Here is a 69,288-nt window from a genome sequence, read left to right as displayed (position 1 = left end):
CATTTGCTTCACTAATCTTTTTCTTTAATCACCCATCTTCAATTTTTTGTTTTCAAAAATGCAAATAGACCCACATCTTGAGTAGTCTTATCTAATTTTTGCAACAAATTAAGCAACCTAGTAGGTGTGTCTTAATCATCCCAAGTTTGGAGCAAAAAAGTCACTCTCTTTATAAACTTGAATAGTATGTAGATGTGTCTTAATCATCTTAAGAACCTAAACTTGATGAAAATTACGTTGATTTAGGGTAGTAATTTAACACATCATTCACTTGCAAACGGCAGGACACTCCATCCGTGGCAGCCAATGCATAATCGTGTGGACTAAGGATTACCTAATGACCCAATTAACTTATCTTACAATCAAAGGAATCCCCTCATCATTAAGTAGAATCAATTTCTTGTCAAGCAAGTTAAGCTGTCTATATAACTAGTGTTTGTCTCGTGTAATTTCTGCAACATAATTACAAAAAAAAAAAAAAAAAAAAATTATAGGTTATACAATGTTGATGAGGAGATGGAATTACTTACAGCAAGAGAAATGGCACCAATGATAACTCCAGTTTTAATGGCTGTGGTTAGATACTGTGATCCAAATGCCAATTCAGAGAGTGAAGGTGGGTTCAAGCCCTTCTTAAGATGCCCAATCTGAAATTTAAGCAAATATATAGCATGCATAATTAGGCAACAAACAAGTATTAATATATTTCTGAACTACTTAATTAAACGCCCTCATATCCAATTATCTCATGTAAAGAACTAGCAAAACCTGTGGCACTACTCCAATCCAATTACTTCGATGCTTTAATATTATATATAAAGAATAAAAATTAATTACGATAATAAGATTTAAATTTATAATTTTTAAATTATAATAAATTTATTGTTAATTTTATAACTATACTAAGATTTTCTTTATTTACTTTATTTATTTATTTTAACTAAATTTTCCTAATATGAGAGAGTGAGAGAGAGAGAGTAGTACCACTTGAACGCCACGTTTTTCAGCGTGGGTGAGGTAAACAAGAAGGCTACCCAGTACGACGGATACCAGCGGAGCCATTGCATTTATCCAAAAGAAGGCTCCCTTTCTCTTGCTCTGCAATTGCCGATACGCCCATCATATATATATATATATATATCTCAAAATCATCGAACTCTGAAGCAACTGAATTACAGCATATATATGGTGAAGGGGTTGTTGATATATATATAATATTATATATGTATATATACTTACAAAATATCGGGTGAGAAGCAGAAAGAAAAGGAAGCAACAGCCCAGAACCCCACTTTCCCATCTCCACTGCGCGCATAGAAAATGAAGAACAAGAGAGAACCAATCAAATTAAGCCAATTTCAATATTTCTGATGGATTTTATATATATATATATATATATGAACAGGATGATGATGATGATGATCAGGCAAATATTCTATCTATATATTTTAATTAAGCATTAAATAATTAGAAGGGTATATCGACGAGTGAACCTGGTGGATCTGGCTAAAGACGGATTGCAGGACGGAGACAAGATCGGTGGCATGAGTGAAGTGAGACAGCCCAAGAATTCCTTTCACCTGTTGCAGGCACACCACCGTGGCGGCGCCACCCATGAATCCCACTATTGTTGCATGCGACAGAAAGTCCACCACCAACCCAAGCCTGATTGATTAAATGAACCATTAATATATATACCATCAATGGTTTTTAATATCTTAATAAATCATCCGCCTGAGCCATTAACTACATAAATTATTGTATTTTCGTACATAACTACCGTTCATATTTTAAGATGATGATCTAACAAAAACAAGACTTTTTATCATTCATTAATATTGCATTATTTTGGTGAGTTTTTATGCATTTTCCATGCTTTACTGTGAATACTGGATTGGTAAGACAAATTTTATGTATGGTTTAAGCTTGAAATTAATCATAATGGATCGACCTTAAGAAACCCAAAAGAGCTTGAAAGACTCCGGCGAAGAAAGTTGCAGTGAGAGCCAACTGAAGGTAGAGTTTAGGGTTCTGAATGGGATTAACCTCCTTCCCTATCATGGACGTTATCAGCAGCGACGGCACAGCCAAGGTGCCTACCGCTAAATCTCTCGAACTTCCCAGCATGGCGTACACCAATGGAGGCACGAAGCTCGAATCTGCAATATTCATTAATTTCCAAGCATCACATATAACACTTTTCCTCATTCTTAGAAACATTAATTTTTAGCGACGCGTTGTAATTAAGTATTTAGCGACAGTACTCACAGATGCCCATAATGGGTGGCAGGTTGGCCAAATTGGCGTAGCTGATGCCCTGGGGAACGGCGAGGCTGGCAATGGTGATTCCGGCGACAACGTCGGCCTTGAAGAACTCGAAGGTGTAACGAGGAGCCCATTCGAGGATGGGAACGAAGTATTGCAATCCCAGTACTAGTCTCCGGGACGGCGGCTGGTTCTTGAACTGGCGGAAAGGGTCGTCCGGGAATAAGGTCTTTTTGAGAGACGACTTCAGAGAGCTGAAGAAGGGCTTTGACGGAGGAACGGGGACCCGGTGCCTGGTCGCTTCAAAGTCCTTCCCCATTGTAGATGCTTAATTATTTATCAAGGTGGGTTTTAATTTGCTGTAAATTTGGGAACACTACCAAGAAATGTGGAGATGGTTTGGCCGGTAAGTAGTCGTTTTTGTGTGTGTTTCTGTCTATATGAATATGAGAGAGAGAGAGAGAGAGAGGAGAGCAATGCAAATCTGAGGGGGGCGTGGGGTTGAATATATAATGCAACCATGGCCGACGGGTACCCGACAGTGGGTTACTGTGCCAGTCACTGTAACATATTCTTGTATGACTCTACGACTTCTTATTGTGTCACATTAATCTATCGAACTTGTTTTATTTGAAAATAATTGTTGCTGTCACATTATTTTGTGATGATAATGTTATAATTTTTTTTTATTTACCTAAGGTGTCCGAGCTTCACTTGACTAATTCTCATAGTCGGGTGACCTTCCCCCAATACACTGTTAGATAAACTCTGATGCAGACACAGTATATACACACTTAGAGTTAGACATTCAAAGTAATTCATGCGAAATTTATCTTTTAGCAATAAATTTATCTTTCAAATCGCTACACTAATTCAAACTTTGATATTCAATATGAAACTCTAAGTGATTTACCAATTCTAGTTGTTCAGTATCATTCTTCTTCTGTACATGTTAAATTAACAAAAACTAATAGTTTATAATAGTAAATATTCAAAAAGAAGCTTGACAAACAAAAACTAATAGGATGTACATGAATTCATAATAGTTTTATTAAAAAAATAATAATAATTTATGATAGTAAATAGATTTATTATTACTTTTAAATAAAATTATTATAAATATATATATTATTGATCAAAATTATGCATGGCTATATAAGAATTGTGGTTTAGAAATGAATAGCTATGGCCACCCCTGCCCGCCTCTTCCGGTCTTCCCAAACGGGGGACAGATAGCTCGAACCTCCGCGAGTATTCAAGGTGGGTGTCCCAGTGCCAGCGTGGCAACAGGTCAACCCTGATTGGCGAAGAGTGGGACACGTGGTGGAATTCTGACTTGGAAGGATCGGACTGTACGTACGTAGAATTGGGAGGATCTGGGAAGGATTTAAAGTTAATTAATTAATTGGGGAAAGTATCACTTTATCTAAATAGCATTATTAATATCATGTGCTCCCAACTATGATTATATATGATTTTTTTGGGTTCCAAATAAAACCTAACAATGGTTGATATTTTTGAAAAGGTGGGTGTGAAGATAGTGAGATAGGTAGAATTAATATTAATTGAATAGAAATTAAGATCAAAATTATAGTCGACAGCTAACATGGGGGGGGGTGTTAGGTTTCACAATTCAGGCTGTTGGCATCTTTTAAGATAGATTTTTAGTGCAAGACAGTAGGTAGGTAGCTGTGATGCTTTGTCTTGTAATATATTAGTAAATGTATGTTTACTAGTCCATGTCTTTATAATTGCAATAAAGAGAGGTGACAGTTAATATGCGTGTTCATCACATGCAATGAAGAGACCCCTCTTAAGTTTTATTTATTTTATCACCATTAATAATGGAACCTAGCTAGAAATTAATTAGGAGTACATTATTAATTATATATTCTGTGATAGCTACAATTAACGTGTGATTCTGGTGGGTGGGTGGGTTTTGAATCCTGCTTTCTTTGAACAAATTACAGATGGGTAGCCAATAAAAGCTTATTTTGGTGATTCTCAGAGCATTATTGTTAAGCAATTACATATCCTCAACCTCAAAAGTTGATGCAAAGCATATCACTACGTACGATGACCATATATATATATATATGTTACAGTTTTTTACACAATTAATTGATGGAAATCCTCAATGTGACAATATGGCTGTCAATTAAGAAAAAGATCCATGTGGGATTTTTTGACTCTTAAGCTTAATTGTTCGCCTAATAGATTTTGTTAATTAGTGCAAATTCAAATTAAATAATGGTGATATTTTTAAATATATATATATATCTATATATACACATATAAACATATATAGAGACTGATTCCTATTCTTGATGAAAGAGTAGAAATTGTGCAAGCGAGTATTATGAATTGATCTTCATTTTTTAAGTTAATTTAATTTTTGAATTTAATTTTTTAGTCAATTCAACTCTTATATTTTGATTTTTTTTATATGGTAACTCGAATTTTTCATTGTTTCGATTATATCTCTGTACTTGCACTTTTAAATCAATTTAACTCATGTACTTTTATGTTAAAAAAGTAAAATAAGATAACAAAATATAAAAATTAAATTAATTTAAAAATATACGTTCATGAATATAATCGAAATAATAAAAAATTTATATTAGTATGTAAAAAAAATTAAAATATAAAAATTAAATTAATTGAAAAAATATAAATTTTGTAATATAATTAAAATAATAAAAATTTTAAAAAATTACAAGAGTAAGGTAAAAATATAAAGAGTAAAATATAGATTTTGGAACTAACAAATGGCAGGTTGAAGAGGTAAGGAAGGATGGGGATATTGGAAAGCCATGGAGATAGTGGGATTGGGAAATAATTGAGATAGTGGGCGATTGATTCATAGTGGGGCCTTTAAGTTTTTTAAGATTTCAAAGGCCCATCATTAGGCTTCTGCCTCGCCTGGCCTAGATTTCACCTTCCCTTAACGTAACAGAAACATACATTATTCGTAGGGCATGTTATAAGTTGACATTCGTATGGGCACCCATGAAATGAAATTGAAGGCCCATCATGTCATGATGGGGTGGGGGAGATATAGGGTTGACCCAAACTTCGTGGCTCTGCAGCAATGCCAATGTAGCCAATCAGGCCCTGACGCCCCGCCATATATATGATGATGTCTTGAGTCATGTCGGGCCACCCATCCATCAGACACCACCCCCCCATCCCATGCTTGCTTTGGTTGGGGCCATACACTCTTCACAAAGCTTTCCATTGAAATTCAGATGCTCAGCCCGTTTGATTCCCATTCCAAAATTGTGGTTCAGAAGGTAATTAATTCCCTTCCAAAATTTTACAGATTTGGGCTGGTCTGACCCAAACATATATAACTCACTTCCAAGTTTCAAGTCCCAGTTTACTAGAACCCACTTTAAAACTCTTTCCGTATAGGCCCAATCCAAGTTGGGCCCAAAAGGGGGGAAAGTGAAAAGACCAATAAAATCACAAAACTAGCCCACCTGCCTACTGTAGCCCAAGTTTTTCAGATACTTCTTTTGGAAATACTATTGAAATAATAAAAGGGGTTTGGAACTTTGTTCTAGAGTTTCTTCTATGCAAAAAGTTATGAATATTTTTTGTTTGTTTGTTTGTAATCTAATTCAAGAACTTCCCAAATCTCAATGTAACTGGCCTACACCATTCATTCATAGGCCTGCCTAAAAGGGCTGGATGAAGTTTACAAGTTAGTGTTGATATTGACTAAATCCCCACAAGCATTCGCTTGCTTGTGGGATTAGCTCATTTCATGTGACTTGTGTGTGGTGTTATTGTAAAATTTCTATGGTTGTATTAATTGTTTTTATGAAACATGTAGATATAATCAAATAATAATAATGATAATTTGAGGACTTCCTATTGCATAAATCAACTGGGTGGGTGGGTGGGTGGGTGGGTGTTTGCTTTTGAATTTCCTTTTGCTTTAGCCTTTAGCCCATGGATAGAGTTTCCCGGAAAGTTCAAGGTCATTGGATTGCGTTTGTTGTTTTCCAGTGAGCTTCCTTGGGAGCTTCCTTCCTTTATTGCCTTTGCATATAAGTAATTGAAAATTGAAACCAGATCCCCATTTGCAATCAATCAGAAACAGACCCAGATCACCGCCATGGCCGGAGTGCTGCCCGGAGTTGAGATGCCCCGCCGGATGAGGGCTAGGACCTCCGATTGCCACCGCCTTCCTCCTGACCACAGCCACCGCCACCACTCTTCTTACGGGTCCTGGCTCGAACCATCCACGGCCACCGACGCCACCATGGATGGAGCTGCTCTGAGAGCCCGCCAAAGGCTGGAAGAGAAACTTGGCCACTTCCGCCCCACTTCAAGGTTTTCTTCTTCTTTTCCATTCGTCGGTGCCCTTCTCATTTGCCATTGATTTCTGGGCAGAAGGTCAAAGGACTTTCTGAATCCTAATTGGGAATCTAACTTTTATTTATCTTTGATTAAGATAGATTATACACAAACTCGAAATTTTAAACTGGGAATCTATCGTTAAAACTAAGATTATAACGGTGAAATCATCATTTACTAGAATTCTTTGAGTTAATCAAAATTGATGCAATTGGCAATTCCAGTATTTGATCCTAATGGCATTGTGAACAGAGATCGAGGGGATGACGTCAGAGGCAGCAGAGCAAAAGAGAGTCAATTTTCAAGAAAACTACTGCCGCTGGGGCTCAGAGGATGGCAGAGCAACCCAAGCAAATCAAAAGGGCAGCTTTGTGCAGTGTGCTTGGAAGATTTTGGGGCAAAGCCACAGCAAGAAGTGATGAATCTGCCATGCTCACAAAAGTACCACTCCAAATGCCTTCTCCCATGGCTGGCCGCTCACCCAAATTGCCCCAGCTGTAGAACCCCCGTCTCGTCTTCCTAGTTAGCCTCCACCTGATCATGATCTTAGCCTCCTTCAACATGCAACATATATATTATGTGTTTGTTGTAATATAAATTGTAACTGCTGTTGTCTGAATACACCAAGAATTTACTTGTCAAAAAATTCATTTTTAAGTTGTTAGAATTCTATAACAAAAAATTCTAGAGGGTGTGTGGCTGTAAATAATTTGATGCTTACATTAGATTTTTTATAATAATACTAAAAAATTTACAAAGTTCTAAAATCAATATTAGAAATGTATTTTTTTTAATATGAGTTTATAGGGAGTTTAAAAACTTATAATAAGTATTATAGTGTTTTAAAATGAACTAGGATTTAGAGTCTTGTAGATAATTCTTGTCTTTTACAAGATTGTTGGAAAGATTTTTAGAATTGACTTGTTTATACTTTTGGTTTTAGAAATATGTCGTAGGAAGCCCTTCCTTCTGTTAAGAACCTGTTGACAATGCCAGACCTGAGTTTTTGAGGCCTTGAGGCAATATGTGAAAATGGGCCCCGAATTGTATAATACATTCCAAATTTATTTTCTTATAATAAAATATAAAAAATAAATAAATATTTATACTATAAGAATAAATTTATTTTTTTTTAAATTATCAATTAAAAACTACCATAAACAACGAAACGAAATGATGAATACTACCATAAGCTAAATGAAATGAATAAGCAACTAACCGTTAAAAATTGAAACAGATCTGGAGTTAGAGCATCTGAAAGATTGAAACTGATGACACAATCGGCAATCGAGAGGCAGCGAGCCATCGGCCACAACCCACAAGGGCGAGCGATAGAGGACGATGGCGAGCTAGTGATCGAGCAGAGCAGCGAGAGGTGATGCTTGCTGGGCGAGCGCCTGAGCAACGAGCCACCGGCCATGAGGGTGAGGCAAGTCGGTGAAGACAAGCGATCGTTGATCGAGCTGTGAGAGGCGAGAAGGCGAGGGCGAAGGGCGAGGAGCAGCAAGGAGAGATAGAGGCAGCGAGCTATTGGTGACGGAGCAGCAGCGTGAGGCGAGAGCGAGGGCGAGGCGCGACGGAGCCAGAGAGATAAGGCTAGGGTAGCGAGCGAAAGAGAGGGAGAGAGAAGGGTCGCGAGAAGAGGGTGGGTCGACGAAAAATGCATGGGGCCCTAAGTTGTGAAATTTTCATGGGCCCTAAGTTGTAAAATTTGCATGGACTACTTTCAATTTATGGGCCCTTAAATTGTGAAATTTCTATGGACCCTGAGGTAGCCGCCTCATGGGCCTCAAGGAAGGTCCGGCCCTGCTTGTTGAATGGGTCTCACGAAGACCTTAGTTTATTGAATAAGTCTTTCAAAGATTCTTCTCTTATGTGGATCTTTTAAGCTTTTAGCTCTTTTCTCTATTTTGATTCTTATGTTTTATCTTTAGCTTACGGTTTTATTCTTTAAGGGCTTTGTGTTTGGGTCAATTTATACTCAATAGATGAATTTTTTTTATCTTAACTTTCTTCTTTTAGAGTTTTTTATGAGATTTTCTCATGATTTCTCTATAAATCTCCCATTGAATCTATTTTATCGAGATTTGGTCTATGTACACATAAGTAACGAATGCACATAAATAGTAGAATTGTGTGTGAATTAGTCGTTGCCATTGCAAGGCCCAAATTATGAAGGAGAAATGGGATGGATTACAAGTGATTGCTCAAAATGGTTCAAAGAGCTGAAACCTTGAAGTGTGGCAAAAGTGGCCAAGTTTCTTTTCTTCTCTAAGAGCTAAAAATTAGTACTTGTATAAAACACAATAGAATAATCTCATCACATCATAAATCATGACCTGGTATAAATTCCAATATGAAATAACGTATTTTTTAATGTTGGGAAGAGACGAAACTCAACCCTTTGAAAATAAATAGACTAATTTCATATACGAATGAATGACAAAAAACAACCAAAAACATACACAGAAACGTAAAACAAATAAAAGCAAAGAACACAAGCGATTTTATCATGATTTATCCGTTAATGAGGGCTACGTTTACGTTGAGCTCTAAAAAGGAGAGCTCACTACACTAATCAAAAATTGTTACAGTCTCCACTAATACATCACAGTCTCGATACTCTATACAAAAACAAAAATACCCTCTAACAGTAAAGCTCCATAATCATAGACAAAGATCAGAGACAGAGAACCCTAAAACCAGAAAGAAAACGACAACCTATACAGAGCTTAATACAGCAAAAATATCGAGAGAGAGCAAAACACAATCTAATAAGACAGAGACTTGCGACGTTCGAATCTCAAGGAGCCAGCAGACATAAATAGGCGAATCAACGACTGAGATGATATCGGTAGAAGACAAAAGAACAACAGAACGCCAGCAGCATGAAACGACAATGAGGATTGCTGTTTTGGCCCTCCAGCCCATGAGTTCACGAAGGCCCATGGACGGTTGCCAAAAGGCCATCCACCCCTTGGCCCAATTAGGAACTGGATTGGAGCTTCACAATAATGCCAACATTTAATACCAACATTAATGACTTAATAAACTACTCTAATCTCAAGTTTGAATAAGAAAATGACTTGAGCCCTTGACCAAAGGGGCTTCTAAGACAGGGAAGACTTCTTGAAAATGAAACATATTAATAATACTCTCAAACTTGACCAAAAGGGCAGCTTGACTCAGTCATTGCTGTTGAAGTTGGGGACAGCTTTGTGCACCTTTGCCAGAACAACCATAACTTTTGCAGTAGACTTTAAAGTCAAGATCCATAAAATTCCTACTCCGACATACAAACCTAGACTGATAGAGCTTTCCAAGGACACCAAAATCACCTCCTAATTCTTTGAAAATTGATATTTACAATTCCTCATGGTTTAGTAAAAATCTTCCTTCTACTTACTACTCTTCTTCAGCTTGGAATTTCCTTGATTCTTCGTTCTTTGTTCAACCACTAAACCTCCAAATTAATGAGATAATTGAGGGCACACTCCGATGTCACATTGATAATTAATGGTGGAGTACTTGTTATAAGATATCAGAGACAATTATTAGAAAATTAGTTTTTTTTTTTTCTCAATCCACAATGTAATGTGAGACAATGAAATTAACAAATAAGAATTCATCAGTGTGAAAGTGAAAAAGGAACCTAGCTAATATATTTATGGGTTTTAATCCAAACTATCTGTCTAGCTAGCATCTCAAATATTGGCACGATATATAGACTTATAAAAGTTTAGATTATTATTAAAAGGTGAAGGTATAAATATACTATTGTATTTTATCAAAAAACTACCGTGATAGTTTAAACTTTTAAAATGTCTTATTAGAGATTTATATTTAAAAAAAATAAAATTACTAAATACCTCAATAAATAATAATTAGAGAAATGGTAGAAGTGAAATGCACACGAGGCTTTTAGGTTTTTTTTTATTATTTTTTTAATATTTTTATTATCTTTTTATATTCGACAAATCATTCAAACAATCATTATTGCTTGTCGTTCTTGTCATTATTCTCACCTTTGTCGATCGAGCATGTCGTTGTTTTTGTACCAAAACATCAAAATTTGTCGAGATTGTCGTTAACTAGTCGAGTCCGTCGTCGTTCAATTCTCAACAATCATTCCTTATTACAATAGATCAATTATAGATATATATATTTAAACTCATCGTTGTTTCGCTCTATCCTATAAATCCATTGTACTCCGATCGATTAAACTCATTGTTGCGTTGATTGATTAATTATATATATATACACGCACCTATATATAAATCCACTACAACAATAGTTTTGCTTCACGTGCTTACGTTTTTTAATTTGTTTTGTTGATGTGTTTAATAATTTTATTTTTTTTAAATATAGATGTCTAAGAGAACATTTTAAAATTTTAATATGTCATAATACTTTTTTTTGATATAGTATATAAATGCATTTATGAATGAATTCACCCAATATTAAATACTCTCATATATTGCATTAATGATAAGCCAATTATAGTAGAAATAAAATATCTTCCATATTTAACCTCGGGAGGATTAGTTTTCAAGTTCTTGTGCTAGATATACCTAGATTATGCTGATGCCTTTTGTTGCCGTAGTGTATTACAAAATGAAGATGTTATTGAATATCTTCTGTTTGGAAGAATTATTTTGACAGAACTTTGGTAAAAAAATGTTTTTTGATTAAAATGATGTCATAGTAGTATTTTCATAGATGGGAGGACCAATAAATGAATTTAGGCCAAGCTGGTAAAGACCCATATGGACAGCCAATTTAATGCTGATTCTGATTGTTGATTTAAGCTCTTGCCTAGGTTTTGAATGGCAGATGTTTTGGTAATCTATTAATAAATGAATGAATGCAAGTTTTTAATCTTATTTTTTAGATATAACTATTGTAGTCTAAACTAATGATTTATACTTATAAAACCATATTTTTTTCTTTTACCTACAAGTAATCATCTTGTTCGCCCATTATCCTCAAGTATAAAAGGATCAAGTATGGTAACCATAAAGTTTATACTACACCCAAAATCTTTGATGCCTTTGATATATTTTCTATATACTCACTCCTAAACCTAGATCAATCTTTGACTTAAATATTAGCCAGTCTTCTCTTGAGCTCAATCTGAGGTGATTTTCTGTTGTTTATCAAGCCACTTAGCATCCCCTAGATAACATTCATATTATTTTTGCCTTAAGATTATACTTACTTAAAAATATTTCATAAACTCTGCTGCCGCATAAGCACTCGACCAGTAAGATAGATGCTTGTCTTTTAATATTCCTACTTCCAGTAAATGAACTGCATATTTCTAAAAAGAGTAATATTATTTATTTAAATTGGAGATGAATTTTGAGTTTAATTTATATTTTTTATTAAAAAATAAAAAAATAAACGTATTAATATGAACACCGACACTTCTTCAATTTTCAATAAAAGAATATTAACTAAGCTGAAAATCTATCTTCAATCTAAATGAATACTAGTTGTCTTCCAGATATCGCCTGTTTATCCCTCTGTTCTTTGGTCCACAGAACTTTGTACAGTTAAAGTAAAGGAGCTATCTCCCCAACTCCTAACAACCCATTTGACCATTTGACCTGTTTTAACTTTTCAGCACTTCACACCTTACAGTAGAGCCACTTTTAAAGTTATAATCGAACCATTTACTTCCAAGAAGCTCTACTTTCAGGCTCTTTTGCTAAAGTCAAGGTCTCTCCCTCTCTCTGCTCTGCTCTGCTCTCCTCTCTATGTTGCTTGAACATGGCATCTTCCAGCGTTATTGCTATATTGGCAAATCTTCTTGCTCTCCAGCTTTGGCCTGCCACTGGCAACATCCGATCGCCTCAGCTCTCCTCATTATTCGGTTTGTTCTTGTTCTTGTAGTACCCTTCTTTTTCTCAGTATTTGCTGGATTAGTTGGGGTTTGGATTCAGGGTTGGCTTGAAATTCTAAGAAAAATCCAGAATTTGGGATCTTAGATAGCTCTGAATGGTGGATTGGTGTTTTGTGTTCAGATGATGTGTGCAAAGAAGTGGAATGTGGAAAGGGGACCTGCAAATCTTCACAAAATAGTACGTTCTTGTTTGAATGCCAGTGTGATCCTGGATGGAAGCAGACTCTATCCCACCATGATAATGGTCTCAAGTTCCTCCCTTGTGTCATTCCCAACTGTAATTTCTCTATCTCAATCTCATCTGCCAATTTTGATGCTTAAATTTTTAGGGATAGGTTAGTTGCTTAGTTCTTGGCAGCTGGAATATATGCTAAGAACACACAGAAACATACTGTAGGAGTGTTTTGTTACAATATTGTTGGGTCGAGACAACTCTCGGCCAAAACTCAAAACAGTAAATAAATAGAGCCAACAAACATTCACAGCGGCTTGGAAAGTGTAAGCATGCAAATAAACAAGAAACAGAAATAAAACATACACAGAATGCAAACGATTTTTACCGTGGTTCATCCGTTAACGAGGGTTACGTCCACGTTGAACTCCGACAAAAGGAGCTCACTGCACTATAAGGAAAAATCAGATTACAGTCTCAATATACACAAACTCACTCTTGGATCTCACTATACAAATCGACTCTCAAATCAAATCAGCCTCATAATGACAAACTACAGATTAGAGGCTTACACCCTAGAGAGAAAAGAACATACGTATCAACTATACAGAGAGAATGAAAACCAGAGAATGAATCGAACAAACCCTAAACGAGGTTGAAAATCGGAGGCTATGCGCTGCTCATATCGAGGTGACTGTAGATGATATAGAGGGGACAACAGCGATGGGGATTGTATCGTATAAAGGTAGCATCGACGATCGGAAAGAGGTAGACTAAAAGACAAGAGAAAGCACGCAAAGTGAAACGACAGAGGTGGTTGCCGTTTTGGCCATTCTCTCAAGGGTCCAAGCAGCCAAGAGGGTTGCCAAAAGACCTTCCTACCCCTCTGATAAACGCTGCCGAATTGAAGTTTCACATAAATACAACAAATATTTTTGAGCTCACATTCAGATGTGATTTCAACATGAGGGAATGGAATTTGGCCAGGGCAATGATTATAATTCAAGAATTTTGTATGACAATCCAGTTTTGGCAAGATAAGAGCATAGATAGGAGTGACAACCGAACTAAAATTCATGAGGCCGATCCTACATAATGAGAAAAAGACTAGATATGTTATTTCTTGCAGTATGGTTTTGGCTTTTTGAGTGATTCCACAATCCCAATTCGGTTTACAGAAATGGCTACCCAAAAGGTTACCGTACCCTTTTAGACAAATGAAACAGTGATGGGCACAGAAATATGCCATTAATCCTCGATGTGGAACATGGGAAGCGTTGTAACAAAACAATGGGTGAGGTCACTAATTTCAATTACAAAAGGGAAGAGAATGAATTGCAGTGCCTCAGACTAAGATTCAGATGTTAGTTTTCTTGACTTTTGAATTGTAATTAGAAGCTTAGTGATCATTAAAGACTTTGTGATTGATATGAAGAGTCTTTGTCTCTCCAGGTACCCTGAACTATGCTTGCACGGAAGGTGCCCCTCCTGCTCAGGATAAGGAAGTCCAAGCAAATAAGTCATTCTTTGATCGTAATCGCCTTATAACTATTTACCTTTTGATGAATTCAATCAGTATTCGTTCTTAATGACGTGTTCTTATTCCTTAGCTTGCCACTGGGCTAGTTGCGGGGGCGGCATCTGCAACAAGACATCGCCATTCACACACAAGTGTGAATGCAGAGTGGGCTATTACAATCTACTCAACACCAGTACTTTCCCTTGCTTCAGTCAATGTAAGATTACAAACAGCAATCTTCTTTGTCCTTGGAAGAGATGAATTGTTGATTACGAAGCCAAAGTATCCACTACAATTAATTCTGAATTGATATGTCAATATGTGGTTCTAAGGTGCAATTGGGATGGACTGCTCGGGCCTTGGGATCGCGACAACGAACACAACAACTTCTCCCACAGCTAGTTTGGGAGATAATGGTCCAAACCGAGGTGAAATTCTCACTTAAAACTTGTTCCACATTTCCCAGAAAAGAAGCAGTTTTATTTTAACACACTTATGATATCAGTACTTTTCCATGCCGTGGTGCCAATGCACTTGGGATATTTCATCTGCTTGGTTGTAAAATTTTGCAGGCATCTCGGTAGGGCGAGGAAATGGCATTTGGTTGATTAGTGTGGCGATGGCGTTAGCTTTTCACTTTTGGAAGTAGAATTAACATGCATGAAGATCATTAATAGAGACATCTTTAAGGCACAGTGACAGTGGTACCGGTATCACGTAAACAGGCCACCATTTTGTGACCTTGTAGTGTATGTAACACAGTTAATTCATTGTCAATTAACTTGTGTTTTTATAAGGCAATTCATATGGCTTGTTGTCACTTGTTATGTGTAAGTGATGGGGGTAATTTATGCCTAAAAAGCAATGAATAAATGATGGAGCATATAGCGTGATAAAATAAAGAAAACACTCAGACTAATTCTCTCACAAGCACAAAGACTCAAGAATTAGAGAAACACTCTTAATTATAAGAAATAAAACTATGTTTGTATATTCTAAAACAAACTCCAGGCTCTACTATTTATAGGTTTGAAGTTTTAAACTTTCTATTTCTATGAGATAAAGAAATTTTAATCGAAAAAGGAAAAGTAAAACTAAGTAAAAACAAAATAGGAATCCAAAATACTTTATAATAAGGAATAATTTGTCTTCCTAAAATTAGTAAAATACACTCCAAAATGATTAAATAAAATTATTAAAAAAAAAAAGAAGAAGGAAGAGACACCATGTGTCAGATCCCTCCACCTTGAAAAAACTCGTCCTCAAGTTATTGTTGAATCTCCGAGTACATAGGCTCGTCAATCTCATGCACATTCTCTAGTTTCCATCTTTTCTTTTTGTTTTTTTTTTTTTTATGTCAATTAAGTTGGGATTACACATGGACTCATGCTCTCTTGGATGTGCCTTTTTTTGCAGCAGCTCCACCTTCTCTTCCAAGATCTCACTCTCATTTGGACTCATTTTATAGTGGGGTAGATTTGGTAAGCTCGCACCAGGAATTAACTAGGTCGATATGGTATTGGATGTCTCACACTGGTGGTCGTCCGTCAAGTAAATCCTCAAGCATTATCTCGCTAAATTCTTCCAGTAGTGGTTTAGCAGACTCAGGATGCCTTATCCTTTCTTCAGCTGCCAGCACTGGCTTCACAATCAAAACATGTATTTCCTTTGATTTCTTTCAATTTGACTCAAAATTAGGAGGTTCGTCCTTCCACTTGAGAAGGTTCAGAATGTTGTGCATTAACATCATATTGCCAGGGCATCCCAAACAACAAATGACATGCATTCATATCTACAATATCAAAATATACTTCGTCAGAATATATTTGTCAATAGAGAAAAGTACGTTACAACACTTTTTCACTTGGATTTTCTCAGTTGCTTTAATCCATCTGATGGTGCATGGACTAGGATGTTTCTCAATTGTTAGCCCTAGGGTTTCCACCTCCTCTTTACGTATTATATTCCCAGCTCCCACTATCAATAATGATATCAGATAATCTGTCATTGATAGCGCATCTGGTTCAGAACATTTCGTGGTGCTATGTTTTGTCTTCTTACTTAGATGCCAAGATTATTTTTCTTACTATATATGTAAACTCGCCTCATCATCCTCCTCATAGTCTGGACTACAGCAGAATTCTCCTTCCTCTTCTCTTTCCATAATATTCATGGCTTTTCTGCATGGGCAATCACTAGAATGATGGGTCTAGTTGGTTGCACCTGAAACACTTCCCAACTCCCAAGTATCAGCTTCGCATAGGTTTAGGGGTTTTTTTTGCCCATCTTTCCCCTTATTCATAAGCTTCTTTGCAGTGGCTTTACCTTCTCTTTGTCGTTGAGGTGGTTAAAACTAAATAAGAATTCTAATCAAAAAAGAAAAAATAAAACTAAATAAGAACAAATTAAGAATCCTATACATTGGTCAATTGAGTGTTTAAATTTTTTTTTCTTTTTTAATAAATATTATTGATTAATTATTTTCTTTAAAAATATATAAATTATTTTTTTAATTAAATTCTTGTTATTTAATTTTAAACAAATTAAGATTTTATAATTATGTATATGTGAGTTTGAGATTAATAAATTACAAGTCACAAGATATATCAAGAATAAATAAATGAGGCACAAGACAGTTTATAATAGTTCAGTGTCTCCACATACATCTACTTCACTCTCCCAAGATCTCAACCACCCTTAGGCTTCCACTAATCTCACCAAGGTTCACACTAGCTCATATTAGAAACTAGATACATTCTTAGATTATAACGGATTCTAGAAAAACCACCAACACCAAGGTTTTCTCCCTAGGTTATCTTAAAAACTAGATTCACCTAGATTTTAACGATTTTAGGAAATCTATACAATCCACAATGATAATTTAATTGTTTACAAATAATTGTCCATACTTGGACACAAATAAACAATTAAGAACAAATAATACAAGATAATAATTTTTAAATAAATAAATAGATTTGTAATCTCAAATTGAATGGAGAATATTAAATTCGGCTTTGCGATATCTTTTTTTCTCCTCTTGTCTTGTGACTCTTCGATAGATGTGTAACAAATCTTTAAGAGATTTAGAATGTTTGAAAATTAGTTTGAGAGTTTTTAAAGAGATTTTGAGTGCTTTGGATAGGCAATATGAGTAAAGAATATTCTTCAAAATGAATTTAGAGTTATTTATAAGCATTTTGAAAATTACTGTAGCAGCACTGTAACAATGGTCAACTTCATTGTAGCAATGGTCAAAATTGTGACCATTGAAAGGGCACTGTAGCGTCATTGTAGCAATAGTGAAAAATTAATTTTTTTATTCAAATTTTGTAAATTTTTTTATATATTTTAGAAATACTTTGAAAAATAATTTTAATAGAAAATAACATTTTTGAAAATACATACACTTATGAAAAAAATGTTTAATAAATTAAAATAAAAAAAATATTTTTAATAGAAAATAATATTTTTGGTAATACATATAGTATGAAAAATATTTTATAAATTAATTAAACATAATTCAATACTATAATTATTATATTTAATAAAAATACTATTTTTTTAATCACTAAAAATACTATATTTTATATATTGAAAATTCTCTTTTTTGTTAATCATCAAAACTTAATTAATATGAGCAAGTTGGTTCAACACTATATACTCTATAATAATGATAATTAATCTTTTTAAAATTAATAAAATAAGCTCTAAAATAATTAAATAAAAATTATTAAATAAAATTTAAAAAATAGGGGGATGCCCATCAATAACCGTGAGGTGTGGCTATCATAATCTATTGGTAGAGTTGTAATCGAATCAAACTGGGTTGAGATTCGTTGAGCTTAGTCTCAACTTGTGAGCTAGTTTCTAAACTCTAGTTTTAGCTCGAGCTCACTTTATGTCTTGAGCTTGGCTCAAGCTCTATTTGTTAAAAAGTTGATTGACCAAGTTTGGGCTTAAACTCGAGTTTTAGAATCTTTGAATTTAAGTTCAACTAATTTATAAATTAAAACTTAAAGTTTTATTCAAATTTAAATCGTTTATTTTATCAAACAAACTCAAATGAATTTTTATCAAGTCAAACATCAAATCATTCCCAAACAGTTGACTCATTTGGACCCTATCTATTGCTACCACAGTTGTATTGAACATTCTCAAAGGCAGGTCCAGGGCAGCCCCTTCTGTAGGTCTATGCCAGAGACGCAACTATTTAGTCCCAACCGGAGCACCTCCACCGCTGATCCAACCCGATGTCTTGATGGCTACCGCTACCAGATGTTAGCGTTACGACTCAGTTTTCATCGAAACACATTGTAGATGGGCTATTACCTTGATCGGTTCTACCGACTAAATGCGGTGTTCCAAGCCCATCTTCTCAGAACTGGGCTGATTCCCTTTGGTGGCCCAAAACAGAACACAAAGCAAACAAGGAATTCTGGGCCTCCACTGGCAACTAGGCCCAAAAGTGTCCCAACCTAAACTGCAGTTGTTGTGCACACACAGTTTCATGGCTGCTTTTTTTTTTTTTTTTTTTTTCTGGGTAATTCATCATTCTTTTTATTTATTTTTACTAAGCTGCTCCTTTTTATTTTTCAATGTTCTTTTTCAAAGGAAAAACAAAAGCAAGTCAACCCAAATCCCCTCTCCCATGACCTAAGCTGCCCATCATTATCCCTCCCACCGCACGTACGTCGGCGCTCTCTCCGGCGTACGGCTGCGCTGCTCTTTCATCATTCCATCCACAGGCTACACACATGCATAAACCCCCTCCGCCCCCTCTCCCAACCCCTCTCTCTCCCCCCTTGGGAATGTGATTCGAAAAACAAAAGCCTGGTCTCACTCTGTCTTTCTTCTTCTCTGTATAGCTGCTCTCCCGCTTTTCACTCCCCCACACAGTCACTCACAGAAACAAACATATTCCCTACCCCTTGCATTATTGCCACCTTTTTCCATCTCATCGATCGGTCCTTCAGCTTTTGCAGCTATACTTACATATATATATATATATCTCGATTTTCGTTTCCTGGCGGAAGCTTTTCTCCTAGTTTTCACAACGGAGCGTCCCTCTATCCATCTCTTTTTTCCTCCGATCGATAGGCACAGATCGATGTTCCTTTTCCATTAATAGAATCGCTTTGAATGTGGGAGTGACAGGTGATGGAAATGGGGAAGCCTGTCTGTCACTGTTCACCCTCAAAATATGTGGCAATAATCAACACAGGGTCTTCGGAAAACGAAGCTGCATCTCGTCGTGTCTAAACGGATTAAGGATTGAGAGCGAGAGATCAATTCTTCCAAGTCCCGTCCTTCTCATCATCCGTCACCCTCTCATTACTCTACCGATGTAGTCTCATTGATTTGCATGAAAATCAATTATTCTGTTTTATCACTTGAAATTAGTTAAAACGTTCACCACGTGTGTTAGAGTTATTGCTTGCAAAATTATCATTATTATTAAATATTATTGTGTGATATAAAAATTAAAACCGTCCTTTATCTTTAATTACTTTTTAGTTAATTAGAGAAGATGGAGATGTCAATTCCACGGGCTACTCTTTGGAAAGCTCTAATTTTGAGGAGAGGAAAGGCATCCCCATGCATGCATATGCATTTAACATGACGAAGGTGAAGTCTCTGGTGGATGCATGCATTAATGGAGTCTGGTCCATGATAGCTGCAGGAGCTGTGTATTACATGGTCATGCCACCATCCACTCTTGATCATCAATTCAATTATCGTTGGTACTATATATATAATAATTAAACAGTCTTTTTACAGATACCCTCTTGCAAAGTGAAGAATATATTGTCTATTTAATGGTATTAATTTTATCTAAATTTTATTACTCGCTCATTGGATAAATAAATGGTCCATGAAATGATGATATTTTTAAAATGGTTAGTTTTTATCTATTGTGAAGACGTGTATATATAGAGAGAGAGATAGGTGGATTGTATATATATTTTGTAATTTAAATTCTTGAAGAATTAATGACATTGACAAAACCCTTGGTGCGGATATTAATAATGGTGCTAATCAAAGATTCCAATGAGAGGGACGAAGAAGAAAATCTTAAGGGATCAAATATATGGGCCTAGTGGATCAAGGGCTTGCTTGATGGCTCAACCATCTCCATCTATCAAAGATTTCTTTGTCCTCCCACTAATGATTCACCAAGCAACCACCCTCGATCGTGAAATTTTGACATGGTCCAATATTGAGAGACGACCCCCCCCCCCTCCCCCTACCCCCACTCCAATTGCTAATTGCTAATTTGAGTGTTCACTCCAAACAGCTTGTAACCACAACATAAAATAGTTTCTCGAGAGTCTTCCGAAGTTTAAATTTAGTGATATATTGGGAGAGTTTGGAAGACGAAGCCCCTAATTGTTGTTACTCTGCCCATATGCCGCCTCTAGAACTGTTTGTGTGAAGTTATTAACGTCTGAGAGATAGCCTCCATCCAAGACGTACGGCAAGACGTAATCGATGCTATAGCATGTGTAAACATATATATCCAATAATAAAACTATCACGCCACGTGTCAATTTCAGTGGGGGTACCCCACATCAACCCCATAATTGTGCTCTCCAAGCAGTGCCTTTGGAGTGACCATGGAGGAAACTAAAGCGGCCCTTGTACGTAGGGGGGTCCCTTCTCGCTAACAATAGTTGAGCTTCATTTTCATCACCATCATGCCATTCATTAGCAATAGCAGCCATTTTCTTATACACTCACCCCACTCTCAACAGCTCCCTACCCAGAAAATATTACTATTACATTACTTTAACTATATTTTTATTAAAAAATATATATAATTTTCTGTTTGGTGGGTGGTAGGGGATAGAGAGAGGGGGAAGGCACAGCAGTAGTGTGAAGCTTAATGATGAAAATGAGATGCTCCTTTTGCTTGCCTTACAAATTGAATCTCTTCTTTAATTCATAGGTTCCTCAGCCACTTCTCTTTTCACATTCATGAATGAAAAGCCATTCCCTTTCTCACATGCGCAACCATTTTGCTCCCAATCATTCCTCTCTCATTTGGGCAGTTTCTTTTTGTACTTTTTCAGATTGATTAGTGAGTAGATGAAATGATGCAAGAAGGGGTTTAATTTAATATATAGTACAGCCAGATTCTTAAATCTAGAGGGAAAAATATTTTCTCATCTACCTCAAAGGTAAATCAGTTATCATTTGCCTTAAAAAAAGCTTGTCACAGTGTAATAATATACATCTTTCTAATAGTTTCCATCATCACCATGATTTGAAGTTGCAGAAATGGTTTGAAATTTACACTCTTTGACCACTATTACTTGCTGGATTTCTGTTGGGGTTCACATGATGAACCCTTTTCCGAGGAACCAAACAGTAAGGGGAGCTGGCAAAACAGGCAATTACCCAGAGTACAAACATGAAACATTCTCTCATGCAATATTATTTGACCATCCAGGACACTCCTGGTCCCCCTCAAAAACACCACACCCAGGGGCAAAATTGGAACACTGGGAGGATCCATGAAGAAGAAGAAGAAACCAAGTTAGAAAATAAAACTGGTCAAAGATAGAAAGCAAAAGCTGCTGCTTGCTTGCTTTTTCTTCGAATGTGAAAGTGCTTAGTTTCCGAAGCTTTTCGGACTCATCAGTAGGGAGATGAGAGACCCTGCCCTACTCCCTCCTGATGAATAACTTACAAGTGGCCCTACGTGCCAGCAGAAAATTTATTTGGCGCCTAATAAGCACCAAATTAATAAACTTTAACAGGTGGTGCCACAAATTATTCATAAAAAAATGTTAAAAATACTTTGTTGAGGCATCTAACATCTTTGGTAGTGAATAATTTCAGTTAAAAGTAATTCATTATAAGGACTTATAATAATAAATTTTAACGAAATAACATGGCGCACGTAACTTAATTCATCTGGTAATTTTATTTTTAGCCCCCACACTTGGAGCTGGAGCTGGGTTGACCGTACGGGGTGGGCGGGCCCACGTCCCTCGACAACATTAAGGATGGTGTTTGGTTGGTGGCGCGGAGAGATTCGTCCGTGGAATTATATATGCTTTTCTTCCCTTCGCCCTTTTTCAAAGCATGTGCCATTTCCATGAATTCTTTTTTGCTCTTTTTACTGTTTGTAGCCACGACTGCTGGCCCCACCTCTTAAGTACACTCCAAGGGAATGTGAACAATAATTGAGGTAAGTAAATGCAAATTTTGTACAATTTGTTCTCAACAGTGACTTAAATCTTAATTGGTTATTTGTTTTTGACCCAAAAAATATCAAGCACTTAATGGGGGGCGGGCTGAAAGAGAGTAGAAATTACATAATGTCAATCAACAAGGTCAAAATTGTTAGTATTATGATCAATTAAGGTGGCCTAGTCAAAAATGTTTATATGAAATGCATTTTATTAATTAATTATACTATAGTCTTAAATACATACATACCATAGCCATTCCTGAGCTAATAGGTCTATAAAAACCAGATCGAGTTTTGAGTACAGAGGGATACTAGGTTACAGGTTGATGGGATGGTACTCTTACTACGTAGGACCACATGGCACGGATGCTTTTCGTCATTTCTGCGTCGGTGCTTATAATGGTGCAGCTTGCACTTGGTTTTGGTACAAAAACCTTTTTCCATCAGCCTCGTCTTCCGTCCGTCTCTCCTCTGAGTTTTGATTCAGAATTACCACATATATGTATATATATTCTCACGAAGAGTTCATTGAAATTTTGGAAAATTTAGTGGCCGTTTGTGAATGATAATAGTTGATTGATATAACTTTTAAACATTAAGCGCGTTAAAGTATAATTTAAGTGAATGTATTTTGCCATCTCCAGTAAAAATTAATGTTTGTTGTTGCTTAAATACAAAAATAAAATTCTTTTTAGCAGAAGAGTATTTTGATTAGAATTTATGGGTGATTGTCTATAGGTAACCTGTGAGGAAAAAATCAATTATGGGTGGGAGTGAGGTCACTCGTAAATCTTTCAATACTTAAGTCAATCGCATGCCTAAAGTGAATTATAGTTTGAATGTAATTATGAGCATACCTAGATAAAAAGGATAGTGATGAGGGGAATACCCTCGGGTCCGTAATTGCGCCTATATCCCTGGAAGACATCCCATGGCAGTCATGCCACGTGTTTGCCAAAGAGGTACTTCGTCGATACTACCCTGCTTGGGTCTAGAAAAACGCATAGCAAATATGTATCATCACGCTAGCTGACATGATGTTCGGTAAGGAAGTCTCCGAGGTCTTAGGAATTGACTATGTCGTTGAAGGATGCGGAGGAAGAAAGCTATCTCGAAGTCGTCGGAGACGGCTACGATTATGGAGCCCTTATTGATAAGATTCCAAGAAAAATGGGATAGAGATCCCGAAGATCTCTATCTGGAATATTCATCTTAATGCAAGGATAAAAGAAAGAACGGAAAGGAAAGTAAAGGATCTTTTTTTTTGGGGGGGAGGGGGGAGGGGGGAATCATCTTTTAATTACTTGGGTATAGGGAATCTTTTCGTGAGGAGTTCTGACTTGATCGTCGAAGATACACCATGGGAGCAAGTCCCCGTCTCCATTGCAGGTACATAGTAGAGGCAGGAGAAGGTGATCGGCTACTGCATCATCAGATAGTTTTTCTATTTATAGAAATGAGAGTAATTGAAAGACCACATCTCTTAGAAGACATTTTGAGCAGTCATTTGAATTTATCAATAAGCATTTTAGAGATAAGTTTGACTAATTTTTCTCGATCTTGTCCTTAGAAATCAAGTTTTTCAGGATTTATAGTCTCTTAAGAATGACTCTAGCATAGCCCATAGATAAGCTCTTGAACTTGGATGGCCCACAAAAGCCTTTCATATTTGTTCTTCTTACGGGTGAATGACTTGTGAGATCTTTTAGAAAGGTCTCTCAATAATGTGACGAGAAAGGCTTCTAAAGGGTCACTCGATTATATCTAGTTGGTTAATAAGCTATTTCTCATTGTGAGTAGCTTTACTCAATGTGTGAGTAATTTCACCAGGCTTGGTGTTATCTCTCACATGTTTTCTCAGCCACACCCAACTGTATGGCTCTTGGCCCCACCCGATTACATGGTTCTTGGTCTTACATGATTGGGTGGCCTCTCGAGCTTACCCAACTATATGGTCCTCAACCTCATTCAATTGCATGGCTCTCAGCCTCGCCCTGTCGTTTGGTTTCGCAGCCACTTGACTATCGAGAGACCCTCACTCGACCATTTTCATAGCACAATCACTTGCTAGGAAATATTTTCTTAGCCTCACTTGGCCACATGGCTCTCAACTTTGCCCATCCATGTGGTCTCTCGACCACTCAACCACTGAGAGACTCTCATTCGACCATTTTCATAACACAGTCACTTGTCGAGTAATATTTTCTCAGCCCACCTAAATTACTTGGCCCATTTCTCATACTTTTCCTTTGAGGTAGTTGTGGACCCATTTCATTATTGAACTCTTTATTGTTCCGTAATAATGTTGAACATCTAAACTAAAAATTTTAAAAAATCAAAAATAAAATTATATAAAATGTAGGTAAAAATCATCTAAACCATGTTATCAGGGTGTTATTAGCATTTATTTAGTGATAAAGGGAGGGAAATTGGAAACTTCAAACCATATATTGGCCTTGGGATGGGTAAATAATACGGTGTGACCCTTACCCGAATTCCCAAATGGAATTGACATTCTTTCACGTGTAAAGACGGGTGGCTCTGCCACTTTCTTATGTAAAGATAAACATGTTTAATATATGGGCCGGGGCGGGACCCGATTTGAGCGTATAATAAATGGATGGGAAGTGCATGATTGAGGCCAAAATGAGAAGCCAGAGACAAAGGATTTAAAGAGGGAAGGTATGGCTTCCAATCATTGAAATTTCACCACACATTCTAAGGCTTACCTCTTTCAAAGGTTGCTTCCGACTCTACGGATGGGCGTGGGCATGGCCCAACTCATTAACTCTTCCAGATGGATACAGGTCACTGGGTGTGGGTCGGATTTTGTAGGGTCCAACTGCCGGTTTGATTTCTTCTCATGCTTATCTATACTACTATACCTCTATGTATCCTATTCCTATTCCTATTCCTTCCTTCGGGTTCCCATCATTTATTTTGGAATTGATGGGGGCAGCATTTAGATTAAAAAAAAAAATTGAACAAGTCAGAGATTATCTAAAATCATCAAAATTATAACTTTCAATGCACGCTATCTTATAACATTTAATAATAATAATAATAATAAGGTCCGAATCAAAAATAACAATTTAGTAAATTGGGATCCCATAAAAAACTACTTTCGAGGAATGGGTCAGATTAGGATGTTGAATTGTTCAAATAATAATGATAGTATTTTATACATTAATTGATGACTTACTTAATTTTAATGAATTTTAACTCCATTTATATGATTCGTGATTAAAACTTTAACTCCCTATATAAATAGGGCATATTGAGTCTAATAATTTAAATGAAATTATAAATAATTTAATTTTAAAGTTGAATTTTTGATATTTAATTTTAGAGTAATATTAACCATCGTTCTTAGGGTAGGGTAATGATGTATGATTTTTTATTGGTACTTAATTATTGCCCTTAGTTTAATATTTTAAAAATTATATAAATAATGACAAAAATTTACAATGAGAATCAATAAATTTTGAATAATTTATATTTTGCACCTACTTTTATAAGAAAATTTACAACTCGTGCATAAAAAATTATAATCACTTTAAAAAATTCTAAATATATAAATAAGTATTAATCTGGCTCAAATTTTAGAATTTAAATTTAAAATATGAAATAGTTTTTAAATATCTATAAAATTTAATACTACTTTTCAACTTAGATTTTGGAAACTATTCGATTTTTCAATTTTTAAATATTTAATTTTTACGTTTTAAAATTTTATTTTATAAATAAAATATTTATATATTTAAATATATTTATATTAATTAAATAAAATATTTATATTTTAAAACAATTTTAAAAAAGGTGGAAGTAACAAATTTTTGTTGATCTTGACTTGTTAAGCTTTGTGAGCTGAAGATCAATTTGCCAAAAACTCGACTTAGGTCGAGTGAAGTGGGTCCCATTTTGCACTCACAAATCGGGTCCAAGGTTGGCCCATCCCTTAAACGAGACTCTCAATTTATAAATGATGAGTACTAATGATAAAAAAAATGAGGGAGATAGAGACCAAACTTAACTGTTCAAATTTATTTATTTTATTTAAGAAAAAATAGAGACTAGTTTGGTTGCTGTTTTTAACTGAGAAGCGTACTGCGAGGAGGTGGATAATTCCATTCCATGTTTGTTGCCCTTTGCCCCCCCCCCCCACCCTTAAATGGACAATTGAAAGGTGTTACTCTACACTACACTGCAGGACTCCCCCTCCCCCCCCCCCCCCCCTCTCTACACTACACTGCAGGACTCCCCCTCCCCCCCCAAAAAAAAAAAAAACAAAAAATATATTTTTTCATATTAAAAAGTAAAAGAGGTAGCTTTTGTAAATTGTAAAAATAGACCCAGCAGCTCAGCTGGTAATTTGGGCGGGCCGGGGGGGCGGTCTGTCCTCGGAGTCACAGTGGACAGTGGCCACGCTGTATATAAAAGCAAGCAATTGCAGGCTCCGGCCCTGCCTCAAGCTGAACTCGATAAATCCAAACTTCAAATCTCTCTCCCTGTGCCAAAGCTTTGTTGTATTGTATTGTATTGCAGCTCAGATGGACCCACCGCTGCAACCAGACCCCTTCCGGCCGCCGGAGACTCCGCATGAGCCCATGGAGTTCTTGTCCCGCTCCTGGAGCGCCTCCGCTCTCCAACTTTCCAGAGCTCTCTCCCCGGCCCAGATTCTCACCAAGACCTTGGCCGCCGGTGTCAAAGCAGGTGGCCGTGACACTGCCGGGGAAGCTATTCCGGAGGAACTCGCCGGAGAGGCCGAGGAGGCGGCAACTGTGTCCGGCAACCCTTTCTCGTTTGCTTCCTCCGAGACTTCGCAGCTTGTCATGGAACGCATAATGTCGCAGTCTGTGAGTATATATGCCAAAACCTCCAGTGCCTACGTCTTGACAAAACTATGGATATTCTGTCGGTTTGGTCTTGCCCAAGTTGTCCTCTTCTTATATTTCTGGAAATCGGACGTTAATTTTGGCGATTTCATGCCATTTTTCATTGTATTTGCTTTCTCATAATTCACCGTCTTTTGTTCTTTGTGGTTTCTTTCTCCATGGAGATGTTAATTTTCCGGGTTTGAGTTCACGGGGAAACAAACCCAAACCAAAGTCCTTCTTGGAATTACCGAAGCGGCTTTCTATTTTCTCGAGGACGGCATTAAAATACAGACACCAGGCACTCTTTCTCTGGGTTGTCTATGCTTCATTTTCAATAATCTTTTACCTTCAATAATCATCAACCCACTGGCATATTGACAGATTACAATAAAACCCAATTTTTGCTCTGTTTTCTTTGTATTTTCACCATTAAACAATTCCGCAAACCTTCAATGATGCGTATTCTTTTTGGGTTTTCCAGCAGGAGGTGTCGCCGCGGACTTCAGGAAGACTGTCCCACAGCAGTGGGCCTTTGAACGGAGGCTCTCTGACCGACAGCCCGCCAGTTTCCCCCTCCGAAATCGACGACAAGGTTCTCTATCTCTTTCTTAAAACGTATCGAAGTTTGAATACCTCCGCATGTCTGTGATGCATTCTCGCCGATCATCTGACATGTTTGCCGGTGTCTGATACACATGCCCAGCAACCCCGATATGGTTTTTGTTTTCTCTTTTTTTTGGTTAAGAAGAGTACGAACCCTGAACAGAGAGAGAGAGAGAGAGAGAGAGAGAGAGGTTTCAGCTTTCTCTGCAACCAACAATGTCTCTTTTAATTACACTTGCACCCCAGATGGATTAGAATACGTATAGACGTTGCGCTTTCTTCCATACAAAGAGCTGAATCACTCCTGTTCCTGAGTGAACAATTAAAATAAGATCCGGTTTCACCACTAACACACTCTTATCTTCCGGAAGAAGTAAAACTTTCGCTGGATATAGTAACTTTTAATATATTGTTCAGAAGGTCCAGTTTGGCATTTTAATGTCTCTGTACACATTCGTACAGATAGATAGATATGTACATAGCCTATAGACTACAGACATAAGCACATGGATACAAGTTTCTCGCAGATTATTGTACAATTGTATAAGCTAAGCATATATGTTGTACCATTTATTATTGCGTAGTTATATTAGGCCTCTGTAAGGAGTCACAATTATTCATTCTTGGCGTTTCGAAGCATGGTTTAAGAATATGTTTCCAGTGATATAAGAATAATTGCAATTGTAACCATGAACTTGGGTGATTATCTAGTGATATGTTAAATTCCTGTAGTGGTGAGGATTTCAGTCTTTCGAGCGAGGGCTAGTTTCTAAGATGGTTGATTTCTGCCCATTATTGTTGAACTGTAGGCACAATTATGAATTGTGAAATCCCAGACCGCAAGGTGGGTGGGGAGTTCATATAGGACTATAAATCGATAAATTGTTGTCCCTCCTGCCCATTATTCTTACGGATTGTTAAATTGTTCTTTTCACGCCAGAGGTGCTTACTATACGGGTGACTGATGTGTAAATGTTTGTGCAGTTTGCTCGTCTGAATAACCCAATAAATGCTCCATACGTTTGGTCCACTGGTGGCAGCGGAGCGGTGGCCACTGGTGGAGGGAAGACGGTGGGAAGGTGGTTGAAGGACAGGAGGGAGAAGAAGAAGGAAGAAACTAGGGCCCACAATGCACAGCTCCATGCTGCGGTCTCGGTTGCTGGAGTTGCTGCAGCAGTGGCTGCCATTGCTGCTGCCACCGCTGCCTCTTCAGGCTCGGGGAAGGACGAGCAGAGGGCCAAGACAGATATGGCGGTTGCATCAGCTGCCACATTGGTGGCAGCGCAGTGTGTTGAAGCTGCTGAGACCATGGGGGCAGAGCGTGAACACCTTGCCTCCGTTGTTAGCTCTGCTGTTAATGTCCGGTCAGCCGGAGATATCATGACTTTAACAGCGGCAGCTGCCACTGGTATGGAAACTAATGTGTTATGGATATTATTTTGAGCTATTGACGCCACACTGTTCCAACTTTATTAATTCAGTTACCACAGTTGGGTTGTTTACAGTTTACCATTTGCTGGCTAAGTTTTTAGCATGAATGCTTTGCATTCTGCAATTCTTGTTAGCGCATTAACTGTGGTGTGGTTGTGATGTAGCTCTCCGTGGGGCAGCCACATTGAAGGCTAGGGCGTTGAAAGAAGTCTGGAATATAGCAGCGGTGATTCCAGTGGAGAAAGGAATAGGGGTTGGTAATGGAGCTGGCAACGGTAGTAATGGCAGCTCCAATGGTAGCTTCAGTGGTGAGCTTGTTCCTGAAGAGAACTTCTTAGGCATATGCAGTCGGGAGTTGCTGGCCCGAGGTTGTGAACTCCTCAAGCGAACTCGCAAAGGTATCTGTTTATCTAAGTCTTGCTATATGTTATGTTGTTGCCTAGAGAACGAATTGGAGGATAACATTGATTGCCATCATTGATGCAGGAGATCTCCATTGGAAAGTAGTGTCTGTTTATATCAACAGGATGGGTCAGGTAATATTTTCTCTCTCCTTCATTCCTGGCTGCGAGAAGAGCAATGAACTTATCTTAAGTCAGTCCGTTCCTACAGAAAACAAACGAAAACAACCTGATTTGATCGGTAACTAGCTTGTGCTTTAACTAGTTTTTGGGGATAATGTGGGGGCCATGCAGTCTTAAATTAAGATTCTGCTGAAAAAGTTGAAATTAGGAAAATCGATCATGATTAAACACAACAGGCCCAATGAACCATTTTTATCTTTTGATTTCAGAATTTAGTTTCTAAAACCTTGTGCCTCTGGATTTGCAGGTAATACTCAAGATGAAGAGCAGGCACGTTGCTGGGACCATCACAAAAAAGAAAAAGAGTAAGCTTCCTCTTGCTTTTGTCTTTCTTAGTGTGGAAACTAAAATGAAGGGGGTGGGGCTTCTTCTATATAGGGATTTGAGAAAGGGAATTGCCCCCCCCCCCCCCAACTAAAGTTGAAAAGCACCAAAAGATGGTATCTCTGGACTCTAAATTTGCCCCCCGCCCTTTGAATTTCCAGATGTTGTGGTGGAAGTATGTAAAGATATCCCCGCCTGGCCGGGCCGCCACCTGCTTGAGGGCGGCGAACACCGCCGGTACTTCGGACTGAAGACCTTGACGCGCGGCCTGGTCGAATTCGAGTGCCGGAACCAGAGGGAGTGTGACATTTGGACTCAGGGTGTGGCTAGGCTGCTCTCCATTGCAGGTGAAAGAAGCAATAAACACAGAATTTGAAGTTCCAAGTAGAATAAGATAGTATTAGAATTTGGGAGAATGGGGAATTTGGTATAGAATTCATGGCCCCTTGGGAGGCTTTGGACTAACCAATATGTTCAGGTATTTGGTGGGTGCTTCTTTTTTTTTTTTTTTCCTTTTTGTTCTTTTGGGTTGTAAAAAAAGAGAGGAACTAAAGTATTTATATATATGGTCTCTTTTAATATATATATATATATATGGGCATATGGGTTTTGCTCTTTTTTCTTTTATGTTTTTGAGCTGTTAAAGTGGTCATGTGAATGAAAGCTTTGGAAACCATGTGATTGCAAGGCTTTGCCTTTGTTCTTGCATTCTTGAGGAAAGAAAAGAGGTATCTTGGACTGGGGCAGTCAATAAAGAGAAGAATCCCATTTTGAGTAAAGAATGAGGGAAAGATAAAGACATGGATTTTAGTTCTGGGTGCACTTTTGATCCATCATCTTGTGGAGATGATTAGCGCCCCCCCTCTAATTGTTGTTGCCCTTTATCTTGATTGCCTCTTCTTCCACTTTATGTAATAATTTTCTTTGGATTTATCATATCAATAATTTATCTAATCATAGGTAAAGTTGGCTGAGTCCCACTTTGTCAGTGGGATGCAGGGAATAGTAAGTTACCCCCATTAAACTACCGCATCCTATCCCTTTATATGTAATGGGTACTTTTGAAAGAGAAAAGAAGGGTTTTAGGAATTTAATTATTTCTTGTGACTCAATCTCTAGCTCTTTTTTAATTATTATTTATATTTGTAAAATTATTATTTGAATATTTAAATTTAATACTCTTATTAATATTTTGAATTAATGTTAATGTAAAGTGTTAATAAAAGTATTAAAACTTGAATGTTTAAATAACAGTTTTTATCTACATGTTATGTTAATTAAAGATACAAAATCTCATTATAACTCAGCCAAGTAAGAAATATGTCAAAAAATCAAAGTCTAAAAATAAATGGCTGATTTCACCCATTTGGGCCCTTAATTTCGAGAAAAATATCAGTATTTTAAATAATAAACTGAGTTGATAGTATGTTGTGATAGTGTTTTAATGATAGTCTTTTATCACTTCTAATTGTGCAGAATCACAATTAAGTGTGTAGCAGTAGCCTTGATTGATGAATTTCTTGAGTCCATAAATTTGTTATTTTTTTATTAATTAGATAAATATTAAAAATTATTTATTAAATGTTAAAATTTACTAAAATTAATTAAAATTTATTTATCAACCTCTAAGTGAGTCAGGAGAATTCATTTTTCCAACTGGAGAGAGGTCTGGAACACTACTCAAAATAAATTTAATCAGTCACAATTTAGAAAATGTCTCAATATAATAAGTTTAATGAGATACAATTAGAAAAATGACCTAATAAAATGAACTTAATGGGACTTGGTAACCAAATGGCCCAATTAAGTAAATCTAATGAGGCCCAACTTTAAAAAGGCCTAATAAAATGAATCTAACTACCAAGGCATTTAAGTACGTCTGTCAATCAAGGATGTGGGCCAGATCCAATGGAGATTAGATTTCAGAGATTTGGGCCTATTTTTCTGCCCGAAGAAAGGTCCAACTCTGGCGGATCAGATCCAAATTGATTCATTTGATTCAAGTTATGAAGATGCCGAATGGGCTTTGCTACTAAATAATAATTCAAAGTCATGGACAACCGGCAGACTAATTAATAAGGTCTTGTTTGAAATTGTGCTAATTCACTATTATAATTATTTATTTCGTAAAATGCTTGAACTTAAAACCAAAATGGGCTAAAATATCTACCGATGCCTCCAACTCCAAGTTTCCCAATTTCCCACTGGGAAGGGAAGAGAGGCCAATCCGAATTATTGCTATGGTGCTATCAAGGTGGGTGGGGCTCTAAAGGCCACCCACCTACCCACATAACCACGAACCTTATCCCAAGCAAGCGACCATAAACAAAAGACTATAGCAAGAAGAAAGCTTCAATAATAAGTATTAATTCATACATGTCTACTGCTAAAGTGTTCGATGCCGGCAACTACACAACTGCTACTCTAAGCCTCGATCCGGAGCGATGGGTCTCGACATCCGTTCCCCCTCCGAAGCCGCTCTTGATTGCCACACCATCGGGAGATGAATCCGGCGAGTTCCCACTGCTCCTCCTCCTCCATGGCTATCTCCTCTCCAACTCTTTCTACTCTCAGCTCATCCAGCACGTCGCTTCCCATGGCTTCATCGTCATTGCTCCTCAGGTCCATTTCTTCTTTAATTTCTTTTTTGTGTTTTTTGTTTTTCTCTAAGGATATTCATCTTCTTCTCTATTTTCTCTCCTGCTAATCAGCTCTGTCAAGTTCACATCTTACAGGGATAAAACCTATTCTCATTATGAATAAGAGATATATATAAGAATAGATATAGAAAACCTAATTCAACTGTTGTTTGCTGCGGACACTATATAGTTGTGTATTCAGAATGCATGTCCACGTCCAAACAATAAAATCTCTAAGAAAAGTAATTATCAAAATGGAGATTGTATAAAATTGGGTTCTTCTGGGTGCAAATTATATTTAGTTAGCAAATGATCCCGTTGCATGGAGATTGAACACAGTCAATTTTTTTAAATTATTTGTCTTGATAACTCTGCAAAGTTACAAATTTTCGTTTTGCAATGCAACAGCTATACACTGTGGCCGGACCCGATTCGACGGAAGAAATCAGGTCGGCAGCGGCAATAACAAACTGGTTACCGGAAGGCCTCCAGAAGTTGCTTCCGGCCAATGTTCGGCCAAACCTGAGCAAGATCGCATTGTCCGGCCATAGCCGGGGAGGCAAGGCCGCATTTGCGCTTGCGCTCGGTAGAACAGCTACCGCTTCCCTGAAATTCTCAGCCCTAATCGGCATAGATCCGGTTGACGGCATGGACAAGGGCAAGCAAACTCCGCCGGCGGTGCTCACCTACATCCCGCACTCGTTCGATCTGGACATGGCGGTGATGGTGATCGGGTCGGGTTTGGGCGAGGTGAAGAAGAACCCGTTCTTCCCTGCCTGCGCGCCAAAGGGAGTGAACCACGAGAACTTTTACGGCGAGTGCCGGAAGCCAGCGTTCTATTTTGTGGCCAAGGACTACGGCCACGTCGACATGCTGGACGATAACACCGGCGGGATAAGGGGGAAGGCGACGTACTGTTTGTGCAAGAATGGGAGGAGTAGAGGGCCGATGCGGCGGTTTGTAGCGGGGATTACGGTGGCGTTCATGAGAGCTTACTTGGAGGGCGATTTGAGTGATTTGATGGCGGTGAGATACGGGCAGACGGTGACGCCGGTGGAGCTTCAGAAAGTTGATTCTCTCTAGTGAAAACTCAACTCCATTGATATGGAAGTTTAAAATTTTCCTTTCTACAGTTGCTGTATACGAAGGTTTGATTTGATTCGATTTCCACAGTTTCCATATATGGTTGCTTTTCTGTGGCTTGTAGACTTACAATCAATTCGAAGATATATTGGCTAGCTTGTTATACACTGTTAACTGTCTTATGATATGAAGCTTTCATTTCTTCTTTAGAGAATGAAAGAGATATCTGTGTGCGGAAGAAGAAGAAGTTAAGTGGGTCTTGATAGGATTATTCCTGTCACCATAAGCCAACGCTTGTGGCTTTTACTATAGTCAACTGTCATTTAATTGTTTAATATGATGATTGCCAAGATGACCCAATAAAAGTACCAAAGATATTTTAATTTCTTAATATTTCTTATGTTGAAACTATCAGATAGTTTTTAAAATCGTAACTGGATGGGTTTTCTGGTAGACAAAAGGGGTGTAAAGACTCATACCATAATGTTAACATCTTTAGGGCAATTTATTATACACCGTGTTACACGTGCATGACATGATAAAAAAAATTCCACCCATTTGTCTCATTTTCTTTGCTCTCTCTTCTTTGTCCACTACGGAGGAGGCCCGATCGACCTTCATCGCTTATCTTTATCCGCGATGAAGCCTGATTGGCATGAGCTTGCAACGATTAGGTGGCGAGGATACAATGATAAGGAGATAACGACGACGAGGATACATCGGCTAGCGAGATGACAGTAATAACAGCGATAAGATGCATCAGCAAGGCAACAACAGTGACGAGACGGCACGGGGTAACGAGGCGGCGATTGCTAAAGGTAGTCATGGGAGGGAGGGGGGGGAAGAGAGAAGAAGGGAGGTGGCCAAGAGCAGTGATGGTGAATTAGTAATTGGGTGGAAGATATTTTTGTCATTTGAATTATATTTGTCAACCATTTTATAGAGTAGCATTTCCCATTTATTATTTAGGGCAGTTTACAAACCTAAGTGTCCCACCTCTTGCGCACATTACTCCTTAGCTTCTTAGAGATGTATGGTTTTTGCTGAATCAAATCCATTTCTAGACAAAAAGGGAAACAAAACAGGGAACCAGCCCCTGTAGTATTTTCCACATATACTCGTATCTCTGTGTCAACATATTTATAATCTATTCTACATGCATCACTTACAGCTAGCCCGGCCATTGGCACAAAGTTATTTATTTTTGGGCCCTTATAAAGTGATATATATTTATATAATTATAATATCCCATTTAGGTAGCTCAGTAGCTTCCTTACTGTTCTGCCTGCTTGTATGCATTAACTTGCAGCTTAATTAATTTCTTTTTCCACGTCACAGGATAATTCAACTTGTCATAGAATGAAACTAATTCCGTAGAGTTAAATTTGGTTGTTTTCTTGACAGAACAAGCTTCTTTTCTTTAGCACGTTTTGTGGGTTCATAATACATTTGCGTGGTTAATGGAGCTGCAAGAGTAAGAATCCAAGTGGGCATGGAATGGAAGCATGCTCCATGAAAGCTCGAAAACATAGCACTGTAGAAGAGTGGAAGCGAAGGGGACGCCGTAAAAGAAAGACGACTGAACATGGAGGAAGAAGAAGTTAGAAGAAGAAGATGGCGGATTGACAGAGAGACAGATGGAAAGCGGGGTCCACTTGGAGAAAGTATACCTAATTCGCAACCGGCCGGTGCCAACATTGTGTCAAATCAAATATCACTTCAATCATGTCCCTCTTTCTTTCTTTTTTCGCTTCCCGTTCTCTGAAAAGAAAAGTAAATAATTGCGTGCCAAGTTGGTATGGGCAGAGACTGATGACTTGACATTAGGGTTTTGGAGCCACCTCACCCTCTTGCCCTACTTGTCTCCCCTACTTCCATGTAACCTAATCCAACTCTTGCTTTTTCAAATCTCGTAATATTAATTCAAAATGAAATTTTATTGAAGTTTTTTTCTTTTAATAAATAAAATTATGCTATTCCAAACTTAAGAAGGAAATAATTTAAAATTCAGAACACCTGAGCCCATTGACGCTATTGGGCAATAGGTTAATGGTGATTTTATAGTTATATTGTCTATGAAGCTTGCAAAAGTCGAGCAAAAGAAAGACGGGACATCGTATATCATGAAACTGCAACAGAAGAGCTTCTACACATAAATTAAAAGATTTTGGGTACCTTTTGGCAATTCAAGGAGGGGGGTGTGAAATTAAATATTGTATGTCTGAACTTTCGGGTACAATACGGAGAAAACAGCAAATTCGTATTAGAAATGAATGCCGCTCTCTCTCTCTCTCTCTCTCTCTCTCTCTCTCTCTCCATGTATCTGTCTATACATCTTTCTCCATGAACAGAAAAAAACAAGCAGAGAATACAGTGAAGGAAGTTCGTCAAGAAGGTGCAATCATTCGCACTTTTCAAGATGCATGTGAAGTTCCCCTCCCTCCCTCCGAAAAATATAACTATTATTATTTCATTTCATCATCAGAAATAATGGAATCATGGAAACCCATCTCTTCTCTTCTCTGATCACATGCAAATTCAAAAGCCTCTCTGCGTCTTTCCCGATCTGCCAAAAAACCAACCCATTTCTCCTTCCACTGCAGCTGATGAATATATATCTCCGCAGCGTTGAAGACATAAATCCAAAATGGTAGCCAGCTCGCCACATTCAATAACCAAACTAATTAAACCAAGAAATTCTAGACAAAACGAGGTATTATGGAGCTCATAATCTTTTCAAGTTTTGGGTGGAACTGAGATATATTGTCGTATTCTGCGGACGCATTTCCTTTCATTTTCTTTTTCGTCTTTCTTAAAAACCCCTACTTAAGTATTGGTTTCGTTTTAGAAATATATGAAGCACAACTAACAGGGAATGGACTAATGTTAAAAATTAAAAATAGATGGGCTCTGAGGTGGAAAACGCCAGTGTCCTTCAATTTACAGTACATCCACAGAGAGAGAGAGAGAGAGAGAGAGAGAGAATTTAATGCTTGCTATATAGTCGCATTTAATGCTTGCTATATAGTCGCATTAATTAACTAAACTAAACAAAACATTCTGTAGCTCAAAATCGTTTAAAGCTTGTCAAGTATTCTTTTTTTTATTTAATGAGTTGCTAAATTTAATCATAGATGAGTCGAAGAGGAAAAACCAAAAAAGCAAATATACTGATCATAGTGACACATTACAGTTTTCCATCTTTTCCTCCTAAAGAAAGAAGCTCATCTCAGTTTACAGCTTTCACTCCAATCTTCCTCTCATAATATCATTCGCACTGATGCAAGTGGAAAAACACAAAAAGAAAGAAAGAAAGAAAGTACTCATGAACAAGAGAGAGAGAGAGTGCTTAAACCAAAACTTACATTTCCAACGTTCTGTCTCTCATCTCATCACATGACAGCATGAGTAGATATTATACATACGATCAGTATATATAATCAAAGTAAAGACTTGAAATTTGTGTTGTCTCTGTGCATATTCGCTTTGCTTTGTTCCTCAAATTCAATTCTCTCTACGGCATGAACAGCTTGTTTCCACACTTGCATCGCCAAGCCTCCGGGTAGTACTCCAACGGCACGCTAAAACCGGGTTGAATCGGCACGTGAACCGCCTTACAGGGGCTGCAACTCCCGCACTTGGATCTGCACGTAGGTGGCGACGATCCCGGCAAGCTGAGTCGCTTCTGAGTCATTAGCACTCTCCCCCAAAATTTCCACCCGCTTGGCCGCCTCCCTTCTTCTCCCTCCTCCCTCACTCCCCCACCTGGCAAAGACGAAGAAAGTAAACTTTGTTACAATTAACATTCCAGGCTCGTTCTGGGCATTGAGTGGGCTCACCAAGTTGCCGGGTCGGGCAGAGGCTGAAGGCGGAAGACGAGGCGAATAGGAGGAAAACCACGGCGGTTACCGTGGCAAACGAAGGCTGCGTCTGACTGCGGCGGTGGCGGAGCATTCCGCCCATCGCCGAGCTGGGTCTGCGTATTTTAGGAGGAAGAAGTAGAAGTATCCCAGAAAAGGATTTACGGAGCTATATATAAAGTGATTGAAGAAGTACTGAATAATGGGGTTGCAGAAGGGAAGGAGGAGGAGTAGAAAGTGGAAGGAAAAGATTTGGAGAGTTTGAAGCTCTATGATGATGATGATTACTGGTTTGGTTTTGCGTGTGAGTCTAAGTCAAAGATGAGAGAGAAGGAGGGGGCGGGGCGGGGAGGGGAAGGGGGGAGGAGGGGTGGGGCCCGGTGGAGAAGGAAGTGGTTATTACGAAGATGCCACTGTTGAAAGGGGGATAATACGAGGTAGGGGAAGTGTGGTGGACACAAGTGTAATATTACTAAAAGTGGGGGGGTGGCTGGGGCAGAAAGAAAAGTGCGTAGACATAAATGGTAGTCATGTGAAAGTGGCACTCGTGTGGTGTGGTGGCGTACGTGTGGGGCGGGGGGGGGGGGGAATGACTGGGGCCACTCTCTGTCTCGTTCGTACCTACAAACATCTCATCTCAGTCGACTTAAATTAAATTAAAAGTATACCTCATAATAATGAATATTGAATAGATGTACTTCTTCTTCTATTAATGGTTTAGGATCAAATTTTAATAAGTATCTCAAACTTATTAAAATAAACAAAGAAATTAGAAGGGAAGCTGTAAAATGGGGAAATCCGATTCCGATTCCGATCCCCACCTTCCCTCGTCAGTCGGCCACCTTTTTCCAAATTTATCATCATAAAGAGCTTTCACTGTGGAACCCGAACCCGAATCCAGAAAAGAATGCGAACCGGGGGGGGGGGGGGGGGCCTCCAGAATCCGTTTGTGACTGTAACGGATTATTAAATTTGGGAGGTGGGGCCACTGACCTGTGGAGCGCAGAGCGACAGATCAGAGCGCAGATATATATAGTGTGTGTGATCTGCCAAACGTACGGTTTGTGGGGCCCTTGTTCGAGTGCGGGCCTACCTTCCATAGGTGCAGTACACTGATTGGTATATTCTGGGTTTGGGCCGTGGGTCCGAATTGTGGGTTGGGACTTGTTTGGTATTATGCTTATTAGGTAAGCTTGGAACACACAGGGGGAAGGCTTTTCTTCCTGGATTTGTGAAGGGCCCAGCCCCAGCTCTTCAACTTGAGGTTGGCCCAAAAGACTATTGCCCTTCTACAGAAATATAATCCATAATAATTAATATTATCTTTTAAAAAAATTATATTATTTTTCAAAAATATATCCAAATTTCGCTTTCTAGAGATTACAATATTTTCGGACACCTCAAATTAGTGAACCCTTTGCTACTCAATTGATCCATTGCACATGTTAGCAAATTTGGATATTGCAAGTTCATAGATTTAATTTTACTTTTATTTGGGATTATACATTAATTTTAAAATTATTAAAAATTAACTATATGTTATATGTATTTCCCGCATCACCCCGCATGGGCCAGACTCGGTCCGATAGACCGGCCCAATCACCCAAGGCCGAGAAGGCCCAGACGACCTCGTCAAGGAAAGTCCAGTCTCCACCAAAGATTCGGAACTCGTAAAGCGAGCATATGGCGAGCTCCCAGTAATCCTCCAACGAGCTCCAAGCAATCGACTAACGAGCTCCTGAAATATCCTCCAGATCGCTGGCCTAAAACCTCTAGCTCGCATGAGTGGTAAAGCTGCTGAGAAGTCAGAGGTAGGGTCCGATCACTTTATCTGTAACAGCCCATGCCCCTCGTAATGAGAATCCCACTGAAGGCGATAAGAACTGTTTGTCCCCCATTATACAATCATTGTATTTTTATATATTATCTAAATTGTAAAAGCCCCTCAATATAAATGGGAATCAAAGAGACCATGAGGGGTAGGGACGAAAAGAATAATCAGATACCGCTACTCTGAGAGAATAATTAGACGGCGGCCGTGGACTAGGCATCGTTCTGGCCGAACAACGTAAAAGATTCTGGTGTACACGCTTGGAATTTTGGGGGGGGGTTTCCTTCCTTCTCGGTATTTTTGGATTGACTCACCGCGGCCCAAAACGAATCATGGTCGGCCGAAATCGAACGTCGACATTTTGGCGCTAGAGGAAGGGGCCGCTCTGATCAATAGCCATGGCTAGAGGAAGGAATACTAGAAGTTCCGAGACGGCGGTCGACCCACCTGAAAATCACCACGACCGACCACGAGACTTACCACCAAATGGAGGACCCGTTGCCCCGACAGCCGATACTCCTTTGCCGCCCTCCGCCGGAGACACTCCCGGCATACCACCACGGGTCCCTGTCCAGCCTACTGTCCAAATCACTGGGACAGGGACGATCCGGGACTGGCAGCAGCGCCAGGAAGCATTGGAGAATACGGTAATGCAACTCGCTGACGCGGTTAGAATTCTGGCCCAAGCTCAAGCACGGGCTGTCCACGACCCACCGGTGTCGCCTCGCAGGGTCCGCCAACCGCGGGAGGAGAGACACCCACCCGCGGAAGAGGATATCGGGGATAACTATCCGTCCCCAATTCACCGCTCCCCAGACCGAGAAAGAAGCAGGCGATCGCAAGCCCAGCAATCAGAAGGACCGGACTCAACTGTGGAAGAGCTGTATCAAAGGGTGCGACAGCTGGAAGAACGACAAGGAGTCCGCAGCCAGAATAATGGCCGTGGGGATAGGACGCCGTTCACCAGAGAGATTGAGCTCGAACCCCTGTCCCGGAGGTTTAAGGTCCCGAGCATGCCACAATATAATGGGGACAGCGACCCCTATGATTACCTGGATGCGTACAACGTGCAAATGGATCTACAGACAACCAGCTCGCTGGCTAAATGTCGCGCCTTCCCAGCAATCTTAGGAGACATCCCCCGAGCTTGGTTCAGGAGCCTTCCGCGTCGTAGCATCAACAGCTGGGAAAAGTGCCAACAGAGGTTCCTTAACCAATACAGGGCTTTAAGGAGGCAGTACGCGCCACCTTGCCACCTCGTCACCGTATTCCAGAAAGCAAACGAGCCACTAAGGGATTACATCGCCAGGTTCAGACACGAGGTGAGCAACGTCGAGGATCCCTCGGATGAAAGTATACGTTGACGACATGCTGGTAAAATCCGAGCAAGTGACGGACCACGTTTCCGATCTAAGAGAAACGTTTGGAGTCCTCAGGAAATATCAGATGAAGCTCAACCCGCTCAAGTGCGCCTTCGGTGTAGCCTCTGGAAAATTTCTTGGGTTTATGGTAAACAACAGAGGCATTGAAGCCAACCCAGACAAAATTAAGGCTCTGCTCGACATGAGGTCGCCCATAAGAAAGAAGGAGGTGCAAAGCCTCAATGGTCAGGTCGCGGCTCTGAGCCGTTTCATTTCAAAGGCAACTGACAAGTGTGCCCCGTTCTTCGAGCTTCTAAAAAAGGAGAAAGACTTCAGATGGACAGAAGAATGCGAGTTTGCATTCCAACAACTAAAAGAGTACATGGGATGGGCCCCTCTGCTCGCCAAACCTAAGGAGGGAGAGAGGTTGACCTTGTACTTAGGAGTATCCCAACAGGCTCTCAGCGCGGCCCTCGTTCGGGGGAAGAAGGGGTGCAGCACCCCATTTATTACGTCTCTAAAAGCCTAATCGATGCAGAAACAAGGTACGCACCAATCGAAAAATTGGCTTACTGTCTAATAGTGGCATCAAGGAAGCTGCGACCCTATTTTCAAGCTCATGAAATCGAAGTCCTGACCAAATACCCATTGAAACAAATCCTCCAAAAACCAGATACCTCAGGCCGCTTACTAAAATGGTCTATTGAGCTCGCTCAGTTCAACATAAAGTACAAACCAAGGACGGCGATAAAGGGTCAAGCGTTGGCAGACTTCATTGCCGAGTTTACTGGGCCAATTGACGAGGAGCCGGAAAACCTGAAAGGACCGTCCTGGGAACTATACATCGACGGATCATCGAACGAACAAGGAGCGGGAGCCAGGGTTATGCTAATAAGCCCCGAAGGTCACAAAATCCTCTGCGCCCTGAGATTCGACTTTTTGGCCACCAATAATGAATCCGAGTATGAAGCCTTATTAGCAGGACTCTGCCTGGCAAAAGAAATACGAGCTGAATTCTTGGAGATCTTCAGCGACTCTCAGCTAGTTGTCAACCAGGTGCGGGGAGAATACCAGGCCAGAGACACAAAGATGGCAGCATACTTACAGAAGGTACGCGAACTTTTAGCCACTTTCAAAAAATATGAAATGCATCAAATCTCCCATTCCCAGAACTCTCATGCGGACGCTCTGGCTCGCCTAGCAACTGCCCGGGACGCAGAATTCTTGGGGGACATACCTGCCGATTTTTTGGCCACCCCGAGCACGGAACAACGAGATGAAACGCTACTGATCACGGCGCCACAAAACTCATGGATGACCCCCATCTTGGAGTATCTGCAAGACAGGAAACTACCGGAAGACAAGCTGGAAGCACGTCGCCTGCGAGCTCAAGCCGCCCGATATTGCATCTACGATGAAAGACTGTACAAGAGGGGGTTCTCAGCCCCGCTCCTGAGGTGCATTGACGGCACCGATTGCCAGGCTGTGCTAAAAGAAATTCATGCAGGTCACTGCGATAATCATGTAGGGGCACTCTCTCTGGCACAAAAAGCCCTCCGACAAGGGTTTTATTGGCCCACCGTGGAGCAAGATGCCATAGAGACGGTCAAGAAATGCGAGAAGTGCCAAAGGTTCGCCAAGGTTCCGCGAGCTCCGCCGGCTTACCTGCAGCAGATGAGCAGCCCTTGGCCCTTTGCCATTTGGGGCATGGATCTAATCGGGCCGCTCCCCACGGCTCGCGGAGGATGCAAACATGCCATAGTGGCAGTTGACTACTTCACCAAATGGGCAGAGGCCAAAGAGCTCGCACAGATCACCAGTGCGAAGACACAAGCTTTTACATGGGATAACATAATCTGCAGATTCGGGGTGCCACAGCAAATAGTAACGGACAACGGAACCCAATTCAGCAGCGAGCAATTCATCCAATTATGCGAGTCAATGGGGATTCAAAAGAGTTTCACTGCCGTTGATCACCCCCAGGCCAATGGGCAAGTCGAAGCAGTCAACAAAATAATCAAGCAGACCCTGAAAACAAAGCTTAAGGCTAGAAAGGGGGCCTGGGTGGATGAACTGCAAACAGTGCTATGGACCTATCGGACAACAGCCCGAAGCAGCACTGGAGAAACCCCATTCTCAATGGCGTATGGGTCGGAGGCTATGATCCCCGCTGAGAATAAAGTGGCCAGCCACCGAAGGGCCACCTTCAGCTTAAATCGCAATAACGAGCTACTGGCGGCTAATCTGGACCTGCTCGAGGAATCAAGAGATGTAGCTCGCGTGAGGATCGCCATTTATCAACAAAGGGTGGCACGATACTATAACAGGAAGGTCCGAATCCGACGTTACAACGTCGGAGATCCGGTACTACGCCTGGTACTGCCAGGAGCACGAGCGGCAAGCGATGACACCTTAGGTCCTAACTGGGAAGGTCCATTTATCATCAAAGAAAATTTGAATAACGGAGCATATCATCTGGCAAACATGGACGGTCTCCCTCTCCCACGAGCTTGGAACGCAGAACACCTTAGTCCTTACTTCAGATAAATGTAATCGTTCTTGCCTATGCTCCGTCTTTTTCATTACGAATGACTTTCATGATTCTGGTTAGAATTTATGAACTTTCATTGCACTTTATTCTTATTGGTATTCGATTGAATGCCCCCGTAATGAGGGGTCGAGAAGCTATGATTTGCGAGCCGAGTCCTAAATAACCTAGCCACGGTGCTACGGTCAACGGCTTAACCGAGCATTCACCTTGGTCCCCCCCTCAGGTCGTGGTTTGCGAGCTGAGAACCAATCATCTGGACTTTATGTCATGGTTTGGAACTTACTGAGCAACCACTTCCACAAGTAACCCCGAGCTTGGTTTCGCTAGTCAAGGTCCTTTTATCTTGGCTTAAAGCCATGGTCTGTAACCTATCTAGGTGTTTCCTCTTAGTTCAAATAAAACTTGTAGAAGCCGCTGGGTGTTAGCTGAGGCCGTAACGCGACCTACCTGGACACATATCCTGGCCGTACAAGTCAACGAGATAACAAGCCATGGTGTGTTAGCTGGGGTCACTCTATGACCCGCCTGAACATATAACTTGGTGGTACAGGTTGCGCTTTCACTAGCTGGGGTCCTCCTATCTTGGCTTAAAGCCATAGTCTGCGACCTACCTGAGTGTTCGCTCCCAATTTATTGAAGACTTATTAAAGCCTCAACATGCCAGCCGAGGCCATGGCATAATCTCATATCCTAGCAAATTTTGCGTATTGGACCCTATCAGCTGAGGTCCGTCTTAACTTGGCTAAATAAGACCATTCGCGACCTACCAGGCACACGACCTATAACGAGCTTCTCAGCCACTACATGTTAGACGAGATCACAAGGTCATCCGACTTTACATATATCTCGGAAAGGCTCTCGTTATTTCGTCAAAATATGCTGAACGGGGTTTCCTGGAAATTGCCTAAGTATGAGTGTTCGCGCTGATTATTACAACTATCATCGACGAGCTAGTTAAAAAAGCGTTAGTCCACGAGCTGATAAAATTCCAAATCTACCTGGACCTATGTTCGAACAGTTCGTTATCAAGTTACATACTCAAAAGTTTCTTATCAGTGAATCTTTCAAAAATACGGGAGCCTTGTTGAAATGATTTTCAAGTTATACCATGAAGAAGTTACTTTCAAGTCACCTCATCGAAATTGGTTCAAGAATCGTTATGCCAAAACCTCGTCAGAGTTAACTTGAGTTCGCGAAGAAATCTGAGGCAACGTGCACAAAATGCCAATTTTTATTATTAGATGAAGCTCACGTTACAAAAAAAAAAAAAAAAAAAAACATACATGTGGGAATCCTAGCTAAGAGGGGCGTTTGGTTCTACAGGATCAACCTCGACAGGGCGAGCTTCAGTAGATAGGGTCGGCTGGAGATCGACCTCGGCAGCCCCGGCTGGACAAACCTCGGCAACCTCCACATGAGGCTCCTTGGCAGTCTCACCAGACTGAGCCGCGGCAACCCCGAATAGCTCGGCCTCGACCTGAGGAGCTTGCGTTGCGACCAAAAACGAGTCAAGGGGACTGGCATCGTCAACATCCTCCGCGGCCTCGACAGCATACCGAGCCACCTCCTCGACAGCCTGTGCACCAAAGAAGGAGAAATCCATCTCAGGATGGTTCACCCAAAGGGTGTACAGAAATGCCGAGCAGGTGTCGGATCTGGTCTCCCTACGCACCGCGTCCATCTGCTCTCCGACCTCCGCCCTTATATCGTCAATGGTCCTCTTGGCAAGCTCCTCGCATCGGACAGCACGATCATCCGCCCGTGTCCGCTCTTCCTTTGCCGCCCTAAGCTCCGCCTCGGTTGATTTGAGTCGCTCCTCAGCCCTCCGCAGTTCCGCCTTCGCTCCATTTAGCTCGCCAGTGAGCCCGGAGTTGGCTTGCTCCCACATGTTCTTCGACCTGCGAAGCTCCTCGTCGAGGTCTTTATTCTTCTGGACCTCCATCCTCAGACGCGTCAAGTAACCCTCCACCTCCTTTTGAGTGGAAAGGAGCTCGACCTGGAGATCTTTCTTCTCGTCCGAGAGCTTCGTTATTTCGGCCTTTTGGGCGTTCTTCTCGTCCTCAAGCTTCGCTATTTCGGCCTGACGGGACATGCTCACTGACTGAAGCTGCTCCTCAAAATCTTTGTACTGAGCTCGGAGCTTCACGGCAGCAAGAGAAGTCTGCAAAAGAAGAAATGTTAGCTCATTAAAAAAGTAGACTAGGAAACCAAGGTACAAAGAATTCCCACTTACCACCAGGCTATGACGGGCCACAAAATCACAAAGGGGGATTCCCTTTAACTTCGGGTCATCGAGGGGCTTCGAGTTCGGACCTAGGAAGTCGGGCACGGAATCCAGGAGGGGACCAACAAAGACCCCTCCTGGCAGGGCCTCCACAGCCAGCTCCTTCTCACTGACCCTGACCCGTTTGGCCCTGATATCCTCCCCCTGTTGCAGCTGGTCCGATCTCCGTTTCGAGCTGGCGGCAGGAGCGTCTCGAACCTCCACTGCGACCTCCTTCCCACGGGCTCCACTCGAACCATGGTCTTGGGAGGCAGGGGGCCGATGCCCCAGCTGCAGATGAGCTTGCTTTGGCTGTTGGGGCTGACGGGGCAGTGTTCTTTGCCGCTGCTCCTGCTGCCCCCCCCCCGGCGGCTGTTGGGTTTGCTGCTGCTGAGGGCGTGATTGCGGCTGCGGCTGCTCCGACCTGCCATCCCGCGAGCTATAGCTCGGGGTCATAGAGGACGTAGTGCTCGACCTCGCCCTATGACGCTTCGGTTGGAGGAGCTCGAGATCAACCATATTATCGTCTTGGTCGGCTTCCCCTCTTGAACTGTTCGGTTCAGCGACCTGCAAGCCGGAAGGGAGAATCTCCACACCCAAGTCCCTGAAATGATCTCCCTCGATAGTCTCGGTGCCAAGAGGAGGGGCGAGCTCGTATTCGCGAAGTAGCTCGTCCGAAAGTTCAAGAATTTCCGAACTGGACTCCGCAGCCACAAGTTTGCCAAGGATATCAGTCTCCTCGGTCGATAAAATCGGTTTCTTCCCCCCAAAATCTGCATCAAAGCATGAGCTAGTTAAAACAAGCACTCTCGAAACAAAGGAAAGATTTATGAGAGCTCATATTCTCTTACCAGGGGTCAGTGCGAAGCTACAATTCCTAAGTAGAGAAAGGGAAGGGCAAGACACGAAGAACCAACTGGACTTGTAATTGCCCACGTTGGACTTCCCCTTTGCTTTACCCTGAGGAAGGGCGGCCTTGTACGGGGAAGGACGAGCTGCCAGGTAATACAGCCCGTCCTTGGCATTTTTGAAAGAAAATAAAAATCTTATCAGTTTTGGCGAAGGGAGAGGAAGCTTGTTTATAAGGAATAAGACGGCCAAAGAAATGAGTTGGGCATACGAATTCGGTGTTAGTTGGAAGGGGGCGAGCTTGACGTCGTTTAAGAGGGCAATAAGGTACGGGGCCATTGGGAACCTAAAGCCAGACTCGAGGTGTTGGGGGCTAATAGCTATGAAATTGGCTGGCGGGTAGGCTGCATGGGAGCTCGAAGCAGGGATGTATATTCGGCAGGTCCTGGGGAGACGAAACTCCTGAGCACAAGTCATCACCTCGTGAGGCTTGGCCTTGGATGAGAATCTCTTGAAGACCGCAAGATCAGCACTCCCACCAGCGATCAGATCTTGAACCTTCAGCTCGGTTTCCCAAGAGGTCGGGACGGCGACCTCCCTGCACCCCGAGCTTGCACCCCCAAGATTTTGGCCTTCCATAATGAGACAATCTTCGGAGCTCGAAGTGTCGTTTTCTCCTATGATATAATTGCAGCGCTTTTGACCTGAATTTCCACGGTGTTGGTCGGACATCTACAAAGGAAAAGAGAGAACAGTCAGGTCGCAAGTTGCGAACCAGACCTCAAGAAACTAGAAGAAAAACCCTAAAACGTCCCCTAGGTCTTCCAAGCCGAGCGCTTCGCAAAAGGGGTACCGCCTAGGGCGGAGGGGCTGCAGCCGCAAGCCCAGTGTTCCATGAAAAGCTAATCCTAAGGTCATTGGACCCAAAGGCCCAGCAAACGCCAAACTGAATCGTGTCGTTTCTCCAAAAATGAGAATGACATCGATCGACGAAGTCAGAGAAACCACCGACGGCTAATCGACGGTGGACGGCCTCACAAGAAGAAAAAGAAAGTCACGACAAACTTACCTAAAAGCTGCGCCTAACGTCTGAATGGAGACTTATACCAAGCACCGGATGAGAACGGCAGACGTCTGAAAGCACGGCGATAATGGAGGCCTCGAGAGAGAAAAGAGAAAGCAGGGAGGCAAAGGTTTGAGGGAGTTTTCAAAATAGCGTGAAAGAAGAAGCGGGTGGACACTCCCCACTATTTATACTAACGGCCTGGTCCATCCCAACCATCGGATCAAATGACGACTTATCACATGCTCCGCATCCAGCGGCCGCACAACAGCTTGTGGGTCCCACGGGCGTAATCATGCGCAGAAATGGGAAGGGGGCGCACATTAAATGCGCTGCTGACAAAGCGTGCTGCGTGGAACGACGAGACTTAAAGTGATTGGGCAGAAGTCGGAGGGATGGAAGAACAGCTGGCACGCGTCAGTTCCTCGCGGGAAGATCGCGCCTCGAACTGGGGGGCTTATGTTATATGTATTTCCCGCATCATCCCGCATGGGCCAGACTCGGTCCGATAGACCGGCCCAATCACCCAAGGCCGAGAAGGCCCGGACGACCTCGTCAAGGAAAGTCCAGCCTCCACCAAAGATCCGGAACTCGTAAAGCGAGCATATGGCGAGCTCCCGGTAATCCCCCAACGAGCTCCAAGTAATCGACTAACGAACTCCTGAAATATCCTCCAGATCGCTGGCCCATCCAGGTCGCTGGCCTAAAACCTCCAGCTCGCATGAGTGGCAAAGCTGCTGAGAAGTCAGAGGTAGGGTCCGATCACTTTATCTGTAACAGCCCATGCCCCTCGTAATGAGAATCCCACTGAAGGCGATAAGAACTGTTTGTCCCCCATTATACAATCACTGTATTTTTATATATTATCTAAATTGTAAAAACCCCTCAATATAAATGGGAATCAAAGAGACCATGAGGGGCAGGGACGAAAAGAATAATCAGATACCGCCACTCTGAGAGAATAATCAGACGGCGGCCGTGGACTAGGCATCGTTCTGGCCGAACCACGTAAAAGATTCTGGTGTACACGCTTGGAATTTTGGGGGGGGTTTTCCTCCTTTCTCAGTATTTTTGGATTGACTCACCGCGGCCCAAAACGAATCACGGTCGGCCGAAATCGAACGTCGACACTATGTAATAAAAATTCTTAATTTAGGTTGCATGAAAATGAAAACATGAAATATATATGATATTAAATGAAAATGAGGAATTAGCATTTTTCAAAAAAGTAGAATAAGAAAAATGTAAAAAACACATAAATAAAAAAATATAAGAGATTTTTTTATAAATATAATTTTTAATATAAAAATTTAGTTATTTAATTTAAAAATAAATATAAATTACATAATACATTAAAATAAATTATGAAAAAAAAAGTAAAAATTTTAAGTTAGAAAAGAAATTATTTTGTTTTTTAACTTTTTCATGGATAGAAACACATTTCTAAATTAGAAATATATTTTTAATATTATAAAATAATCTTAAAATATCTTTAAAATTATAAAAATGACCTTACTTTTTTTTAATATTTTAAAAATAAAAATATTTCAAAAACACTAAAATTGTACCCATAAAAGAAAACAAAAAGGTGGTGGCAACTGAAAAATGAGCAAAATAGAAAATCAACGACACACGTCGTCACGGATTGCGTATGCTCATGTGAAATGACCAGGCTACCCTCAACTGTTCCCCTTCGGTTGGGCCGACGGTACATCGAATCCGGACCCGCCGACGCCGTGGCATGGAGCCGGTCTATTTCTGGCGGGGCATCATCGTCTTTCCATGCATATTATATATGCGTTTTTGCGGCAACAGAATTCAAACGAGTTTCTTGCGTTTCCTCAGAGCTCGCAGAAGTTTCAGAGAGAGAGAGAGAATTTTAGAGAGAGATGGGCAGTTTCTGCAAGGTATTCCTTCTTCGTTCCATTTTTTTTTCTTTTTTCTCAAAGTTGTGTGGTGGTTGTAACGATCAATGTCTGTTTAACGCCAACACAGTGCTTCTTGAGTTTAGATTATCAACAACTGGTTTGTTTTACATTAAGAATACATGTTTCAAGATTGTAATCTGCTAATTGACTCCAATTCTCCTTCAATCGTTGCTCTGTTCATGTTATGTTATGATTTGAATACTCTGATTGTGCATTTGATTATCCGACATCGGATTCGGGTCTTGAGTTTAGCTTTGATGCTCCGTTGCGGTGGTAGTTCGTATTTTTCCTCTTATTTTATGTTTTCTGTTTTTGGGCCAAGCACACGAAGTAAAATGCCCGTAATTTTGGCCCAAGTCATAATTTTGAATACTTGGTTGTTCTTTATCATCGTCCAGAATTCACGCAGAAAGATCATATGATTTAGGACTAGCTGTTGGCTACCTGTTGTCTTTATATGAGCAAAATTAAGCATTCCACAGTTTTAACTCGCGTGGAATTTGACACTGGAATGTGAACGTATGGTGTTGTATAGGTAGGACTAGATTTTAGGATGCTTTAATGACTTCAAAAACAAGTCCATGTTTGAATATGGCTCCTTCAATCAGCAATTGCCCAGAGTGGTGGTTGGGTGCGCTTACCCTTACATGCTTACATGACTCTATTTAACTCCACTAATATTGTGTGTGTGTGTTCTCCTTTTCTCCATCCTATTTATCTGTTTTCGTTAAGTTCTCCATCTTACCATTTTTGAGATTTTCAAATGTTCTGTTGCAATATGCATCCTCAGAATAACACACTACTGCCATTCTCCTCCACAAAGTATCATGGTGGGGGGATGGCAAGGGGGCAAAATGTACCCTTTAGCAGAAAATCAACTTCATCTTTGTTAAAGTATTCCCAGCTGATCGTTGTTAAAGATTTTGATTTAGAGGTCAACTGAGTGTCACACCTAATTGGAATTGAAATTGGAGAAAAGGTTGATATATTGCTATGAAGATGATAATCATGAGGCATGGCCATTAAAATTAGGATTAAGATGGGAATAAAATGGAGTTGTTTTATAGCGTTGTAGTCATTTTTACTCACAAATCATCTAACTAAATACGTGTTTTTGTCTGGAGAGCTTCTCCCAAGTATGTGATATGTGAACAAGGTATCCAGGCTTGGCAAAGAGAAGGGCAATGCTCTGATGGTCTAGGCTTAAACATTATTCTTGCTTCCTGCAGGATTACGTGGGGGAAATCATTCAGGCATGGTACATGGATGACAGTAATGAAGATCAGAGGCTCCCCCATCACCGCAATCCTGAGGAATATGTGACTCTAGATCAACTTGCTGGTACAGTAGGCCTCTTATAGTTTAATGCCTTTAACTCATCGTCAAATGTTAGAAATCTGTGCCGCCTTCTTAGACCATGAACTGTTGTTTTAACTTGTAGTAGAACTAGGAGTACTCAGCTGGCGATTAGATGCTGACAACTATGAAACGGATGAAGAGCTGAAAAAAATTCTCCAAGCACGCGGATATTCCTACATGGTTTGTCGGGCATCTCTTTATCAATCTATTGTTCATCTCTCTCTCTCTCTCTTCTTCTCTATCAATCTATGTGACTCTAGATATATAGATTGTGTTCCCATCGCATGCATCATTCGATCAAAACTGAAGCCTCAAGCTTTGGTTCAGGACATGATTGAGGTTTGCCCAGAGAAGTTGCCAAATTATGAAGAAAAGATCAAAAATTTCTTCGAGGAACATCTCCACACTGACGAGGAGATCCGTTATTGCATTGCAGGAAGTGGTATATGAGCCTAGTTGATTTCTTTTATTTTTTTTCTTTTAATGCTTTCTTCCACTCTGCTATACTATTCTGGCCATCTAATTTTCATTTCATGCTGAAGGCTACTTCGATGTGAGGGGTTGTGATGATGCTTGGATACGAATCTGGGTAAAGAAAGGGGCGGTGATTGCCCTTCCTGCTGGAATTTACCACCGCTTCACTCTGGATACAAACAACTATATTAAGGTACTATAAAGTGCAAGTAATAACGCTTGAACTCATATATAAATTTTAACACGCTAATCATTTTTATTTATGATGTTGTATTTTTATAGGCAATGCGGCTCTTTGTTGGTGAGCCAGTTCGGACTCCATATAATCGGCCCCATGATCATTTGCCTGCTAGGTATGATCTTGCTCATGCTTACTTCTTCAAATCCCATTAACAATTAATTAACTATGCTTAATGTTTTGATTAACCCATAAGGACTCTTCTTGCAGGAAAGAGTATGTTGAAACTTTTGTACAGAAAGGAGCTACCAATCAAGCTGTTGATGCTGCTGGTGCTTGAAACATGTTAATCCTATAGAAAGGAGCAACCAATCAACCAATCAAACTTTTGTATAGTTCTTTCTCCCCATAAGCCTTTTAGCTACCCCCTGCCTCCTTTTCCTCCCCATTCCCCTTGCTGCCCCGTCTCTTTCTTCCTTCCTTATTGTGTCGTGCTTGTGGGTTTTCTGATGACTCTGTTTATTTAGCTTTTCCTTCCGCTGCGAAATCAATTGGTCTACTACCATGGATTTAGACCGCCTGCTCTTGCCTCCTTCCTCTCCAGGACGAGGATGTCTTTGTTGATTGGAGGCCTTTGCATGTGATGGGCTTCCATAGAGTTGTTTTAGTATTCTTTTTGTCCCTTTCTCTCTTTTAAGGAGGCGATTTATTATTATTTGTTTCTCTCTGTTTCTTTCTACCTCGTATGTTCGAGGTTTTTCAGCTATAGTCATGTAGCTCTCTATTGTTTCTTGTTTAGCTTTTATTCTCAGTTTATATAATTTTCGTATTTGCTGGATATATTCTTACTTTTTCTTATAAACACTTTGCGTTTTTTCTTCTTTAATGAATTTTTATTTAAAAAAAAAAATAACAATGTCATATCATATTAATCTCACTAGTTTGAGTGAATACATAAATTTTAGTTCGTCAGTCACTTCATTCGTGACCTTATCTCATGTAACTCTTATAAATTGTTCTATATTTTTTTATTAAATTTTATTAAATATTCTTATAACTCTTTAATTGAGTAAATGCCTTTCCATTTTACCAAATTCTCTCCAGAATGTTAAATTCTGTTCTCCTTATAATTTATTAGAAGTAATAAAAATGCTGATTTGATGATCATGTTAATTAACCAGATCAACTAACAAAGACACCTTTAGATATAATGCCTTTCGGTAAACTATTTAAAATTCATTTTAACTTTAAATTGTCAAGAGTTAAATTTGATGAAGACTACAATATAAATTGACTATTGGGCCCCACACAAGGGGCTTACCTTAATAATGAAACAATTGTAAAATTACCCTGTGGGTTCACGTGGTCAGCGTCACGTGCTCACGTGAATCCGACAAATTGATTTCTGAGTGTCAAGACGAAGCAATTTTCAGATTTGAGATGTCATTCAGAAATTCAATTTTAATATTTTGGATAATAATTAATATAATTATTCAAAATATCTTCCATATATATATTACGATTTTTTTTTTATCATATAATAGGAATTATTGATCGCTGCTTCACGTGGTGCCTTATAAAATTGAGAAAAAAAAAAAAAGAGGAAAAATGATACAACGGCGTATTTGTCCTTTTGGTCATACCCCTCTGCATGTGAAATGACTTAAAAGGGTCTCCCTTGCATTCCATTCCACTGCTCTGGTATATATCTCTCTATAAATAAATTGAATGTCTCGACGCTCGGATTATCTAACGACGGAGAGCTAAGGACCCTTTTGATTTACAGAGAGAGGAAGCTAGCCGAAGACCGGAGCAATGGCGCTTGCAGCCAAGGTAATTAATTCCAGTCATGTCCTGTTCGTGTATCCTCCTCATCCTTCTGTTGTTAGAACTAGCTTAGGCTGCTTAGCAAGGGTTTAATCTGCCGATCGAGCCGAATAGAGTCTTGATTTTAAGAAGAAGCTATTCATAAGAGTGATTCTGTAAATTGTAATTGTAGAGAGGTTGTAGTCTGCTCTTACTTGTTGTTGATGTTACTGTTTCGTACATGATGACGACGCGAATTAGGAGTCGGCCATAGAGGCTTGGTACATTGACGACAGCGACGAAGACCAGAGGCTTCCCCACCACCGCAATCCGCCGCAATATGTGACCCTGGACAAGCTTAAAGGTAAATTAACACTACTTTCAGGCACCGAATTTGACAGATTTTCGGCTTATTGAGGATGAACTCCTTTCTTGGTAGAAATGGGAGTTTTGACCTGGACGCTGGACGCCGATAACTATGAAACAGATGAGGAGTTCAAGAAAGTTTATGCAGCCCAAGGATACACCTACTCGGTTTGTGATCATCACGCCCCACTCTTTGTCTTGACATTTTAAATTTATTCAATCTCATATATACTTGCTAGTATCCACTTTTGAGTACTTAACAACAACAGGAAAAATACTTGGAAAAAGAAAAAAAAAGAGTGAAGGAAGGCCTTGTTTGGTGAGATTCCTTGAAGGAAAGGATACGTTACTTGGCTAGAAAAACTAGGGAAGAAAATAGAATAGCCAAGCTTAAGCTAAGCAGGCAAAATTTTAATATTAATGATAATCCAAACGGAGTTCTAACGGTATGCGGCCATTGCCATATATTTTGGGTGGGTCAGGACCTAGTGGAGGTTTCCAAGAGTAACATGGAAGATTACGAGGTGAAGCTCAAAAGCTGGTTCGGCGTACACACGGGCGCCGAAGACAAAACCCGCTTCTGCCTCGCCGGAAGTGGTACCATTACTTGAATTGGATTGCACCCAAATGAAATGATTTTCCCTTTCTTCCACCCCTACTGCAATTAACGAGTTTTAATTTCTCTGGTTAATTAATTTTAGGGTACTTCGACGTGAAGGACCCGAAGGGCGAGTGGGTCCGCGTGTGGCAAAAGAAAGGTGGCTTGATTGTCCTCCCTGCTGGACTTCCCCACCGCTACACCCTCGACACAAACAACACTCACAAGGTTACTTTCTTTGCATCGATTATACAAATATTTTTACAGCTAAACCCTACCTCTCAGGATTAGTTAGTTAATTTGAACTTGCTTAATTAATTTGCAGGTGATGCGACTCTTTGTTACTCCACCATAAGAGACCTCGCGATCATTTATAGCTTCTTGGTGATCTGATCTGTGGGCTGTGTTAACTGTTGTTGTAGCAGCAAGAGTCTCGAGAGAAGACTAATTAAATTTGCTTTTGGGTTGTTGTGTTGTTAATGTCTTTGTATTCTGGCTAATAATAATAATAAATAATACGTATTTGATCAGTCTACTCTACTTCAAACAAGCTGGCGATCTATGTAGCTAGTGCCTCAACACAGTGCATCAATCTCAGTAATTTTGCTTCAGGGACCGATCGATAATGCACATGCCCATGAGATTATCTTTCTAGTGTAATTTTTTTTTTTTTTATAATATAAAAAATTAGAGAGTCCCTTATTATAAACACTTGTTAGTGTTTATCATTTTATTCTCCTTAAAATTCACGAGCTATCTTAATCTCAATCTATGTATATGGACAAATTTCTCACTAATTGAATTTGAAATCTGACCCTTTGAATAAATACAAATAATTGCATAATATCACAAGAATATAAAATTAAATTCACAATTTGACAATATCTTACCCTTCTAAATACATACAGCAGACTGTCTATACTAGCTGAAAAGGTTTTTTTATTTTTTTGAAAGTTTTTTATAAGGACGATGAAAAGTCTTGAGTCCATGGTGGTGAGAGTGAGACAATTGAAAACCTCCTTGCATTCAAAAGAAAATTCTCATTATAAAAGTAACTTGTCACACCCAAGTTGTCCTTATCACGTTATTTTATTACTATTTTTCGTATAAAGATTCTTTTCAACTATATTATTTAATTTATTTTCCTACCTAGAGTGATAAGTATAATGCTGCCATCAACATGGACCCGTTACCAGACTAAGTCCTTATATTCTAATATATATATATATATATATATATATTTATTTAATAACCAATTACACAAACTCTTGCCGTTACCGTCAATACTGTTAACTTATAAAAATGTATCTCCATTACGTTATACTCAACAAGGTTTTTGTCAAATAAAGTGACATAAGAGTGGAAGTGTTTTAGATAAGGGTATTTACGATTAAATTTAATTTGAAATTTTAATAAAATTTATAATTTTGACTTCTAAATCGATTCAAAGGAGTGGAGGAAAAATTACACATAATATTATTTTTAAAATTTAAAATAATTTTAAATTAGACTATTCTTGACTTTTAAAAAAGTACAACAATTATTTCTAATATTTAAAGATATGTTGTAAATCAATAACATCCATAATTGTGGATATCATAGCAAAGGGTTACCAGTTCGCAGCAACTACCTTTATTTATAAATAAATATATATGTACAAACATAATTTATTGAATTAATTGAAAATGAATAAAAATAAGAGTGGCTGAGATGAGAAGGAGCCAGTTGCCGCCGTCCCACCTTCAGATGATGGAATAATCAGAAAGACTTGTACATTAATAAGAAGTTGGTATGGATTGACTCCTCCCCTTCTGGTCACACCGCATGGGTTCACGTGGCCTATTTTATAATAATTGAGTACTATCATGGCTCTTTTGTCTTTTCATACTGCACATAATTTATGCGTTAGAGCGAGCTTTTCTTTTTCCTCCTCAGTGGAAGAGCCACCTATAAAGATAAAAATGATTTTGGGGTACCACCTATAAAGTTCAAAATGATTTTGGGATTCGTATTAGTTGAGTGATTTGGATAGGAGAAGTTAGAATTTGGATTTAATTTTTTATTTTATTTAATAAGATAAAATTTTCGACTGCGATTTCCAAGAGCATTATGTAAACTAAAACCTCAAAATGGTTTTTAGGATGCGTGTAGTGGTCCTACAAGTACTAAGTTTTGGACAGAGTCACCAATCACGTGTTCCCCCGTCAAAATGACTAAAAAGCTATCCCTGGTGTCCCTCTGGCCGCTTGTCTCTATATAACAGGAAGCTATCCCAAGGCTCTGATCATTCAACGCAGTGGCGAGCTTAGAGCGTTTCACAGAGAGGAATTAGCAAGGCGGAGATCAGTGCAATGGCGTCTGCAACCAAGGTAACGGATATTCCTTCCGTCTCTCTAATGTTTCCTTATGTGTGTGCGCGCGTGCCCCGATTCTGTGCTTTTTATTCTTTCTCACGATTTGTACTCTCGAGCATAATCTTACTGTGGAACTTATCTGATTAGTTAACTAATCTTACTGGTTGTGTAGTGATTCATGGTAAAGATTGTCAAAGGGTTGCACCGATCTCTGGGTTTTCATGTTTTGTTTCTGCTAAGTGATCTCTGGGTAGTTTATGAATCAGTTGTTGGTCGATGTGGTGGGATGGAACTCGCAGAAATTTCAGGGGAGGGATTTTCTTGTTTGTTTACTCATATTTTACTATGATAATTAAGAAGAATTGGGGGCAAAATTTAGCCAAAAATAGACACAAACTCAGCCTCTCTTGGATAGACCACCGTGTCTGATGGATTTGACCTTTTTTTTTATAAGCCCAATGAATTTTGGCGGCTGCAATCTGTCCTCTTGGAGGGGAATATCTGCTGTGTGGTCTTCATTCAATTTAAGTTTCTTTTGCTACAATATGTAAAGTATTAAATTCCATTGCTTCAATGTGTCTCCCTAAGAAGCAGAGATTTCCTAGTGGTCCTAGTTTACGTTTTGACCCATATTGCACTCTTGGATTTTCTGTGGAAAATATGAAGGGGTGTTAAGGAAATAAATGAAGTGGAAGACATTAAATTCTTACAAATTTTATTCATTGAGGAAACTGCAGGGAATACGGTAGATTGTATTGTTGCTCTAATGGCACATGGAAATTCGTTTAGTCGTTTTGAACTCATAGCCATCACTTTCCAACTTTTTGAAGAAAATGTATGATATTGCTAAAACAGAAGGGCCCAGCATATTGAGATAGTTGAGTTTATATCCTCAACATCCTCTCAAATGTGGCTAGATTTTTCTCCCAAAACAAGTGAAACATGCATAAATCTCTGCACTATCCAGTTGGAACACAAGATTTATTGATCTAAAAATGCTAACAAAGGTTAATGTTCGTGTTTTCTACAGGAGTCAGCCATACAGGCATGGTATATAGACGACAATACCGAAGACTACAGGCTTCCCCATCACGTCAATCCCCCGAAGTATGTGACCCCAGAGGAACTAAGAGGTAACGCACTTTAGGATCAAGTATTCAACATCATAACTAAATTTACTAGATCTGCACATTCTTGATCGTTAACTGATTGTTGTGCTTGTAGAACTGGGAGTACTCAACTGGACCCTGGATGCTGATAACTATGAAAATGATGAGGAGTACAAGAAAGTTTATGCCGCCCAAGGATACACCTACTCAGTTAGTTAACATAAATCCTTTACCTTCCAATCTATCTACTAATTTGTGTTTGTTTCATCTCATTTGTATTCCACTCCTGGCCAATGTGGGATGTTTTAGCTAGTTTCTTATCCTTTTTTTTTTTTTTTCTTCCAAATGTTTTATACTCTCCTCTCCAGGGAGCAGGGATGAGTCTGCATGCTTGCCTATTGTATTCTTTTAACAGGATTTTTGCAATTTTTCTCAGGATATAGTTGAGGTCTCCCCAGAGGTGTTGCCAAATTATGAGGAAACACTTAAGAGCTGGTTCGAAGAACGCACCGGCCATGAGGACAAGACCCGGTTCTGTATTGCAGGAAGTGGTAGGATTAGTTAACATTTGTCTGATTGTCTCGCTGCATATCTATACCTCTGCTGGATCTGACTTTTAGTATTCCGGTGAAGGTTATTTTGATGTCAAGGATCGCGAAGGTAAGTGGATTCGCATCTGGCAAAAGAAAGGGGGTTTGATTGTTATGACTGCTGGAGTTACTCACCGCTACACGCTTGATACCGACAACTATCACAAGGTACACTATTTACAATGAAAGCTCCATTGAATTCTTGGTGATGCATAGATAAAAACACACTCTTGCATCTGTCGTTAGAGCCTTATAATGATGATTGATTGTGGACGGTTAATTCCTGTCGACCCCTTTGTTGAATGACCCCAAGAATTTAAATGTTAAAAAGAGGATCTAAGCTCCGACCTAGTATTCATCAAAGATCGATGTTATGCTTTTGTTGCTAATGAAGTACATTCTTTGCAGGTCATTCGTCTCTTTGATAAGAAGCCCTAGACTCCATGATTGACCTCATTATCACTGGCAGAGGGATCCAGAACCGTCTGGTGACGAGAACTGGTGCTTTGTGCGCCATCTAATGGCGGGAGTAGTGTGTTCCTTAGTAGGCTCCTATGTGTTTTTGAGTCTTCTCTTCTTGTCCGCGGCATCAATTGGGGGTGTATGTTGTTGTAGGTGAAGATGGGCTTGTTTCTTCTTGCTTGTTCTGTTCTCTTTGTCCTCTTATCTTGTGATGTGACTTCTTGCTTGTTCTGTTCTCTTTGTCCTCTTATCTTGTGATGTGACTGCTGCTGCTAATAATAATTACATGATCATCTACTTAATAATGGAGAACAACTTGCATTTGTTCCAAATGATACCACTTTTGCTAGAACTGGTCAGTGTTTGAATATTGTGAAGAAGAAAAAGAAGCTAAATCTATTTATGAAGTGTGTTGCGAACTGATAACACAAATCTTAGGGTCTTACAATAGTTTCAATCATAGACGCACGCTGAACAAGACAGGGAGCATAAACATACATACATCGAGCAAAAACGAAGCAGAAAAGCAAAACGACAAGTAGGCAAAGATTTTTTATCGTGGTTCACCCAAAATAAGATTACATTCACGTTGAGCTCTAGTGAGAAGAGCTCATTGCACTAAGAATAGAATCGGAGAATACACCCACATAAAACCCTCTTAATCTCTCTGTACAAACAGTGGTTTGAGAATCAAAACTTGTCCAATAATCATTTAATACAGATCAAAGGCAAAACCTATCGAACCATTAAACGAAATCTATACAGATCTTTTACAAAAAATAAACAGAGACCAAACCAAAAAGAAAACTCTAGCCCGGAGGCGAAGACTTCACTTTCTTTCTCCTGATCTTTCTTTTCCCTCTTTTTGTTTCTTTCCTTCCTCACCTTTTTTGTCTCTTTCGTCTGGGCTGGTTCACATCCCGAGGGGCGGGATTAAAAACACTAATGGATGGCTGGGATCAAGCCTCATAAAACATGGATGAAATACTGGGATTCAATCGTGCAAGCACGATGATTATTCCAACAGAAATGGCAAGCGGGCAAGGAATATGATCAAGTAAGATAGGGCAATCAGGCGCCATCAGGGAGCTACTGATGGTTGCCACGTGCTACCATCCAGCAGCTGCCAAATGGCATGCTACAGTTGCTGCATGTGATCCTCCAACTAGCATAAACCCAACGACATCGTTTGGAGCTTCACTATTAACAATCTCCATCTTGAAGCACCAAACTTATAGGTGAATCCAGATTCTCTCAAATGCAACATGCATCAATTTTCACCTTCGTGGCTCTGGTTGATTAAATCAACCAATTCCCATGTGTAGCAAATAATGCTTGGATTTGGTTGTAATTAAGACTTTTGTCTCCATATCAGCTGGGTTATCTTCTGTAGGCACTTTCAAAATACTCACAATGCCATTAGCTATTAAATCTCTAACATAATGATACTTTACCTCCACGTGCTTGGTCCGTTCATGATATACCGGGTTGTTAGATAGGTGAATGGCACTTTAACTGTCTGAGAGCACCATCACTTTGCTTTGGAGCAAGTAGATCTCCTTGATTAAGCTTTGAAGCCATATTGCTTCTTTGAAAGTGTCAGTCACAGCAACATATTCAGCCTCGGTGGTGGACAAAGCCACTAGAGACTGAAGTTGGGATTTCCAACTGATACAATTTCCACCAAAGATGAAAAAGTATGCAATGGTTGACTTCCTTGAGTCCCTATCACCTGCAAAGTCAGAGTCTACATATCCCACAAGATCAAGAGTATCAAATCTCCTTTTATAACATAGCCCAATGTCTACAGATCCATTAATATACCTTAACATATATTTCAATGCATCCCAATATGGTTTCTCCGAATTTGACATATATCTACTAAGCAGAGATATTGAGTATGCTAGATCCGACCTAGTACTAATCATTGAATACATAACAGTTCCGATTGCATTAGCATAGGGGATATTTTCCATTTTAACTAATTCTGAATTAGATGTGGGACATTGAGATTTAGATAAGGCAAAGTGACCAGCTAAAGGAACTCCTACAGTTTTACAGTTTTGCATACCAAATCTTTGTACAGTTTTAATAAGATAGTCATGTTGATGAATTTTCAAGGTTGATTTACTTCTTTCTCTCTCTATTGTCATTCCTAGAATTTTCCTAGCAGGTCCTAGGTCCTTCATATCAAAATTAGTGTTTAACATTGACTTTAATTCACTAATTTTTTTCTTTGGACTTACTAATTATCAGAATATCATCTACATGTAGCAGTAGATAAACAGGAATACCAGAGATAATAAAGTATAAACAATTATTATATTGACTTCTTTCAAAACCAATCCCTAGAATAAAGCTATCAAACTTTTTATACCATTGTCTTGGGGATTGTTTTAATCCATACAAAAAAATTTTCAGTAAACATACATGTTCATGATGCGTTTGATTAATATAACCAGTTGGCTAAACCATATAAATACATTCATCAAGATCACCATGTAGGAAAGCTGTTTTGATATCTAACTGTTCTAATTCTAAATCAAATTGAACAATAACAGCAAGTATCATGCGAATGGTCTTAAATTTGACTACTGGTGAGAAAATTTCATTGTAGTCTATTACTTCTCTTTGAGTAAAACCCTTAACAACTAATCTAGCTTTGTATCTAGGTGGGTCAGTATGAGACATACCTTCTTTTAATTTGAATAGCCATTTGCACTAGATCAATTTCTACTTCTGTGGTCTCGGGACCAATTTCTAGGTACCATTTACCTTGAGGGAGTTCATTTCCTCATCCATGGCTTGACGCCATTTAACAGAGTCTTTGGAGCTGACAGCCTCCTCATATGAGGTTGGCTCACTGCTCCTCAACTCTTTTCCAGCAATTAAAGCACAGTACACTAAGTCTGAGTAAGCATACCTTGTAGGGGGTTTAGAAACCCCCATGTTCCTATCACGTGTAAGCTGATAGCCACTGAGATCTTGAGGTGAGCTATTATGCTCCATCTCAATCTCAGGTTCATCCTCTTATTCCTCTTTATCATCATCATGATCAAAGCTGTTTTCATCATAAGACATAGGCAAGGTAACATTTGGGATTAGGTTCAGATGAAGCTGGAGCAGCTGGCAAGTCATTACTTCCTGCTAGTTGCTCCACCTCAATCTGAGATCCCCCTAACACAACAAAATCATCTAGATTTTGCTGAGTGTTTGTTTCTTTTTGGTTAATGGTCTTATAAGGGAAAACATTTTCATTAAAGATAACATATCTACTGATTATGATTTTAACTCCAACAGATTCCTTAGCCCATAACCTATATCCCTTGGTACCTTCTTGGTAACCAACAAACACACATTTGATAGACCTAGGTTCAAGTTTACCCTCAAACTGATGAGCATAGGCTTCACAGCCAAATACTCTTAGGTAATTTAAATTTAACTTCCTACCAGTCCAATTTTCCTCAAGGCATTTAAAATTTAAAACAGCAGAAGGATTTCTATTTACTAAATAGGCTGCAGTAGATAGAGCCTCACCCCAAAATGACTTAGACATGTTAGATGTGAATAATAGGCACCTAACTTTTTCAAGTAGGGTTCTGTTCATTCGTTCAGCTATCCTATTTTGTTGGGGAGTGTTCCTAACTGTTTTGTGTCTAAGTATACCTTGATCATTATAGAAAGTATCAAAGGCTCTACTGCAGAACTCAAGACCATTGTTAGTTCTAAGTGTTTTAATTTTCCTATCTATTTGGTTTTCTACCATAGTTTTTCAGGTTTTAAACTTCTCTAGAGTCTGATCTTATGATTTTAATAAAAATACCCAAACCTTTCGAGTAAAATCATCCACAATAGATAGAAAATACCTGTTACTACCAAAGGTGGGGACCTGAAAAGGCCCTCATAGGTCAACATGAAGATATTCTAAGCATGCCTTCGCCAGGTGAGTTCCCTTATGGAAACTCAGCCTGTTTTACTTGTCCAGAACACATGATTCACAAAAGTCGAGGGACCCAACAGGCACTAATCCAAGGTAACCTTAGTTTGACAGTGCCTGAAGACCTTTCAAGCTCATATGGCCAAACCTTAGGTGCCATAGATTTGTCTTATCAGTATTAGCTATGCAGGCAGAATGCATGTTAACAAGGGAAGAGTAATAACCAGTCAAAATGTACAAGCCATTTTTCTTAGTATCAGACAAGATAAGATAATCTTTAAGAACATGCAGGAAACTATTTTCTGCTCTATATGAATAACCTAACTCATCAAGTGTGCCAAGAGATATTAGATTTCTTTTTAAACCTGGTACATACCTTACATCAGTTAGAATTCTGATTTTATTGTCATGCAATTTTAAAGATATGTTGCCTATTCCTTGGACACTACATGACTGGTTATTGCCCATGAAAACAGTACCAGTTTTCCTTTGGTTAAAATTTTGAAACTATTCTCTATTGGGGCACATATGAAAAGAGCAACCAGAATCCATTATCCATTCATTTTCAGTAGATAAATAAGAGACATTTAGAACTTCAACTACACAATTAGAGGTTCCTGCATTTACATTTGTATTTCCCCTTGTTTTTGTTTCTTAATAAAATCATAGCAATACTTCTTAATATGACCCTCATTTCCACTGTGGTAATACTTCCATTTTTATTTACCCTTCTTGTATTTCTTTTTACCCTTTTGCCTTGACCCATTAGGGTGATCATTGTTACTGATAAAGTGTTTTTTCTCATTCTTACTCTTTACAAACAAATTATTGCCAGACTTCTTAGATGTTCCTAGTTCCAGTTCCTTAGCTTTAATACCCGATATAACAAGGTCCAAACTAGGTACAATGCTAGTATATCTCAATGCATGCTTTACAACATCATAGTCATCAGGTAATGAATTTAATAGAATCATAGCTTCACTTGTGTCACCTAATGCTTGATCAGTACCTCTAAGTAATAATTCAAGCCTAGTAAATTCGTCTATTTTCTCATCCATTAACTTAGATGTATTCATTTTGAAATTAAACAGCATGTCTTTCAAGTAAACTAAATTAGGTGTAGACATTACAGAGTATAACGAATCTAATTTATTCCATAAATCAATAGGAGTTGACATACCATTTACCTTACATATGACAGTGTCACCAAGGTGAAGGAAAATGAGGTTGAATGCCTCTTCTCTTACCTCATTTGTTTTTGCAAGCTGATCAGGTGACTATTTTCGGTCATCAGCTTCTATTGCTCAAAGGAACCTGGGGTGGTGTCCACTCGCAGTCCCGCCACTTGAGCCAACAACCGGGGTGGTGTCCACTCTCAGCCCCGCCACTTGGGTCCCGTAGGGTGAAGTCCGTCTCAGCCCCGTCCCAAGTGGGTCACCTAGCATTAATCCTAGGTACGCATCCCGAGTGCTGTCACTCTGGGCTACGTCACAAGTTACCAACCCACGTCCCACATGGACTACACAAAACAAGCCAATGCCGAAAAATCATAACATGCATAAAAATTAACATCTCAATGTATGCACTTTACCGTTCGAAATTCAATGCATGTGTAAATAATTGTTTGGACAACCATAATAAACCAAGCCATAGGGATGAACATTCACAGTAAACCATTCACATGTCACTTAAAATCTTTTCGGGTAGAACCACTCACAAGTCAAAACAAAGTTGGAGGCGAACACTCACATTTAGCGATATTTCGGTATGCCTCGATTTGCGTGCCTACCTCGATTTGCATGCCTTCTTCGATCTTCGCACGAGTCACTTCGTCTCAACCCTCAAGGCACCCTAATCATCACATTTATCCAACAATTATAATTTTCCTTAATTTTCTCATATTTTTCCTATTTTTCTCCCATTTTCTTCTCTAATAATCCTAATAATCCAAAATAAATATCTAAACGACTATTTTCTCAAATATTTTTACATAATAATTTATAATTTAATTTTCTTAAAATAAATAAAAAAATTTCGAAATTACCTGAAGTCTCACGCGCCTTCACGCGCGGGCGCGTGGCTGACTGGATTGAACTGGCGCGTGGTAGTCACGCGCGGGTCGTCTTCTACCTTGAGCCGGTCGCCGGCGACTGCTCCAATGGCTACAAAATCGGTGCCGTTCGAAAGCCCTTGGAGAATCGATCACTATACCACGAAAATCAGGCTGAAAGGCCACCGGAAAGTGGCCTAAATGGCCGGTTGCAGGCGGCGGAAGGTGGACCGCCTCAAACCCTCGGCCGAGTTCGAAACCCCCTCAAACCTACTCCAAAACGCCTCAAATCGATCCCAAAATGATCCTTGACTCCTAGAGACCAAAAGCCCTCTATCAAAGCTCCAAAAATCGTTCAAGAATGAGCTCGATTTGGTGCTTCTTTCTCGGCCGAATACCTTCGGTATTTATAGGTAAAAACGACCCCCCACGTGGCCGATTTCTGGTCATTTCTTCCCCTTCACGCCACCAGGACTGTCCTCGGCCATCCCTTGACAAGATTTGGCTGCCAAATGGCCGGATTTTCCGGCCAAAACTCGCAGCCAGGCTGCCATGTGCGTGTGAAATTTCTAAAAATTACACTTTAGCCCCCCGAAATTTTTCTTTTGCATTTTGACCCTTTCCTTTAAGCCCTTGGTCTTTCTAACATCCTCACTAAGACCCTCAAGATTAATAATTTTCATTTCCCCCTTGAAACTTTTGAAAAATTGCCGTTTAGACCTCTCTCGGGCAATTTTTGAAAATTACACTTAGGCCCGATTGATTTATTTGACCTTAAATCTACTTGATTTAACCTGAAACCACTTAAGGGTTGTTCTATACATCGAATACTAGTCCTTGACACTCTCCGTTGACTTTTTGGCCGTTGTTTACAACAATTCGGTAATACGGCCTAATTGGCAACTGTATTTTTTGCTGTACCGAAAACTGTTCCCGATCTCATTTCTTTCATCACTAAAAATCATAATTTTAATTGCTCGTCGATACTATACCATTTTCCTTGGCTATCTAGGGTCCAAGGTACTCCCTCTGATTAATTCGGTCGTCCAAAGCTGTGTTAGTGTGCCCTATAGTCTTATTTTTCCCAAAATTCCAATTATGCCCTTTATCAAACATCATTTTTATCCTCAAAATTATTCTCGGGTGTTACATCTTATGATAAGAGAGTAAAACTCTCATCTTCTTTTTCCAGCTTTTGAAGTTTCCTTTACCATCAAATATACCGATTTCAAATCGGGTAGACATCATTTTTGCCTTGCACGAAGTTAACCTAGGTGGCTCTAGACATTGATGAGAACCAACACAACAAACACCTGCTGACAAGGACTCATAGAGAAACCCTAGACCACTTACAAATAGATGACAACCCTAGAAATGAAAAAGGATAACCGATTGAACTTACAAGCGTTAAGCGCCAATCTAAAACACGGCTTTGATACCACTGTTGCGAACTGATAACAGAAACCTACATACATACATACATCAAGCAGAAACAAGAAGCATAAACATACATACATCAAGCAGAAACGAAACAAAAAAGCAAAATGACAAGGAGACAAAGATTTTTACCGTGGTTCACCCAAAATAGGGCTACGTCCATGTTGAGCTCTGGTGAGAAGAGCTCACTGCACTAAGAATAGAATCGGAGAATACACCCACATAAAACCCTCTTAATCTCTATGTACAAACAGTAGTTCGAGAATCAAAACTTGCCCAATAATCACTTAATACATATCAAAGGCAAAACCTATTGAACCATTAAACAAAATTTATATAGATCCTTTACAAAGAATAAATAGAGAGCAAACTAGAGAGAAAACCCTAGCCCAGAGGCGAAGACTTCACTTCCTTTCTCTCGATCTTTCTTTTCCCCTTTTTTGTTTCTTTCCTTCCTCACCTTTTTCATCTCTTTCGTCTGGGCTAGTTCACATCCCGATGGGCGAGATTAAAAACGCTGATGAGTGGCTGGGATCAAGCCTCATAAAACATGGATGAAAGGCTGGGATTCAATCGTGCAAGCACGATGATTATTCCAACAAAAATGACAAGCAGGCAAGGAATATGATCGGGCAAAAGTGGGCAATTGGGCGCCATCAGAAAGCTGCTGATGGTTGCCACGTGCTACCATCAAGCAGCTGCCAAATGACATGCTGCGGTTGCTACACGTGGCCTTTCAACCAGCATAAACCCAAGGACATCGTTTGGAGCTTCATTATCAATAAAGTAGGTTTCAACCATAACTTCAACTGATCCATGCACTCTTTCAATAGAATGGACCAACATGGCCCATTCAAACAATGGATTAATTTAGACTGAAATTTGGGTCTAAGACGCAGAAATTCAACTGATTCAACCACTCCTTTGTTTGTAATTACTAGTATTCTTTGAACTCAACACTTCCCGTAGAGCTCAGTCAAACCAACCCCTAATTTCTTTCACCTAATTCTTCTGTCTCTTCTTGAACTCAACTTCTTATAATTATTCAGTGATCAGAATAAGCAAGTCACAGGTTCAAATTATTAAAAAGTGTAGAAAAACAGTTCTTTTAATATATTTAAGAACATTTTCCAATCGAACAATTCACAAATCTTTGCCTAATTCTTATGTTTGTTTATGAACCCAATTTTTTATCATTGTTCTGGTATCATAAAGCCTAATCTTATGAATAGGATAACAGATGGAGACATTCATTATACACGAGAATTTTTTGAGTATAATTTAATTTCTTTATTTAAAAAAAACTTATATGTTTTGTCATATCACAAGATAAGTTATACATGACATAATAAGATTAGTCTTAATATGGCATAATTAATATATAAATTGCATATTAATTTTCATTATCCAATTTATTTGTTTAAGAATTTAAATAAATATAAAGTTTCAACTTTGGGTTCTGTGAGCTTTAGATGGTTCCTTTCCGGTTTTAGGTGATTTTTTCCTATAAAAAATTTTCAAGATTTAAGGGGTGAAAGGACATTTAAAATTTTTTGAGGGATCCTTTAGCAATTAGTAGTGTTAAGTTGTATGGAAATAAAAACGAGAAATGAATAAATAAAAATAGATAAATATTATCTTTTAAAAAATTAAGAAATAGAAATATGAGAAAAATGGATAAATAAAAAATATATAATTTTTTTATAAATATAATTTTGAATATAAAATATAATTATTCAATTTAAAAATAAACAAAAATTTTATAATACATTCAAATAAATTTTTAAAAAATTAAAAATTTTATGTTGGAGACAAAAAAAAAATTCATCTCTAGTAGATCAATATTTTTTTAATATTACGAAATGGTCATAAAAAAATTTTAAAATTAGAAAAGTAATTTAAAAATATTTTTTAATATTTCAAAAACAAAAATGTTTCGAAAATTACAAAACAATACCCCCAAAGAACGTAAATAGCATTTTTGTTTCCAAAGGGACTGTATGTATTAGTGGGAAACAATGAGAAAACAACGTGGTTTCCGGAATGGAATTACGAAAGAGCCCCCCTTGGGTCAAAGTCAACGGCCTTCGGCGACAATAAGGCCGTGATGCTGTCCTCGTTTATTATCTCGTACTCGTGGCCTCGAAGCTCAGATAGTGGCGTGGCCTCAAAGCTTAGTACTCGGACGCAGAGGTGGGATCCCTGGTGAGAGGAAGAAGAATGGGTTTGGTGGCCAAGGTAAATAAATATCTGACCTCTACCATCCTGCAATTAGGGCTTTCTTCCTTGTGAAAAAAAATTGAAGATTTTGTTTGGTTTCACCGATCTCTTTTCCATTTTACGCGATTAGCGCTTGCCCGTTTGATCGATTTGTGGGTTTTTATGCCTTTACCCGTTTTATTATCTTTAGAAAATACTCACGACTGTTCGAATCGCGGGGTTTGGTATTTTCTATTAAACCTTGCCATTTACTTCCTCTGTAATTGTTAAATCGATTCATATGCTGTTCGTCTCTGGGGCTTGAATAATCTGTATTCCGACGGTTAGCGAGTCAAGCCATAGAATTATCAGCTTTGTTTTTTATCTTTTACGTGAACAAGAAAAGCCACTGAAAATGATTACCTAATTTGAATGAACTAGGCTTCTGATTCTTCTTTCTTGTTGGAGAAATAAATTGATAGATTCAATGCATTTAAATTGAACTGAGTGAGGAATAGGATTGGCTTATTGCCAGGGAGATGGAAGACTGCTTGGGCTGAGAGTTCCATTCGGTAGAGGAAGTGCCGCCTGTAATCTATGCGATTCAGTAATATTACAGTGAGTGAAAAAAAAAAAAAAAAAACATATTGATGCAGAACCCGAACCAAATGAAACAAGAGTAATCCTGATTATTCGTAG

The 69,288-nt window shown here is 39.4% G+C and overlaps 10 protein-coding genes across 15 annotated transcripts in view; 8 read left to right on the top strand and 2 right to left on the bottom strand.

Annotated features, from left to right (window-relative positions):
• LOC127800038 (sulfate transporter 3.1-like) overlaps window positions 1–2,728 on the bottom strand; it is a 4,526-nt gene extending 1,798 nt beyond the window's left edge. Inside the window, exons 1-6 of the mRNA XM_052334430.1 lie at window positions 2,269–2,728; window positions 1,952–2,159; window positions 1,494–1,665; window positions 1,240–1,305; window positions 985–1,098; window positions 531–647 (exon numbers count right to left, since the gene is read on the bottom strand). Coding sequence (XP_052190390.1) covers window positions 531–647; window positions 985–1,098; window positions 1,240–1,305; window positions 1,494–1,665; window positions 1,952–2,159; window positions 2,269–2,584 — 993 coding nt within the window. The 5' untranslated portion in view covers window positions 2,585–2,728. The remainder of the gene's footprint in view (window positions 1–530; window positions 648–984; window positions 1,099–1,239; window positions 1,306–1,493; window positions 1,666–1,951; window positions 2,160–2,268) is intronic.
• Window positions 2,729–6,192: 3,464 nt separating this feature from the next.
• Window positions 6,193–7,353, top strand: LOC127800059 (probable E3 ubiquitin-protein ligase RHY1A). The gene is made up of 2 exons (XM_052334462.1): window positions 6,193–6,606; window positions 6,883–7,353. The coding sequence occupies exons 1-2, from the start codon at window positions 6,389–6,391 to the stop codon at window positions 7,151–7,153; spliced, it is 489 nt and encodes a 162-aa protein (XP_052190422.1). The 5' UTR covers window positions 6,193–6,388; the 3' UTR covers window positions 7,154–7,353.
• Window positions 7,354–12,263: 4,910 nt separating this feature from the next.
• On the top strand, window positions 12,264–15,046 carry LOC127800060 (uncharacterized). Its single transcript, XM_052334463.1, has 6 exons — window positions 12,264–12,505; window positions 12,657–12,812; window positions 14,160–14,240; window positions 14,318–14,443; window positions 14,559–14,654; window positions 14,799–15,046. Exons 1-6 carry the CDS (start codon window positions 12,403–12,405, stop codon window positions 14,873–14,875), a joined length of 639 nt encoding a protein of 212 aa, XP_052190423.1. The 5' UTR covers window positions 12,264–12,402; the 3' UTR covers window positions 14,876–15,046.
• An 11,754-nt stretch (window positions 15,047–26,800) lies between these two features.
• LOC127800809 (VAN3-binding protein-like) lies at window positions 26,801–30,867 on the top strand. The gene is made up of 7 exons (XM_052335637.1): window positions 26,801–27,279; window positions 27,782–27,892; window positions 28,888–29,311; window positions 29,499–29,732; window positions 29,821–29,870; window positions 30,166–30,223; window positions 30,404–30,867. The coding sequence occupies exons 1-7, from the start codon at window positions 26,974–26,976 to the stop codon at window positions 30,616–30,618; spliced, it is 1,398 nt and encodes a 465-aa protein (XP_052191597.1). The 5' UTR covers window positions 26,801–26,973; the 3' UTR covers window positions 30,619–30,867.
• A 1,570-nt stretch (window positions 30,868–32,437) lies between these two features.
• On the top strand, window positions 32,438–34,129 carry LOC127798884 (chlorophyllase-2). Its single transcript, XM_052332528.1, has 2 exons — window positions 32,438–32,864; window positions 33,290–34,129. The coding sequence occupies exons 1-2, from the start codon at window positions 32,619–32,621 to the stop codon at window positions 33,962–33,964; spliced, it is 921 nt and encodes a 306-aa protein (XP_052188488.1). The 5' UTR covers window positions 32,438–32,618; the 3' UTR covers window positions 33,965–34,129.
• Window positions 34,130–37,112: 2,983 nt separating this feature from the next.
• On the bottom strand, window positions 37,113–38,174 carry LOC127800144 (EPIDERMAL PATTERNING FACTOR-like protein 5). The gene is made up of 2 exons (XM_052334592.1): window positions 37,804–38,174; window positions 37,113–37,729 (listed from the first exon to the last, which is right to left on the bottom strand). The coding sequence occupies exons 1-2, from the start codon at window positions 37,925–37,927 to the stop codon at window positions 37,479–37,481; spliced, it is 375 nt and encodes a 124-aa protein (XP_052190552.1). The 5' UTR covers window positions 37,928–38,174; the 3' UTR covers window positions 37,113–37,478.
• An 11,301-nt stretch (window positions 38,175–49,475) lies between these two features.
• On the top strand, window positions 49,476–52,519 carry LOC127799894 (acireductone dioxygenase 2-like). 6 transcript variants are annotated; one of them, XM_052334152.1, is made up of 7 exons: window positions 49,477–49,649; window positions 50,900–51,011; window positions 51,112–51,209; window positions 51,339–51,471; window positions 51,572–51,696; window positions 51,786–51,856; window positions 51,952–52,519. In XM_052334152.1, the coding sequence occupies exons 1-7, from the start codon at window positions 49,632–49,634 to the stop codon at window positions 52,019–52,021; spliced, it is 627 nt and encodes a 208-aa protein (XP_052190112.1). In that variant the 5' UTR covers window positions 49,477–49,631; the 3' UTR covers window positions 52,022–52,519. The 6 variants fall into 6 exon arrangements, with proteins under 6 accessions (XP_052190110.1, XP_052190112.1, XP_052190111.1 ...); XM_052334153.1 differs by having other exon boundaries at window positions 49,479–49,649; window positions 51,115–51,209; XM_052334154.1 differs by having other exon boundaries at window positions 49,482–49,649; window positions 51,357–51,471.
• Window positions 52,520–53,346: 827 nt separating this feature from the next.
• On the top strand, window positions 53,347–54,981 carry LOC127799896 (acireductone dioxygenase 2-like). Its single transcript, XM_052334157.1, has 6 exons — window positions 53,347–53,514; window positions 53,749–53,851; window positions 53,927–54,021; window positions 54,336–54,450; window positions 54,555–54,679; window positions 54,777–54,981. Exons 1-6 carry the CDS (start codon window positions 53,497–53,499, stop codon window positions 54,804–54,806), a joined length of 486 nt encoding a protein of 161 aa, XP_052190117.1. The 5' UTR covers window positions 53,347–53,496; the 3' UTR covers window positions 54,807–54,981.
• A 1,672-nt stretch (window positions 54,982–56,653) lies between these two features.
• Window positions 56,654–59,271, top strand: LOC127799895 (acireductone dioxygenase 2-like). The gene is made up of 6 exons (XM_052334156.1): window positions 56,654–56,820; window positions 57,836–57,938; window positions 58,030–58,124; window positions 58,351–58,465; window positions 58,548–58,672; window positions 58,913–59,271. Exons 1-6 carry the CDS (start codon window positions 56,803–56,805, stop codon window positions 58,940–58,942), a joined length of 486 nt encoding a protein of 161 aa, XP_052190116.1. The 5' UTR covers window positions 56,654–56,802; the 3' UTR covers window positions 58,943–59,271.
• Window positions 59,272–68,470: 9,199 nt separating this feature from the next.
• Window positions 68,471–69,288, top strand: part of LOC127799157 (heat stress transcription factor A-2b-like) — a 12,434-nt gene continuing 11,616 nt past the window's right edge. The window contains exon 1 of the mRNA XM_052332910.1: window positions 68,471–68,628. Within this exon, the coding sequence (XP_052188870.1) occupies window positions 68,611–68,628 (18 nt within the window). The 5' untranslated portion in view covers window positions 68,471–68,610. The remainder of the gene's footprint in view (window positions 68,629–69,288) is intronic.

Source organism: Diospyros lotus, chromosome 4 (genome assembly GCF_014633365.1).
Source record: "Diospyros lotus cultivar Yz01 chromosome 4, ASM1463336v1, whole genome shotgun sequence".
Taxonomy (NCBI): domain Eukaryota; kingdom Viridiplantae; phylum Streptophyta; class Magnoliopsida; order Ericales; family Ebenaceae; genus Diospyros; species Diospyros lotus.
The sequence above is the reverse complement of the archived record's forward strand: the minus strand, read 5'-3'. Positions and strand labels throughout refer to the sequence as shown.

Coding starts and splice junctions, on each gene's coding strand:
- LOC127800059 (XM_052334462.1), top strand. CDS start 6,389: ATGGCCGGAGTGCTGCCCGGAGTTGAGATGCCCCGCCGGATGAGGGCT. Junction 6,607..6,882: donor CACTTCCGCCCCACTTCAAG/GTTTTCTTCTTC, acceptor CATTGTGAACAG/AGATCGAGGGGATGACGTCA.
- LOC127800060 (XM_052334463.1), top strand. CDS start 12,403: ATGGCATCTTCCAGCGTTATTGCTATATTGGCAAATCTTCTTGCTCTC. Junction 14,241..14,317: donor AAATAAGTCATTCTTTGATC/GTAATCGCCTTA, acceptor CTTATTCCTTAG/CTTGCCACTGGGCTAGTTGC. Junction 14,655..14,798: donor AGATAATGGTCCAAACCGAG/GTGAAATTCTCA, acceptor AAAATTTTGCAG/GCATCTCGGTAGGGCGAGGA.
- LOC127800809 (XM_052335637.1), top strand. CDS start 26,974: ATGGACCCACCGCTGCAACCAGACCCCTTCCGGCCGCCGGAGACTCCG. Junction 27,893..28,887: donor CCTCCGAAATCGACGACAAG/GTTCTCTATCTC, acceptor ATGTTTGTGCAG/TTTGCTCGTCTGAATAACCC. Junction 29,312..29,498: donor AACAGCGGCAGCTGCCACTG/GTATGGAAACTA, acceptor GTTGTGATGTAG/CTCTCCGTGGGGCAGCCACA.
- LOC127798884 (XM_052332528.1), top strand. CDS start 32,619: ATGTCTACTGCTAAAGTGTTCGATGCCGGCAACTACACAACTGCTACT. Junction 32,865..33,289: donor TCATCGTCATTGCTCCTCAG/GTCCATTTCTTC, acceptor GCAATGCAACAG/CTATACACTGTGGCCGGACC.
- LOC127800144 (XM_052334592.1), bottom strand. CDS start 37,927: ATGGGCGGAATGCTCCGCCACCGCCGCAGTCAGACGCAGCCTTCGTTT. Junction 37,730..37,803: donor CTGCCCGACCCGGCAACTTG/GTGAGCCCACTC, acceptor CGTCTTTGCCAG/GTGGGGGAGTGAGGGAGGAG.
- LOC127799894 (XM_052334150.1), top strand. Junction 51,472..51,571: donor TTATTGCATTGCAGGAAGTG/GTATATGAGCCT, acceptor TTCATGCTGAAG/GCTACTTCGATGTGAGGGGT. Junction 51,697..51,785: donor ATACAAACAACTATATTAAG/GTACTATAAAGT, acceptor GTATTTTTATAG/GCAATGCGGCTCTTTGTTGG.
- LOC127799896 (XM_052334157.1), top strand. Junction 54,022..54,335: donor CCCAAGGATACACCTACTCG/GTTTGTGATCAT, acceptor TGGGTGGGTCAG/GACCTAGTGGAGGTTTCCAA. Junction 54,451..54,554: donor CTTCTGCCTCGCCGGAAGTG/GTACCATTACTT, acceptor AATTAATTTTAG/GGTACTTCGACGTGAAGGAC.
- LOC127799895 (XM_052334156.1), top strand. Junction 57,939..58,029: donor GACCCCAGAGGAACTAAGAG/GTAACGCACTTT, acceptor TTGTGCTTGTAG/AACTGGGAGTACTCAACTGG. Junction 58,125..58,350: donor CCCAAGGATACACCTACTCA/GTTAGTTAACAT, acceptor AATTTTTCTCAG/GATATAGTTGAGGTCTCCCC.